A 67,225-nucleotide genomic window follows, 5' to 3' on the forward strand; every position below is an offset into this window, starting at 1 on the left:
TCTTTAATATTTATACCGATGTTTGTAAAAAAATATGTATTGAAATTACCCTACAAATGAACACTCATGTCAAATGAAAGAGTTACATTACTACTACCAATTACCGCCAATACTTACCAAATTGTATGATTAAACTGGTTTCTTAACGATGAATATTTTTGAAAAATAGATACTAAAAGAAACTTTCGGAATGTCAAGAAAACGGAGAATTAGAGACTCAATTAAGATCATGATGTCATCGTAATAGCACAGCCGATCGACTTGTTTGTTATAGGTGTTCAAACTCCTCCACGAAGGGCAATCTAGGGAGGATGAGAGGTGCGAGGAGGGCCGCTCCCAGCACGCTATATTAGGATTGGGAGCTAAATGAAGGGCTGTAACTTTTTAATACTTAATAATATACTCAATAACTTCCTAAATACCTTTGTAGTTAAACTAAAGTTAAAGGAATAATAGCTATTTATATATAAGTATTAAGATCGAAATGGCCTTAACTAAACATACAGTAGTAATTCTAAATCCATACTAATATTATAAATGCGAAAGTCTGTCTGTCCGTTCGCCTTTCACGGCTAAACCTCTATACCGATTGTGATAAAATTTGGTAAGCATGTATTTAAAAACCCCCATCAAACATTAACTACTTTTTTTTTTCAAGAATCAACCCCTAAATTACATTCATTTTGAATGAAATTTTCAAAATGACCAGTAATTTAGGGGTTGACACCTATTATAGGATGGGGGGTATATTTGAAAATCATCATCGAGCACTGTTATATAAATATCCAAAAATTGTACATATTCACTTTAATGCTTAATTTTTTAAATTAGGAAAATATTTCATTTAATTAAAAAAATCAAAATTATAATTTATATAATTTAATTCAGAAACCTTTATTTTATGCATATTGACAAATAATATAAGAAATAAGAAGATAAATATCTCTGAAAGTACAGTTTTTTTATAATTTTATTAATTTCATTGCACACAAAGACGACCACCCTCGGGAATTAAAGAAGATTATATGCAACAAAAACAATAAACTGACACTTTACAACATCAATCTTGAACATGCAATTTCAGAAACCGTGATATGAAGGCCCGGTCTGATCCTAGGTCACGTGAATTATTGAGCAGTGAGGAAACAGTTGAGATGATAATAACTTAATATGATAAGGTAGATACTCACTATGGATAATTTTACAAGCTTTTAATAGTTTCACCTGTTCAAACCCCCGATGTTTGCTTGTCTGTCTTTTATCAAATGTTGCAAGTTAGATTTCTCTTACTTGTCCTACAGAGTTGAAATTTCCCACATCGACGCGTGGACACACTGTCTTTCCCTAAACTGATCACATCACATCACGGATTCGAAATTCACACTTTATTCTATCAATATGGAAAGAAGGAAACTTCCCGTCTTTCCCGTCTTCTGCGATCTCTTCCCGCGCTGCTCTGTACCTGTGCTACCGAAATCCTGTCTTACAAATCACTAATAAACTTTAAATTAATTATCAGTTTTTCATTAACAAAGTTGTGAACAAAGCCTAACACACAAGGTTCGTGTCTCGTAAAATATATTTCAGTTCGTGTAAAATTACACATTGATCGTCACGGGCGCAACTAATTTTATACGCGTTAATACGCCCTTTCGCCTTAGCAAATCACTTCTTCCATAGTGTGAGTAATTTTGTAATCTTAAATTTTATTCCTTCATCGTGAACATTCTTCCGGGTGAATACTTAGGTATTAATAAGAAATTATTTTAAGTTACTACCTAGTTAATTGATGTAATGCTTTGTACAGTCGGGCCCGACCTGACTGCCTACCCACCTTAATCAAATCAAATAAAATTTAATAAATATTGTTAGTGATTACAAATAAGTGCTTATTTTAGAGTTTCTATGGAGTCTGGCCCAGTGTACCAGCAAGGATTGCTTCAAGCCTGCAAAGGAAACTGTTGCTGCTGTCACGCACTACGAGCATCAAGGAGGCCACCCTTTTTCTTGAAATGGCAGAAAAATCATCCACATTTGCTTCAGCGAACATTCCCGAGTTTATATGACGGTATAATACAATAATATGATTAAAACCAACGTGAGTAATAGACATTATTAATGAAAATCTGGTCACTCACATGTGATTATGGACTGAAAAGGTATACTATAACACTGAAACTATAGTCGACGTTTCCATATCTAATTGACCCGTATTTTCATCATCAATACAATGGCAGTCTTAGATCTAGTACCTGAAACAAATATCAAAACATGTAGACTCCAACTGATTCGGATCTCTGTCTCTCATCGTCACTTGCATTTTCGGTTGTGACGCACTGAAGCCCAAAATGTAATTATCAATCGGCCACCTGCTGGAAGTCTACACTTTAAGAATGCTATTGTTACTTGAACTGAGGGGCTGTCAACCAGTAGGGCACCATAGGCACTGATGATAGAGAGGTTTATATAGATATGGAATGTAAGAATTGACTTGGCGAGAGCTGGTTAAAGACCGCTTGAAATGACGTCATCTACGAGAGTTACGTAGACGTAGCATTTTAAACTAAATAAGTTATGTATATCATCCTAAATTGAATCATTTAGATTTTTTGTTATGGATTTTCTTATAGACAAAATCTGTGTATGACACAAAGTTTCCTTTGATAAGTGACTAACATAAAATTTACTCCAAGCGTTCCTGAGAAAAAGGTTATGACAGACGGACGTACAGACAACGAGGTGATGTTATAGCGATTTTGTTTCTAACTTCAGAGATACAGAACCCTAAAAACCCTAGAGAGGAGCTTACTTAGATGTTTAGCTAGACAAAGCATGAAGACCACAGTATTCAATATTATAGTGGATAATATGTTACAACCTACATTTGGAACAAATACTTAATCAAACTTACACAAATAATCACATGTTAATTAAATACATTCAATTATATATTTTAATTAGATTCGATAAATAATTTACAATATTCCGTGGTGTACTCGATTGGTACCTACTAACGTATTATCAATTCAATATTCTATACATATAAAAAAGTGTAAGTAGGCTATGTCTGTATATACATAGGATATATTAAAGAAAAATAATACCAAAAAAATTCATGGGAAGCCAAAACAATTTTTTTTAGATTTTTTGTCTGTGTGTGTTTGTGCTCGCGGGCCACGCTAAAACTACTGGATAGTTGCATAGCAGATAGTCTAACTTAAAATCTAATATAGGTTTCATCGCGATACATCGCTTCGAACCCGAAATAAACGTGGACAAAGCCGCGGATCGAAGCTAGTAAACTATTAAACAATAAAGTACTAGCCTATTAGTTACCTCTCCTCATTCTAAATTATACCTTATGTAGTATAAAATAGAGTCGGGTTATCGTGAATTGACTCTGAAATCGGGTGAAGTTGTCAAATATCGATAACCATCGACTACGCTGTTAGTTTGCACTCACCTTGGGGTACATTAAACCCATTAAGGGTCTCTAAAGACCCGTGCACGTTCTAGGGTTAAGACCTGGGCGATTCTACAACAAGTGCGAATTATAATTTGCACAGTTTACCTTTTTCTTTTTTGTCATCCTTTGTTTTACCTTTACTGGGAAAATGTAACTGGTTCCAATTATTAGCCCTTACATATTTACTATTGTGAATTTATTCTAAGTATTATGTTAAAATAAAATATTAACTGAGATGTTCATCCAAAAAAAAAGTTTTAAGTAGCCATAACTTATTTTAAAAACACATAACTATAACACAATTTTTCGGTGATGTCTATTACGTAAGTATCTAGTGCTTACTTCAAATGGCCTTACCGCTGTAAGTGATCTGGAATTTTAGACCAAAATGCTTGAAATGAATTATGCAATAGTAAATTAGTACTGCGTATATTAATACGCACCAAGGAAGTGCAGAATAGAGCACCATTCTTTCAGCTATCTGTCGGAATTATCTGCGGGCCGGGCGGCGGCGCGGGCGCAAGTATCTAATTTGTAATTACGCCGCGCCGCCGCTAGATGACGCTTATTAAGTTATTACCCACGCGCGACAATGCACGCTGGCAGGACTATGCGTTAATAGCTGTACAATCAACCGTGTATACAAATCTCAAATTCATTGCAAATTGACCCTAATTATACCGCGGCATAGGAATTAAAGGAGAGTAATTTGATATGCGATCGACTTATACAGGGTAATTTATTATAGTCTTACCTACTTTATTAATTTAATAATATTATCAGCATTTTCCCATTCCTAATGAGGAAGTATTATATATAATTAAGTAATGATATGAAAAAAATAACACTCTATCTGTATCTGAACAGAAATACTGGACGTGGTATAAAAAAAAACTTTTATGTCATTATTTCCTAAATGAAACGTTAAACGTTTTTTTCAAATTATTATTTTTATTTAAAACCAATTTTATAATATTATTTTTGCCGATTAAATTTAAACTAAAATCGAAAATCAACATACCTCATCGATCAAATGTTTGCATCTAAAACTAATAAAGCTGTCTATCGTTGTCAAGAAAATATAAATAAAATAGATGCAAAATAATTCTGGCTATCTAAACTGTTCGCAGTTTAATTAGAAAAGTGGCCAGCACTTATGCGCAGGCGCGGGCGAGGCAGTCGTGACTGTGCTGACGAGCCCTAATGAAGTCGTAGGACTTGCATACATTGTTCCTTGCGAGATAAAAACGTGGAAGTGGCGCGTTCTAAATTTAACGTTTTTAAAAATATAATTTTAGAATGAATAAAGAAAATTAAGAATCAACAAAGTACATGCGAAAGCTATGTTGCATGTGGTTCCACCCTTAATTAGCACCAATACATTTTATTATCGAAATGATTTTAAAACACACTTTTAGCTGATAGACAACAATAGCTTTCCCAAGGACCGAAGGACGTCTACCCACGTTAGGCAAGCGGCCGGCTGTAAAATCAAATCACAGCATCGGTGTAAAGTTTGGGAAAATTATTTCCCACTAGTTGTTAAGGCTCAGTATAATATTGGTCAGTCATGGGAAAGAAAAAAATCTCACACCGAATGCTCATTTACCTAATATGCTATAAAGAAACCGTCTCCACACTTGGCCAGCCGCTAACCGCGCTCTCTCTGGGTGGCTCCTATTATAACTCATTAGAGCGACGCCTTGAGACACGGATCATCAACTTATGTGAGTGCTGGCACGGACGAGGCGTATTTATAACACTATGCCAATGTGGCATCGACAACAGCAATGGTGTCTTATCTTTTATATTTTTTTTTGCAAAGAAAATAAATATTTGTTATCATCACAGCGTATACTTATCCCAATGTATGTGGGTATACAGCAGTCTGATATTGATCGATCTGGCACTTCTTCCCCACTTCTTTTCCAATTCAGTTTTAAATACTAAATAACTCTTATCAAAAAAAAACACAATCAAATATTGTTGAAAGTCTTCTTGTCCTTGACATACCGGATGAAATCTAGAAGTGTCTCATGCGCTATACTGCCATGTCTTGTCACATGGTACTGCAGAAAAGACCACCATAAAATTGCTGGCTTGATGTCGTCAAGGAGTGTGTGCTTGCCGATGACCCAAGAAAGAAAACCGCGCTAAGTAGAGTAGGAAAAATAGAATGAGCCAGAAGCCCCAGGCTTCGACACTTAATAAGAAAATAACCAGACCAATCAGGAGAAAGATATCAAACATCATCAGCCGATTGACTGAAACTTTTAACACTATCCTTACATAGTCCTCTGCTGCGATAAACTCAAAAGTAGTTTGTGAGTTTATCGCGAACAGGTGCATGGATTTTCACCAATAGATAGTGTGTTAAGGTGTATAATTTATTTTGTTTTCACCTGAGCTCTAGCTCAGGTGAAAACAAAATAAACAACAACTGTATCCATTCTCCAAACATTTGCATTTTAAGAAATTCTATATACGTCTGAATTTATTCAAAGTACGAGCATATAGTCGACGGTTTGCCGCTCAAAGTTTCTAAATAAGTTTAAATAAGCATGTACCTATCTACATAACATAGGATGTTTGCCAAGTCTGGGATACTAGTAGAGTAATAATTGTTTTCCGAAGTGTTGGTTTTCTCATAGGAACGGATTAGCTGTTCGTTTGCGTGCTTAGAAGCTATTTAAGGGCCTTTGTCGGTGTTCAAGAATCTGTTAGTTACATTCACGTCGGGAAAATATGAAATGTTCACGAAAAATTTAGTAGGTACAAAACGTTTAGTCATCGAAAACTTTTCTTTTCCGTTTTCCAAAATAAATCGCCAACAATGCATAATGTACACAGATGTACATATGATTTACAAAATTAAATAAATTTATTAGAAAGTCGGCACCATCTATAAACAAACAATTCGCTAAATTTTACTGTTTCGAAGTACATTGCTGGTTTTTCCCTGCAGTAAATAAAAGCTGTCGTACAAACTACTCAATATTTATGCCAGTCGCGTCGGAATTCGTCAATGACTGAAAAACTAATGAATGAAAACAAGTATTTTTAGATTCTGATCAATGCATTATAGCGGTACTGATCTGACAATAAATTAAAGTAAAATATATTAAATTATTAGATATAAAGTACATGCAGATTATAATAATACTTAGCGAATTCAGGTTTTAACATGGCACAGCGATGTCAAGTCAAATTTAAACAATCATAGAAGAAACTTTCAATGTAAATATTTTTTTGCAAATAAATATTCATTGTCTTTGTATTACCGTATCGTCTTTGTCAATTACCGTTTTTGGAAAATAGATTTAATATAATTTTTTTATTTAAATTAATTTAGTATTTATTATTTTAGTTTTAATTTTTTATTTTAACTAATAATACTTATGTTGTAAACACGTTTGTTCATTTAATATATATCGTTGTTTCTAATATATGTATACTTAGTTGTTTGTTTAGTGATAGTGTCTGTGGCAATGCAAATAATAATAATTTGTATGTTGATGATAAAGAAAATTATTACTGTCGTAAGCGTTAGACATATTTACTATTTTCTCCTTTTTCTTTTTCCAGAAAATTTTTAGTAATCATTTCGTAAATAGCACTTCACTCCTTTGTTTTTCTTTCGCGGAAGTGGGCATGGGAACACGCCCTATGAGATACCGCGAAGGTACCATTTCCCACCGAGCGTGCTAACTCGTGGTAAAAACCTTTATAGAAGTTGCATTAGAGTCAGTTAACCAAATTATGCATGTTTGCTTGATCGGTGCGATGATTGATTGACGGCTGGCTTTATATGACTACGTATACGAACTGTCTCTCTCTCTCCTAAATTCAAAAGGAGACAGAAAATAGAGCTCCGGAGTTAGCTCCGAAATTATATTTAGTAAATAAAGATTGTAATTTAACTGCTCACTTCAATATTAATAAATCTAAACAATCTTCCCTGAATTGATAATTAACAAATCGAAAAGGATCTTTCATTTGACAAAATATATCTAATCATTGTAGGCGTTACTAATTAGCGATACTTAATCGATTACGTCATTGGTTACTCATTGTCTTCACTCAAAATAATACCAGTATAAACAACCCCAACCCACGTGTAATGTTTGGGTATGTAACTGAATGATCTCGTAACCACATAACTTTTTCGAACTGTCATAATGTAATTTTGAGCATTTTAACTTTTAGTGACAAAATGTATTATAAACGTGAAATAATTCTACTTAGTCAATTTTAACTTCCCAATTCTTACTCTTTTATTCAACAAAATTCAAAATGAGAACTTGGCAAAACCCTGCTTTAGCGCCAAAAGGCCAAGTAACAAACATAGCCCACGTTATCTGTCATCATAATCTTTGAGTTAAGAACGTGCGAAGGAACGTATTTGCATACAGCCTCAATTAGCGGAGCCTTAACAATAATTAATGTAAACTCTGAGACGCTTTGTCTCGCCTCAATCTGCGAACAATGGCCGAGTTTATAGTCTTGTTCTCTCAGCCTTTGACTGATGTAAATTATGTTCGTAAGCTACTGTTTGCGCCCACTGATTTTCACTCGTTTAACCAATTCAATTACCACTTCGCCAACTTTATTTCTTTACGATATAATGCACATTTTGTTTTGTATTGTAACTGGCAATGTACCAACACAACAAAATAGAAGAAAAAATTCAAACGATGCGGTAGTTCCATTTGAAAAAGGAATACATTTCACATTCGATAAACAACCTTCATTAATATAGGAGCAACAAAGGCCGCTAATGCGCGGCACACGTCCTCAGACAGCAGCTAAAAAAGAAATTATTCTTAATTCAAAATATATTCGATAACGAAAAAGGAACTCGACCGTCAGTCACAATGGAGCCGGGTTCACGAGTGGCCGTTCGAGAGTAATTTAAAATATATTGAAGTAGGCGACAAAGACCCGATTGTCCAGGTGGGTATAAACTTGACGTTTTTCTACGCTGAATTAGTGGAGATTACCTTCGAATGGGGTCTAATAAATCTTAGCTATGGGCGAGCGAGTGTGTCCATTGATTTCTGTGAGTAGGCGTGATTGTTCGAAGTAATCTTCATAAATTTCACAAGAGAAATCTATAAGTCAAATGGTAAAAGTTGGACGTTTGGAATAGCTCAAACGGCGAGCTCATTTCGCCAACAATCAGTCATTGAAGTTGACTGTATCAATTACGAGTTATGGACGCTATTTTAATAGATACTATTGTTGGAGACTCCGGAGTATTGTATACGACGGTAATCCTTTATGTCTGATGTTATGATCCGAGTCTGATTATAGCTTAATGGTTTAAGATGCTATTAAATGCAGAATGCAAATTTCTGTTGCTATGATCTTATGATAATGGTCAATTCAAATGTTTTAATGTAATTCATCTCAGATTCTGTATGGTTTGGATGTAAATTATGACCAAAGATTACGATGCTTACTAATATTGGTTATACATACGCAGAAAGCAATAAAAAGAGACGCATACAAAGGCGGACTTAACCAAGAAAGGGATTTCTCCCAGTTTCTACAACTGGTTTGATTAACCCACAAACTAACCTACAAACAGACTCATAGATGTAAGAAGTAGACATTAGAATGATCATTTATAAGTACACATCAACCGTAAGTACAACAGTTTCTAAAAATTGATAAATCAAAATTTTAATGTTCTTTTTCTGATGTGGTTTTAATAATACAACGTCAGAAAAACAACATCATATAAGCAACATTTGAAATAACCTGGACTTTTGTCCGATCACTACAAACTTTTAAATGTCATCATCTACTATCAATTTCCAATTATCCGATAAATTTAAATATCGAAGTATTTGTATACTTTATACACTAGAGATATCGATAGTTTTTATTCATTAACAGACCACCGCTCAGAACTGCTTATGGGTTCCACAAAAAGAAAAAATAAAGACGCCGCCATCTATATATATGCCGCCATAGATATATATATAAATATATATAGGCCTCCCTTCTTTCACGCTTCTTTTTTTGATCCTGTGAAATTTTCATCCATCTAGATATAATATGTGCCGTTACGGTATAACATTTATTATTAATATTGCCAAGAGAGTTGTTGTGTATATTTCATTCCAGTTAATGACCACGTCCCTCAGCCAAATTTATATTTCCTAGTACATCGAATACTATAAAATAGAACTAAAAAGAAAGAAATTGTGATCATTCTAATTGTGAAACGAAACTAGGTACTTGGTTTCCTTACTAAAACAATTTAGTCCAGATATTGCGATAAAAATTTGGACAAAAAATATTATGTCTTTATGTTTTTTTGGACGCCATTTCTATTGTCTCTATTTCTTCACCCAAACCCTCTTTAGGCAACACCTAAAGACTGGTGTTAAAAAAAACAATTTTCATCATTAACCGCGCTCCGTCTTGGATTACTTAAGGCTCAAAATTAACATAAGTTGTCTTCCTCGGACACCAACTAATGCTTATCTCGGAGATTGCGCCCGAACACCGCCTTAATTGGTCGTCAATATACGACCTAATAAGGCCGTGCAGCCGCGAGAAAGTACTGGACAAAATACTGTTAATAAGTTCCATTTTTTAATTATATATTTATAGTGTCTATGTATCGTATTTTTGTTTAAATAATTTAAGGATTTACGTAAATATATTTTTTTGCGCAACACTACATTCTCTGTATGACCCAAAGAATGACTGTTGGATTATGCATTTCGCGTTAAATCCGCCTATTGCATTGTTACAATTATTTACATTGTATTTATACAAATAAATAAAATAGTGCTTTTGCTTTTCTATTTTAGTATTTCGTCTGCAATAGACGTTTTGTGTCTGAGTTGAATTAGGATGTTTCATGATTTTTTAGGTATATGAAACAACACGTTTTTGACGCGCGTTAACTCGCGTTTGATTGAAAAATGTATTTCTTACAAAATAAATACAAGTTACATACATATTTGCAAAACTAAATACGAAATGTATCTCATCTCTGTTATTGCTTCGCTTATATAAAGACATCGAGCTTAAGTTCAACAAGAGTATTCTCAATTAGGGTTGAAACGATCGGGTTTGGCAGGCGGAAGGTCGTTAAAACAGAGCAACAATCTTTAAAATTTGAATGTTTATATTTAAATGATCCTCGGGATTCGGCTTTTCAGAGCCGAAAACGCAACCTATCACGCTTAGATGACAGTATGACAGGGAGAGAGAAGAGATACGCCTAGAGTCCGGTATTTTCCTCCAGCCTAGTCGGCCGTCCCTTAATTAAGTTGTAGCAGAACGGCGCATGTTTGCTAACGAGCCGCTAACACGTCTGCGGGCTAGCCTTTACTGAACTTGCACTAAGCACTGGTTTAGCGTTGAAAGTAAGGGCCTATTCTTTACTAAATCGAAGTTATTTGAGTTAAACCGTAACTCGCGATTAAAATCTCTGAAATAGACTACTTACATATTTTAAATCTCTTGAAAAGCAAAATAAGAATTTTGTAATTTATTCTTGTCTGTGGCGTGTGGTTCCGCGCTAGAATAGGACCACTCGATTTCGTTCCGTGGATGTCGTGCGAAGCGACTCTCTCTTCTGAGCATTTTCTCGGTTTCTTCTTCAGCAGTAGCGTTGGTGCCCTAGGTCCGCTAGCTGCCGTGTAATACACATAGAGTAATGGGCAGCAATAGCATTACCAAAGAGGGTTGACGTCAGGTAGGCGGCCGGTGGTTATTCTCTTTTCATGTAACCATTGTAAACAGACCCTAGGCTTCGAGTAATAGGAAGTGGAAGCCGAATGCTAATGAAGATTGGCTTTAGATTGGTTAATTAACTTATCTTAACCGTTTACTATTCAAGTTTTGTACTGTGAAAGTTTCGTAATCTTTTGTGTTGTTTTCAACCCATACAGAGTTAGAATTCATTATTAATTTGAAAGCAGGTCGGTGCAGTAATTAGTACCCAATTGACCGTTAACTAAAAAATCGACTGCAAAAAGTTTTTGGACCTATTTATAGGGCACGTTACCTTCCTAACTGGTTCATAATTTCATATTTATACTAATACAGTTTATAAATACGAAAATACGTATATCTAACGCCTACACTGCTAAAACGCTGATTTTGCGTGACATTTTGATGTTATTGCTGACACCAATGTTACACACAATGATTTTATTCAAGTCGCCTAAAGGCATCTGGCAGGTTTCCTCAAATCGAACACCGCCAAAAACTTAACCTGCCGATCATCATACTACCTCATTACCGCCCATTTATCATCAACAATCACTTAACAAGACGCGATTAGTCCACGAAAATCGTTAGCGGCGACTTTTGAGACGAGAATTACCATAATATCCTCAAATATCCTTAAATACCCAAGTCGTAAATTGAGCACGCTTCGAATGCATAATATTAAATATTTGGCGTATGGAAGCGACTGCTGTTTGAGGTGCAACCCGTTTCGGGCGTCGTCGTCGACGGCGTTATGTCAGCGGGTAATGTGAATCGACTACTACCACTATAGTGGTTGACTTCATAGCGTACGTTTGTGTATGAAATTGTAACATATGTGGCTATTCAGCCAATCGCAATTCTATTACAAGAAAAGGGGAACGCATACGTGTTACCCGCCCGCCTTAAATTGCGCTTTATACGCGCGTATAACAACTTTAGTAAACATTATACTTTTTTTACCGTTTGACATTTAAACTTTCAATCCAAGAAAAATATGAACTTACGAAACGACGTCAAGCCTAGTTTGTTATTTTAAGCCGAAAGCATGAATGAAAAATTATTGCACCATAACTCATATTATACAATAATGTCCAGTATCACGAACGCATAAAGTTCAGAATTGAATGGCAAATTCGTCATCGCCGTCAAAGCATTGTGCGATGATATAAATTTGCGGCTCGTGTGAATTAGGCCTTAGAATTCAATTTTGGAATTTGTTGCTTTTCATAATTCAACATGTTTTTGTATGAAAATTGGCACGCTATAACACATTAGGTATGTCTACGGTTTCGATTTTTGAATTAAAATTTTCGATGCGATTTAACTGTTTTCCACAATAGATAGTGTGATTGATACCCTAGGAATTTAGGTGTATAATTTATTAAGTTTATAATCGAGCGAAGCCGGAACGGGCCGCTAGCCACCGATAAGTTAGAATATTTAGATTATTTTTGGATTGTTCTTTCCAATCCATTGGTTGAATTTGCTTAACTTTTCGAATCACTACTTCTTGTCACCATGACAATGTGCAACAAGACAGACTTGGGACTCGGAGCAATACCTAGTTAGAGTTACGAGATCTGTTTATTGGATGAGACCTATTTTATATAAAAATTATCGTGTATACTCCACCCATATATAGTTTGGCTAAAAAATACTGGCCAGGCTCATCTTACTATTGCTCTCTTAAGAAAGGAGGGACCGAACTACCCTCGCCAAAACCACTAATGACCGTTGCGGCCAGTAACACCCATTCTACTTTCAAACTCAAGTACATCAGTCGGCGCCCTTTGGCACCCGACACAACCCCGCTACCTGGGCCGGTCACGGTTCGTTACGCCATTTGCGGTGCGGCTTCCAAAGAATTATTACCAGCCCTTTTAAATTTGGAATGTTTTTATTTTTCTGAATGATCGCTTACGGCCTGCACTGGTTGGATTTGATTAAATTTTTATTATTGTTCTTGTTTATGTGCCAGAATTTAAAAAATACTTATTCATTTTACGAAGACACACACACACATTTTAAGAAGTATGTAATAGGTGCTTATAGAAAGAACTATTTGAATCGGTGATAGATAATTATGCGGTGCGGTGATATAATACGAATAAAAATGTAACATTCACTTAATCACTAATAACTTCAGGTAGGTATGTTGTAATTGATTGAGGAAAATAACAACCGAACATAAAATTGAAATAATCAAATCGGGAAGGAAAATGAACATATAGGTAATTAAATATGCATGTACCTACTTAATTGGCGCATTGTAAATAAATTCTGTCACATTTAATTATATTTTACTACATTTTACAATCATTCCTAACGGCTTTGTTTTAAAATGAAGTACCTACTTGACTATATTTTACAGGTTATCCGTAATGATAATATAGAAGGCTAGATAGAGCGCAAAGCATTCTGGGATGATAGGTCACTACGTGCTAAATCAAAACTAAATGACATTCCTAAATCAAATTCAAATATAAAAAGAATCATTATAATCCTGCCTGCCAGTTCTAAACCTCAGCGTTCCAATTTCAAAAACAAATGATCGTAAACAGGATATATAGGCTCTTTGACGCCTCATTAGTGTTGGGGCTATCAAATTGCTTGTGATGTGCACGAAACTGCCGCTCGGGGGCGTCGCTGTGCCACTGACCTGTGACACGTGGCGCCAAAGTTTTTGCATGTCTACGAGTTTGTGTCATTTGCATATGTAGAAAATAAAACTACTGATTGAAAGTATGATACGTATTCCTTTACGCAAAATATACTTTATTGGATTTGAAAGTAGCTTCAAAAGAACCAAAAATTATACTGTTCAAATTCATCAGATTTTTTCTTATGTTTTCTTTCATATTGTTGTTTTAGTTTTAAATATAATAAAGTGTACAGTAGGCCGCATGCCACGATTTTAGGAGCGAGTTTGCAATAAATTGTGCACACTAACGCAATATTATAACAAATATATATATATATATATATATATATATATATATATATATATATATATATATATATATATATATATATATATATATACATATAACTAATTAGATTCTATGTAAAAAATTCTAATCGTAAATAATGGCAAACTTCTATTGTTAATCATAAAATAAATGATACTAAGTACTGCATATTAATAATATTACCTACATCGTAAAATTATGATTACTAAATATCACACATAAATATGTCCTACAAACCAGTCATTAAAATAGTAGTAAATATGAATAAATACCATTAAAAATTACCCAATATAGTACAACTGGAAGTGTACTATATTGGAATTTGAAGGATTTGATTTTAATGACGACTATTGAATACAATAGTCGTCATTAAAATCAAATCCTGTGACGAATGTACACAGTGGCAATAAAAAGTATTGTTAAGAAGCATAATGTTGCCAGTTATTTGTAATAAATTACGAAATAATTCGGGAGAGCAACAAATAAATCCTTAATAAGGTGTCGTTAAACTTTATTATTTAGTGACTGACTCCACTTATGGCTATTGTATTTTTTTTTCGTCTATGAACATCTGGTGCTGTGTATGCGGAGAAGTGGCAGATAAACCAGACTGTCTTCTTCTCCTAATTTCTATAATCAAAGTTCTCGTCATAAATCGTAAGCATTTTTTTTTTAATTCTTTATTTCAATAACTTGCATGGTAAAATGTTACAATAATCTTTAAAAAGTATTAAAATTATTGCTAACATAAAATCTTTTTCATTAGAATAGAATGAGGTTGGTAGCTTTTTATGTACCAAATCACATTATGCTCAGTACATAGAATAGAGCAACTGACAAAAAAGTTGTTTAATAAAAGAAAACCAATTTGATTTTTCGAATCTCCATACCAAGTCCGATCCGAAACTAGCTGTATAAGATGAAAAAGCTTTGATTATATGTGACAGTATTTTCTTTTTCTACCAAGCAATGAATACGTGTTACGCATTTAATACAACAGCATTTCTAACGGTTTTTTTATATTAAGAATAAAAAGATAACATTTAAAAAGTAAAAAAATATTTACGATATTTTATCTCCCGGTCTTTTGAGTAGAATTATATCAATATTATTAGATGCAAGTCAGTTCTCAATTCGAAATCGCTTTATCTGAAAGACAAGCTTATACTGTGACTCAAGGCGATATTTCATAGTTTATAGTGCGTCAGCTACCGTTGTACCTTGATAGCTTTCTGAACAGAAGAAGTGCACCTAAGCTGCCATAGATCATAAACATAACTTTTTAAATACGTAATAGAGAATAACAACAATCACAACAAATTCTATTTATTTATAATCGTGGGATGTCTGTCTTTTATTAACTTATTTTAAAGTTACATCACGTTATGTTTGAACTTTAGACATAGTGGTAGGTATGTTTATACTCGCAATCTATCAAGACTTTTACCAATAAGATCGGCTAACAAACCTTATTCTTCTTCCTTATGACTGTGTTTATTGCTAACACTGGTGTCTGATTTTATTCAAGTTGCATAAAATACGAAAAAAGAATAAATAAGACTCAAATGACATTTTGAGTCCTGTTTGTATTTGTAAGTATATTAAAATATACAAAAGTCTAAAATATCTTGATGTAATTGTATGTGTCTTTTATAAATATTTTGTCAGAAAAAAATACTTAAGTTAAAATTATAATGGTCGACTAGACGAAGAAAGAACTAGAAAAATAAATATTTTGATGTTTCAGTGTTACTCAATAGATTTTACTAGACAATTTCACAAGACGTTCTCATAAGTTTGGTTACGGTCAAGTGTGTTCTTGAATTGTATTGGGATAAACCGTTACTCTTTCAAATAACTTTTACAATCGAAATATAACCGCCTCCTTGACGGCCATATTGAAAATTGCGAATATAATTAATAAATAATGCGAAGTAAAATGCTTGAGAATTACCGATTTCTATAAACCAACAACTCTAAAATGAGATGTAAAGTACGATTTAAGTATGTCGAAATCTGTGAAATCATGAATGACATTTTTCACCTACAAGTCCCAAAAGATTTATTTTCTCTAAACCCGTTGAATGAAATTCACTCGGTCATCGTTCATTGAATCAGTACTCGACTTCATTTAAAAAAATGGGGCAGTTTTCACACTTAACACTTAGACATGCCGACGCCAAAGGTTCACCACGCGAATTTGAATTTTATCGCAATCGAATAAGATTTTAAATAAACCAACAATAATATACCAACCCATTCATTCATAGACTGTGAAATTCGAAATTTGAAATATAATTAATCTTTAATTGTATCATTAGCAGCCAGTATTTACTCGTGTAACATCACTTCATTTTCTCTCTCTTTAAGTCTCATTTTAGTGATTAATGATTGAGAAATAGAAATAATGATAAATGATGCGAACCGATGAAAAGATCGCTAGCATGTGTTGCGTTTCTAACAGTAACCGGCTAAATGTCAGATGTTAGGATTCTTTACAATTTTAAGGAGTCATTCATAACTTATTATTAATGATTTAGAGATTGTACGATAATAGATTTGGAGCGAGCTATTAGTTGTTGTTATAAATATGCTTTTTCTTTGTATGTAATCTATCTTATGTACGATGTCCGTGTTTGTCACATCTCAGTAATTCCGTGTTTACTGTAAGTACTTATACTAATATTATAAAAAATATAAATTATATTTAAGTACAATAACAAATAAGTACAGGTCTTTGGTAGTCTGTATCAAGTTGTCTTCCACCAAGTTTCGTATGAAGTTCGTTGTATGTTTCGTCATATTTACAAAGCTATTATTATCGCCCGTAACCATCATAATACCATGATTTATGCCTATCGAACAATAACAAACGAGCGAGCACAAAAGCGCATTAACCCTAAATTGTACAATCAAAAAATATCATTTAATAGAGCCCAAACAATTCAGTCAATAAATTCTCAGCGGTAATTGTCGAGTCACCATTTGAGCATTTGTCCTTTAGTACATTTATATACGTTTATAGAACTAAATAAATCGGACTGCGGGCCCTTCCTACGAGATGGGGGCCCAAAGTGGCCCATAATGGCCCTTAACGCGTTTAAACGAATCAGATTCGACAATCTTGCGTTTTGATAGCTCGTTATTGAGTTAGTGTTGTTGTAGGGTTGAATATGTTTTCGTTTGGAGATTTATTTTGAAATAAACTTCATAATCTTGTTAATTACTAAACTTGTGTTACAGAAAACGTAGCATTGGAATTCCCTATATGGTAGAGCCACACAACAATGTCTAAAAATGTATGTAGTCGGTCACGAACATTAACGTGTATGTACATATTTCTAAAGTACGCAAAATATTAACACACAAATTGTAATAACTAACGTTCAAATCCAGTTTGGAACTAAAGAAAAATCCATATTGGCGTTCGAACATAAAGTAACTACGATTATTTTTAACACAAAAACAAATACACGCATTATTAGTTTTAATAATTTATGTAAATAATTAAAAACATGCAAGTAACTGTTTATGATATTAGAACATATTTTTGCTCTATATTAGTATTTCAGTGTGTATGTTGTATTGTGTGTACATGCAGTTCTCAGAATACAGTTTATAATTTTTTATAGGCAAAGGTTTATAAATTAACTTGCAATGTATGTCCCTCAGTCCATTCGGGTGGAATCTTGTAACTCCATTTTGAAGCAGATATGTTCAACCGATTGAGCGGAAATTTTGTACATATGTTTAGTTTGTATGACAATGAGTTATTACGATATGGACGACCTGATGGTGCACCCAGGAATGGCTCCTGACGTGGGTACTCCTTAACGGTCTGCACGATAGATTTTATACACATTGAATGCAATAAGATCTCTCTGACAACAATAAAAGTTTGTGTCAAAAATGACATTTTCGTAAAAAAAATATATTTTACCTTATTATTTTATTACCTGCCTAATCAATTTTAAATTTTAACTACGTACTACGTGTTTTTTTTTTAATCTGTGATGTAATCTTGGCGTGTAAGGTAAGTATTAGGAAAACAAATACTTATTATATTTAATCTTATTATCACATCGGGCTTCGTCGATCCGTCATAGACAAGCATATGTAAATGTATGTCGACATTTAATAACGAGGGGAGGTCGGTCTAAATGCGTTTAGTTGGTATTAAATTCGATATTTTTCCATATCATTGTAAGGGGATGCTGCGTAGGGGAGAGTGGATGGTGTTATGCAGAATAGACATATTATCCATGTTCGAGTGGAATCTTGTAACTCACTTCTGATGCAGATACCTTCAACCAATTGAGCTGATATTTTGTACACATGTTTAATTTTGATGATTATGCATTATCATAATATGCACGACCTAATGGTGCACCCAGCAACGGCTGCCGACGAAGGAACTCTCAACACATTGGCATGGAGAGTATCCAACAACAAGCCAGTACTTTTATAGCGTTACTTATCGTCAGTTACACCAGTAAACTTAAACGTTAACTTCAACCTGCGCGCCGCGCCGCCGATTAGACAAAACGAACTGTGCGTTGTTGTGCGCGTTAAAGTTTACGTCAAAGTATGTGCAACTGAGGCTGAGTTTTCAACCAGAATCAGATTTCGATCAGAATCGATTTAGATATTCCAGAAATTAGAATATTAGTAAAACTGATGGTTCTGTCTCGTGTCCTACAGTCCAGCAGTGGGCTAAATCCCAGCGTCGCGTCGGTTTAACGCCGTAAGCCAATGTCGGGGTGCACTGCTTATTAATGCATTTGTCATAAACTCTATGATAGGGGGAGCCTTTTTTTTTAATTTCCGCTCAGGATATTACTCTTGTTTATGATTGTTGGTGTTTGACCACTTTCGGCGTACGGTTCCGCCCTAGAATAGGACCACTCCATAGCCGTGGATCTCGTACGAGGCGACTAGGGAACACATCGCCTAGGCAGATGATAGGCAACATTCTCAAGGAGAGTTGACGTCAGGCGGGCGGCTTACTTTACATATTATAAAATAAAATCCTCTGCTGTGTCGTTCCGTCTGTCCGTTTGTTCACGATAAACTCTACTGCACGAATTTTAATGCGGTTTTCACCAAAGGATAATGTGATTCCTGAAGAAGTTTCTATAGTTTATTATGTTTTTACCCGAGCGAGGCCGGGACGGACCGCTAGTAAAAAATAAAATAAATATTATTGATTTTAATAAGAGTGTGACGAATTAGTAAGTACATTATAAAATGTTGATAATGGCGTGGGGATAAAATTATTGCATTTAATTTCAATGAACGTAGAAAACGATAATAACTGTGAGCGATATTAGAAATCTATATAGTTACCTACATATAATAAAACTGTAAGTGGGCTATGTTTGTACGCGCAAAACTTCTGGATAAAAAACGACTGGATAGAATTAATGCGGTTTTATTAATTGTACAACGGATGGTCTAACTTAAAATCGCATATACCAATTAGTATAAGATTTTAAGTCAGTCAGTTCAGTCATCACGATATATTGGTTAAAACCCCGAAATACGAATTAAATTAAACACCTATAACCAGATTTTAAGTTAAACCATCCAGTTCCATGCAGTAGTTTATGCGTAATGTGAGAACAAACATACAGAAGACCAGACAAAAAATTTTTTTATCTTCTATTAGTCCAATAAAGGTCCGTCATAATTATTTTTCTTTAATATCTCCTATGTACAGACAGACATAGTGTCCTTACAGTTTTATAAATATAATAGATTCAGCTCTCTCTTACAAATATTAAATCATTTTATTTCTAAATTCTATGACGTCAATTACTCCAATCAAGAAACATGTCATCAGTTAGGAATCTCAATGGGAAAACCGTAAACATAAATTATATTTTACAATTTCCAAATAATTTGCACACACAACGAATCAACAAAACCACAAAAACAGTATTTGTAAAGTCTAACTTCCATTTAATATCGCTGAAACCATTGATAGCTTAGCTTTCAAAATGTTTGATTGGGAGTCAATATCCTTCCTTTGTATAACTAAAAGTTTGAATAGCATATGAATTTCAATAAATGCACTTGTCAAAATATAGTCAGGATGCGATGGTCTCAAACATTTCTGTATCATATACACATCTCATAAATACAAACTCTAATTTGACTTTTTGACAACTGCCTAAGTATTTGAGATTACTTTTAATATTTTTTTAATACATTCTTTTTCTTCCTTGTCGGAAGGTGTACCCAGTCATATTCAGCTATGGCGCCCCGAAACCCAGCTTAAAAAATAAAGTTTTAAAGAAAACTCGTAATTTGACGACCAGCCCGTATCTGAAGTCAACCCTCTATATTCCCCACTTTATAGCTGCAAGGTTATAGTACGAAGTATAGCTTACGCGATGGAGTTATGCCCTTAACGCGCGCGCGAAAACATGCAATTTATTAAATTTGTTAATATAACCCTTCATCCTGTTTTCCATGACAATGTTAATTAAAAGTAGGCGTACTAATTTATAATTAGGATTTTTAAGGTCAATAAAAATATTAATAATTTATATGTATATCTCCACTTCTGGGAGAGCCTTCCTTATGGGTGGGTAAGGAGTAACTTTAGGTACAAAATATGAAAATTTTTAACATAATAAGTATCGACCTTGATTAATGTGTTTATTAACCGCACTGCTTCCTGTATTGTAGGGAATTCTAAATTAATTGGCACAAGTACAACAAACACAATAATGAAGCCAATTATGATGTTACAAACTTTTGATTAATTAATAAAACTGTTATTATTGGATTATGGTCATTTTCCCTTAATTAATTCTCCTCTCAATTATTTACCACCGCGGTGATGCGGTATGGATGTAGGTAGTTTGCTTTATTATTACAATACAAACAAATATATATATATATATATATATACATAAAATGAATTTTTGAAATTAATGATATTAAGATACCTCCGTGTACCGCCGTTTTAAAAAATAAACCGAGACAGCAAAATTACTTAAATCTTAAAAAAAGAACCCTAAACTCTTCAATGTGTGACCTATCGTTCGTTCATTGTGTTAAAAATATTACTGGCAGTCACCAGACAAGGCAACCCTTCTCAAAAATAAAAATTACCAAACTGAAAAATAAAAACATGTATCTAATTCAAAATAGGAACACATTTGAGCGCGTTCACAACCATATCGCATCAGCGGCATAGAGCTTGAATGATTGTTTAATGTAGCAGAAGTGAGCAAATTCGTTTTTAAACGGCTATCAGCCGGTCATTAAAACGGCTGTGAATGCTGTTCGGAACGCACTCTATGGACTGTCATTTTAGTAAATAGGGTGACAAACATTCGTGGAATTGAAAGACATTTGGATTATAATTTGAAATGTTTTTTATTTACGTACGTATTACGTTACGTAGGGAAAGGTTTGTCTTTATAATTGTATATTTTAATACAGGAGACCTTGGATTTTTATAAGTTTTAATTTAACTACACAATTTTATCTTATATCACCAAAATTTTATATATTTTGTTACTTAAGTAAAATACCTACAATTTTACTATTAATTAGTCGGCATTTAATCTCAGCAAAGTTTTACAATTAATATCCATTAATCACTAAATCGACTCAAAATATATCGACCCTATCACTATTAGTATATTAAGTACTGTCAATAATGGCCATTTTGACAATGGCCGCGCGTTTGTCACAATGACAATAGACCTACAGGCAGAGTCAAGCATTCATGTTTGGACATCTGGGGTTTCTATCGATCGTAATGGGGATACTCTATGACACTATTCCTTTTTCAAATTTTCGCCATGTCATTTGGCGTCTTAAGAATGCGGTTAGGAAGTAATCATTCAAACATTCGTTCATTGATCGACTCAAACTTGGAATAACATATAACGGATAATATAATAAATTGCAGATAAAATTTCTTGAGTTACACTTAATGAGATATAAAAAATAAGGTAGGCATTATATACTTTTTGGAAATTAGATGAAATGGAAAAATGTACATAAATAAGTAGGTAATTAAAAATGTAGAGCAAAATTATATTAATTTGAAATCTAAAAATGTTAATTTCTGTAACTAAGTATATCTTCTCTTTTGTCATCTTTGTTTTTGTTTACATTTTTTTATAGTTAAGTAGGTACGTAAATTAATTCTCGAAATATAAATCAAGTAGGTACCTATCTATTATTGACCGATTTATTATTACAAAACTAAACACTGCCTATCACAGCTAACATATCATAACACTACACTAATTATTCTCACGAATCAAAACGAACCCATTTAACTTTTAACTAACAGCGATAATTACTGGCAATTACGAGCTCCAAAACTGGCAACACCCAATTCACGGGCTTGTTCCGCACAGCACCAGAGTTTCAACAACAACCAGCATTAAATTTGAACAGGCCAGTAATCATGCAAACACTTTAAAACACCCCACTTCGTTAGCATCACCAAAATAAATTGACCCACAAAAGTTTGATAATTTCCCTTATTAAACAAAAATTAGTAAGGAAATCGAGAGGGCGGGCAGGTCAAAGTATAGTGGCCGTAGGGTAAACACCCCGGCCTCGGCCTCTATTAAGTGATGGGTAATTTAGAAATACATAAAGTACATAATAGGATCCTTAACTTGGGGTAATGAGGTGAAAACGGACCGTTTACCCTAGTACGTTTAGTTAATGTTCGTTCAATCGTTCCGACCAAATATAGATTCGTGTCCATTCTTTCGAAAACTGATTGAAAGTCATTTGAGTATTAATTTATCATTTGGTTTCTACAAATGAGAGCTGACTTTTTGTAAAAACAAATATTTTACATCAACAAAAATAGTAAACATCGTGTTTTAAATGTATTTTTTTAACACTTCAAAGACTTTATTAGAAAAAAAACATAAGCTGACTGTGACCTTTTCAAAAAACGTTCCAAAAGCGAACACCGCGAGCAGATGTCCCCTGATTTTATTGCGATTTAATGCCATAAATAATTTGATTAGTCTCGTATTTATCAACATAAAACCATCGTTTGGAAAAACGTCACCCATTGAGTGAATGAAAGGGTCTCCATTCATTCCTCAGGTATATTCATAGACCATTGAATCATCCAGACATCCATTTATAAGCCACTAAATGCTATCTAAATATCTTCACGGGAAAGAAGACATCATATTCCGCGAAAAAAAAATTAAAGCTGATGAATTTTGAACTTTAAATCCTTGTTAATAAGACCGACCCGCCTTTGTGGATATTTTATAAATAGTTGTTTATTACAGTTTTTTCTTGTCACCTTATTGAATTGATATCAAAAGGTGTAAAAGTGCACAAAAGATCTTTTTTGTACGCGTATTCTAGCACGCGTTGAAAATTGAAGACAAGATTCTTTAAATGTGATGAAATATTTTTTTTGTTTTCAATTTTTAGTTTGTCAAAAAAGAGTTCGAAAACTGCGTAAAAAGATTATAACTTCTGAAAAATAGTGTTTTTCCAAAAGCAAATTCTTCTTCTTTTATATTATAAATAATTATTTTATATTATTAAATAAATGAAATAGTAGAGATAGACTGTGCTTTTACTAATTCGAACTTAAGTTAAAATAAAGTTTTTATTAAATTGCCTGTAATAATTATGTTATTAATCTTAACAAAACATTTTATTAGCTAAAGAAAAAATCTATTATATATTAGATACTCTCTACAATGTTTGTAAAATATGCATTAGTGCAGTAAAATTATTCTTTAGAACATCATTTCACCTCATTCATTCTTTCCGTTCAGACCACACACGAAGCCTTAAACAGTAAAAGGTGTTAATGCGAAAAGATCACACAGTTCCATTTTTGAATTCAAACATCGAGCCTCGTTTAAACGCTATAATCCCCTTTAAGCCGGCGCCCCCATTTGTTTACCTTTAAATTGTTACACTTACCATTTTTTTCAAATGGCTACACGGTCTTCTAACTAAACAATATTGTTGATCGTGTAATGCAGCCAAATTACATAGCCCCCTGTCTGACGGTAAGCTGTTTCTTTTCACTTAAACTTTAAATAGACTTGGATGTCTATTTAAAATGGTCGTGTTAAGTGATGGTTAAGTAGCGCTGTTTGGTTGTTTTAGGACTCGTTTGCTTTTCGACTTAAACAAGACTTGGATTTAACAAGTTTTTTGCGTAGATGGTTAACGGCGTTAGGGGTATTGGTGTTTTCTATTGTCTATTCTCGAACTTTACGAAATGAGAACATGATGATACAACAAATCGTTGGACCTGGCGATTTTTTAAAGGTGACAAACACAAGAAAAAGAAGTAAGTAGTAACACTACTTGCCTAATAGTCTGTCTGGATTCTCTAAACGCTCACTGATATCCTGTAATTCGTTACAAGATCCACATATATACTCGTATTTATAAATGTCACACATTATTGTATTGTTTACGTTAAAATTATATTTAGGATTTTAATACTTTTTTTATATTCCTCGCAACAGGAAATTTATAAAATGTGGTAGCTGAAAATAAAACAATTTTTATTAATATTACTGGAAAAGAGTCGTTTGATACGATAACGAAGTAATAATTCATTACAGCACATTAAATTTGCTAATTCAAGAAAATTAAAAAAGCTACGAGTGATAAATTGAAAAAATAAAACGATTCTTTCGAAATTAAACTCAGCATTGCCACCCTGGATGCTGAAATAGCATAATTTTCACCTCCCCGCCTCCCTGCACTAGGGTCTCCATCTTTATAAACGCACAACACAGCTGAATTTGTATTAGGTATTCATCCTTGTTATTGTATTCGTGTTTTGCTTTAGTAAAAGTATTTGAGGTGACATCATTTTTATGCCTGTTTTTTTCTTAAAATTACAATGGATACTTTTATGAATTTCTCTTGTTAATTATTCCTTATTATGTATATAAAAACCCCTTCGTCCGCCATCGAAACTATTTTATATATACTTATAACCTAAAATTATATAACTTGCGATGCAAGATTTCTTCATCTTAACATCGAAAGTGTATTAAACTTAAATTTATCAACAAATAGTTTTATTTATTATAATATACAACATTTTATGCGTTTTAGGACAGGATTTCTTATAACTATTTAAATTTCTACCTGAAAATAAGTATCTTTCGTGATAAGAAAAAGAAACAAGACTGGATTAATAAACCAGCCTATAATAAAAAGCAATTAACTAAATTAGTTTTATAAAATAAAAAATCAGTTTTCTAAAAACTTATCCGTATAAAAATTATTAGTTAAGATTATTAAACATTATAATAAAAGTCAAAATTTCCGGAAAACTTAAAACCCATGGTCGCCACCGCGCCTAACGTTGAATGTTATTATGAAAATGTCACCAATTTTCCCGCGCGAACGGCCGCCATTATTATAATTTAGCTTTATTATTGCCTCTCTCCACTTCCCGCCATATTGCCTAATTGTACTTTTTTATTTTTTTTTGCTAGTTACGTTTTTGTATTAAAGTTTTAAACGAATTGGCTATTCTCAGTCAAATCAGATCTGTGAAAATCATGGACATGGGACATTGTCAATTATAAAGAGTCATTATTTATATGTTGATATTATAAATGTGGAAGTAAGTTTGTTTGTCTTCGTCCTCTTCAGATTTATCTACTCAACCGTTCTTGTCACAATTTTGCACAAGTACTTATATTACACATAGTTGGGAGTACGGAGGACATAAGGTACCATCACGTGTCCAAATTTTTACTTAATAATAAAATACGTGTGATCATTAAACGTAGAGTGATGGTAAGAAATTGTGACATAGTTAACCTTACAACTTCGTTTTTATTTAATTAATACTAACAATTGTTCACCCTGGGCTCTGAATCTTTGCTGAGGAAGAAACCGAGAAAACGCTCAATTAAAAGAGAGAGAGAGAGATTGTTGGTATTGTCATCCTATATGAAATAAATAAACTATCAAATTCTGGAACACATTCACAAAATGACGAAACGAAACGTTCTTGTGTAGCAAAAAAAACCGTCACTAAATTAAAACTCATTTCGCGGGTAATTCTTCCCCCCTCGCCCACTATCAACCTCGAGTTTAATAAAAAAAATCCTCATCTCCGCTAAATTGTCCGCCCTCGAGAATATGAAGTCGTTGTTTAAAAATACCGCCGTTTTGCGTATTATTTCGGTATAAATTTGGTGTAAGCCGCGAGAGTTCTAAGCGCCATTTTATTATTGCGTCTCCAAAGACAATTTATATTTTTACTATGCAGATGGCACAGATAATTAAAATTATATTTTTTTATTTTCTTACAGCATTGAAACCCCTTTCAGTGAGAAGCCTTATTATTAAAACAATTTTTAAGGACATACATATGTATTCAACGAAGTTCTTCATTGTTATCATTGTCTACAGACGTAAGTGACCCACGACTGGGTATAGCCTCCTTCTGCCTACGCCAATTTAATTTAATTCAATTTTCAATTCCAACTTAGGTTCCTAACATTGCCAATTCTTGACAAAGCGGTCGTGATTATCTATTTGTAATATGTCTCAATATCGTAGGTACTTAGAATATATAAAAAAAAGTATTTAATTTTAGTGATTTTGAAAGATTGAATACAAAATACAACAATGCTTACTTTTATGCATTTTTATTTTATCATACAATATAAGCCCTTGGTGCACGGGTCGGTGTCCTTAGATTAGAGTAATTTTCAGTATTCTAAGTACACTTCTAGAACCTAATAGTTTATTTGTATAATGGCTTTCTCTGATAGAACAATATAATATATAAAACCATTATTATTTCTGAACCAGAGATGTCCCTCTACCCATTACACTCTTTCAATTAAACGTCGGGTAATCTCTCTGTGCGATTAAATTACATTAATTGGCAAGGGGTCGCGTCTACGTCCCCTTCAAATATTTAATACCGACCTTATTTTAACTAAAATAAAGTCCAAATTGTATTTTTAGTCGTAAGAAGAGAGATCGTCCTTTGTTAATATTTGCGAATTGGCGTCAGTTTTGCGCCTGACGCTTCTATTTTCAATCTACTTTCGACTGTATTTATGTTTCAATAGAGTGTTTTATAGTTGCTTGCAGTTTTGCAATGGGAAAAATGTTTTATGCCACATGTGCCTTCTCAGTTTCGCCCCACACTGAAAACATCATTTTTTTAAATATTTTTTCGGTTTGCTCAATTTTCACATCCACCACATAAATTATATTAAACTAGCGACCAGGCCCGGTTTCGTACTAGGTCTGACCTTCAAGTTTACATTGTATCATTAACAGTGAAAACTGCATCAAAATCCATTGCGTGGTTTAGAAGACAGACAGACAAGGAGGGCTAATTTGTTTTAGATATTACTACGTGGTGGTTGACGTGTATCAACATATTTTAATTTTACCTTTTACTTTTACTAAACAGCACATAGACAAAAATTTGTGATTGTTCCTAAAATTGTTCCTATATAGCTTTTGGTTTTTTTAAGAGCGTTTTTGGACCGTGGGGCAAGCCGTGGTTATACCTAAGTGGAATAAATCCTCGAATCGTTTTTGATGCACAAAGAGATGTAGATACTGGTGTAATGCGATTAACCGAGTGTTAAGTGTGATACGACTTGAAATTATTCCTTTTGTTATCGCCTGCTTTTCCGAGCTTTCAAAATCGTTATTTTTAACGAGGAGTGGAGATTAGGAATTATTTCATATCATTTAGCACTGATTATTTGGGGTTTGAAGATGTACTATACATATTTACAAATTAGACGTTTATCTCTCACGAGGTATTAGAGCCTATTGATCGAAAAGCCGGAAAACACAACATCAATTGGATTAAGTTTAAGTTTATTTTCTATTTGACATCTGTCATTATAATCAAGCTATATTTTACAAAGTATAGTAAATCTTCTTCGGTATCGAGTGTTTTTTGTGTGTGCTAACTACTAAAGGCATCTGACACGACTGTCACTCATGTCAAACAGGGGGGTTTCCTCACGATATATTAAATAGGTACTTAGTAGATGAGTATCTGAAATAGTGATTGGTTGGTAGTCCTTAGCTTAAAAGAGAAATTTCCTATTTATAACTTTTAGGTATATTGGCTTATCAACAAATTAATACCCCTAACAACAATTTGCATCTTTGATTCTAATTTGTATTTGTATTGAAACTAAGTAAGACCGGAGTATAGAACGAAAGGCGCTTCACACTGTCAGTCTGTCCTTATGTAATGCTTAGATCTTTAAAACTACTCCTAAGGAAGGTGTATTTTATTAAGGTTTCACCCGAGCGAAGCCGGGCTGGGCCGCTAGTTATATTTAAGTATTTTTAGGTATTCGTACTTACATATATCGAATAAATATCTGCGTATACTACAATTACTCTATACAAATGTTCCAAATTAAAAGTGAGGAAAAACTCAAGTACTCGATCGCAAGTACTAAGGTGTCCAAACGTACTGTGTTTGTCGGACAGGACATTTGGTTTAGCTGCACCCGGAATTACTAGTGTTTTCAAATGTACTTATTTTGTAAGTAATGATGGATATGGATGGATGAAATAGGTAGGTAAATATTTTCACGAAACAATAGAACTCTCGATTACAGCACATAATCTTAATTTTCATGCATGACGTACCGACATACTCATACATGTAACTTTATCAAAACCAATTCGAAGTTGAAATAGGAGTCGAAAACATATATATGAGCTATAAAACGGCGTTCACAACAAACCGTTCCATTTCTAACAAGATGTCAGATCTCGCAGCTACAATGTATTGACACGAAATTAATTCCGCAAGCGTGCCAACATTGAATCTTCACTTCCGACCGTACTGCCAACTGTCGGAGCGTTTAGAACCGTTCTCACCTACGGAACCCGTCATAAACAAATCAAACATGGCCGGCCGCCAGATATATTAATGAGACAATGAGACATTAGCTCGCTACAAAATGCCTCCGCATTCGCGAATAATTAAATCGTAAAGTCCCTTCTACGCCCGCCTCCTGCACCCGTCTATTTACTCCTTTTTCATTCAACACAATAGCTGCTGCAATCCGACATTCTTAGTTCCGTTACGTCACTTTCATAACACAACTCACACTCAATAACCTACTTCAATACAACTCAATAGGATTCAAATTGGAAAGTCTATATTCGATAATATAAGGCCAATTCCACAGAGACCATTAATTTGAGCGCGACCGACCCCGCCTCCTCAATATCGCGTTTCCACACATGTCGGATTGTATCGTCGTCTCGCTCTCTCCGCGCCGCTTATTAAAATTCCTCGGTCGGTAGCTGCGTCTCTGTCGTCCGCCGCGAGAGGAGAGGCGGGCCGCGGTTTGCGCCCCAATGCTAGCGCGATTTTCACCGCGCTTCCACGCGAATCGTTACGCGGACGCGGCGCGTATTCGTACATATTCGCAACCCTGAGTTCAATTTGGAAACAGACGTTCTGATATTTAATTCATTTTCGCTGTGCTCTGTGACTGTTGTGGTCAAATAAATGACTAGGACGTGAGCAGTGTAATTTGATTAGAATGCACCGCGCGGACAGATGTAAATTGCTCGATCAAATATAACGGATGACTGCGAGTTTCGTAGTTCATTGATAACTAGGTCGGAATGGTTCATCAAAGAGCGTTATAGGGTTGGGGGTAACATCGCTTATGACTGAAATGTCATCGAGCAGATGAAATGAAGACGTCGCTCGAATGCGAGCGCGCCGAGACCGCCGACAGCGGCGGCAAAGGCCGGATATCGTTTAGCGTGGACTCTTTGCTGAGAGGGAAAGCTGATACTCCTGTGAAAGAAGCGAGTATACCTGATGCCAATAGCAATGACGCGGAGAGTACGGACGCGGCGCCCGAGACCGATGATAGTGATGTCGATATTGAAGATGTCGAGTCGAACGTGGGAGATGAGAGAGACGAGCGAGATGAGAGGGAGATGGGGAACGATGGAGACGAGCTGGAGAGCCGCAGCGGAGTGGTGGTGCCACAGCCGCTGCTGCCGCGGCTGTACCAGGGCCCGGCGCCCCCCTCCTGGCCATTTGGAGCCTTCCCCTGGATGGCACCGAACCCCATGTTTAGGGGAGGTTCGCCAAACGGTAAGTTAATGATTTTTATAATGAGGATGATGACTTAATTTTTATTCAGTTCAGACAACATATGCTCTGCATTCTTTACCTTTAATAAATCGTATATTGTGCTACCTAATTTGTTTTCATAAGAAGGAAAGAAGAGAGGAGAATTTATTGGCATTGCAGAAGAAAACATTTTCTGCAAAGCCAATGAATTCTCCAAAAACTTATGATAAAAACTTTGAATAAAAAATGGTTACTATAGTCCAATTAAATGTTTATACTTAGTTCGAAACTTTTATTATTACATACCTATGTTAAGAACTTGGAAGTTTTTTAAAACTATATTTTTTAAGTCATCTAAAAATTTAATTTCCATTTTTTTATCTATCGGTCCGTAAGATACATAAACTGAGTGAACTGCGCGAATGTGTTAAAATAGAATTCGGTTTGATTTGCGTTATTTGTTATGTACCTAGACATGGATGGATTGGTGATATGGATTTTCCTTCCTAGAAAATTTTGACGGAAGTTTCCCAGTTTCCATAAGAGTTTTCTTCAGTTGCAACAATATGTTGTTGTATTATACTTAAAATGGGTTTGTTAAACATTTTTAACTTAATTTTGAAAATAAAAATGAGATGAAAAAAATCTCAAAAAGAGCACTGTCTCAGATAGTCAGGGGCGTGGGTTCAATTCCCGGCAGTTCAATGGCAGAATTTTTTCATCTCATTAATTATTTTCAAAACATAAACTTTTTTACTTTCAATTAATCGTGATTCATATTAATTTTTTTAATTTCATAAGAAGATTTTTTTCCGCAATGCCAGTGAAACAAGCGGCCAATTATTATTAAAAGTGTAAAAGGCCAATTATTATTATTACCTTCTCTATAATAAAACTATAAAAAATCTTAGTCACTGTGCAACAAATGAAAATACATTTTTTATCAACACATGATTTTTTCATGAGCAAAATCACACCATACTGGTCGGTTCTAATTGGTCAATCTATTCATTCAAAAATTGCTTCAATTTGTCCAATCAACTTGAAAACGGCATTGGTTTAATTTATTGCAATCGCAAAAGTACACGGACTAAACCGGATATATCGCGAAATATTGAAATTAAACTTTTTTCAATACCGCACACAATGTAATTTATATTTTTTAAATCATAGCAATAGATCACAATATGTGTTGATCACAACATGTTTTTTTGTATATTTTTTGACCATTTTCTTTGTTAATTTATGACGCATGCTTTTATTGTTATCAGAGAAATCTTATTGCTTTCAATAAGTGACAAAAAATTATGTCCATACAGTAAACCGCTGAAGAGTTCCAAAGTATGGAGCCGTCCTGTCCTGGGTGCACCATCATGGTCATGCTTCAAGCAGAACAAAACATATTACTGTTTGTTAACTTCAAAATTAGGTAACCGCGAGATGGATTTTTCGATTACGCTTTAACCACTGTCCAGATTTTAATGTAATTTGGTACATGAGTAGAAAAATATGAATTGATAGATGCGCCCCCGATATGTATTATTGCAGGTATAGTCTACCCGTATTCCAACGAAAATCCTAACAATAAATCCAATAGATTTTGCGTGAAAGAGTAACAAACATACCTACACACACATCCTCACAAACTTTCGCATTTATATTAGTAGGGTTGGTTAGGATACAAGGTACAATAGTGAATAGTGAACCGAATGAACAACAATCAACTATCAATTGACTAAATCTATTAGTTACAATAAAAATAACGGAAGTAATCTACATACAATGAAGTTTACGTAAATTAATCAAATAGTAAAAACAAATTGTTTGTCGTGGTGGACTCATGTCTTTGAGACAATTTTAATATTCTATACAGTCGACAACCTATCCAAAGTATTGCATATTCGGAGTTATTTTCAAGGGATTGAGGTCTATGCGAGGCATCTCGACATACGGTTGACTGTGTAATGATGTTGTGTCCTTTTTTGTGATAAAACACCACACTGAGCTGACCACGTGTGTGGTACGTGCAAAAAATCATTCACCTTTTGACCACACAATTTTTTTGTCACAGACCTCACAATGGCCAAACAGAGAGAAAAAAGTATGTTCCATAAAACACCACGACCATTGATTTTGACCAATAATTGTTTAAAAATAAACCTTAAAATTTGGAAGCTAATATTTTACTAAATATCTATCAGCTATCTAGTATATTTTACTAAATATCCATCGGTTGTCTATCAGCTGCCAAAGTTATTTGTCCCTTACTGGCCTCGTACGATACCGATACGGAGTGGTCCTATTCTAGGGTCGTGAGGTCCCGTCACATGCCACCAGTTAATAAAATTAAAATATAGTGTCGAAACTGAAAGAAAAATTAAATAGTACACATTTTTGGATTTTGATGATAACAAAAAAAAAACAGTGGTTTTGTGTGGCCAAAGGTTAATCGCTCTTTGTATTGTAATGAAACATCCGTCCAAATTAGATCGCAATCAATTTGATCGTTAATCAATGAATATTTATTACATTTTGTGTTGGCTTTTTTATAATTTAATTACTTACCCTGCGTTCGCACAGGTTTACAAACGCTCCCGAAATTAGGGCACATAAGTAACTTCTAAATTCAACCTCGCTCAAAATGATATAAAAAATATACTTACACAGTAATGAAGCGTTGCGTGGCGTTGACACATAATGTTTCAACGCATATTAAACAAAAAACCGCCCGTTTGAACGAGTCTTTTCATTCATCGGAATCAACATCCAAATGTCATGCCCTCTTAGCACCAGGCACAATGAATCCAGTATTCAATGCTCTTTAACTCAATTATTCAAGTACGTACATTGCGTAGTATGTATGTGAGCTTTTTTAACCCCGACGAAAAAAGAGGGGTGTTATGGGTTAATTTCACGACAGTTTGAACGCGCCGTGTAGAGTTTCATTAGTGTCGCACTTTTTTTTTTAAATAAAGAATATATTTTTTTTATTAAATATTTATAAAATTAACTTTGTACCAGTATTTTACTTATTTATAAAATAGGATAATTACATTGATTATTGTGTATGGTACAATTTAATAAACACTAATGACAGCCCGCGGCGGAGTTTTAAACGCTCGTGAAATTCACCCTTATAAATTTGACCGCTTAGTGTGTCTGTCTGTCTGTGTACGTGGCACCGTAGCTCATCAACGGGTGAACCGATTTGGATGCGGTTTTTTAATTGATAGATAATTTTTATGCTTAATTTTTATACATAGAACTACCTAAGAAATATTTGATCAAAGTTGGTTCAGCCGTTCAAAAGTTGTAGCGAAATGAATATTGAAAGTTTTGAGAATTGTTTGCCGATAGAGTGTTGATATCTGTAGCTATTCCTAATAATAACCTACCATGACATGTGTTTTCAGACCAATCATTAGGGTAAATTAGATGCAACTTCGGTCCCAAGCGACTGTCATTAATAAACCAACACGCTAGAGGGCGCTGACACGTCGTTCATCACAATATTAATTAACAAATACCTACATTGTATCAGACCAATTGCAAATGATTTAAACTAGAAAAAAATGGTTGACTGTTAGTGACTTAAAAAAATATTCGGCAATTTTCAAAATCCATAATCTATCATTTCACAATTTTGACAGAACACCATTGGCGCCTTTTTATCTGATCTAAAACCCGTGACGTGACAAATTAACAGCTTCCTTGATTTTTTTTAGTTAACAAAACTAAATATGAATCAAACTCGGAATGAATTTAATTTAACAAACTGGAATACAAACAAACATTCAATTAAATAAATACGAACAAAAAATACGAACAAAATTTTGTAAAATTCTTATTCTATATTGTTTTGACGAATTTAGTTATAGGATCGTTTTGAAGTTATTTTCTAGAATTTAATATGAGTCGTTATGTAGTTTAGTTGCCAGAGAAACGCATTTTTTTCTATATGAATCGTTTGGTAAAATTCAAAGAATATAATTTTTTTCTACTGTTTTATCATAAAACAATTATGTTTTATGATAGAACAGCATACTAGATAAACATTATCTACATAGATAAACATTACTTGCGTTGTGTTACTGGAGGTATTATCCGTGGTTGTGTAGACGGTTCCACGCGTACACGCGTTCCTCATTTACCCATAATGAAAATTGCTAAAGTACAGAAATATACCTCGTGTACATTTTAAACTAGAATGTACTGTTAAAATTAAGTACTGTTAAAATCTGACTATAGGTTTGATTCTAAATAAACTTTCAACGCTGTCTGATAAGACGCATCAACTGCAGAAGCTTCCTGTCTATTATTCAATATAAACAAACATATTATATTGCTATAACAACAAATACTAAAAACAGCATAGTGGTAACAAAAATACATCATCTGTGAAAATGTCAACTATCTGACTGATATCACTGTTTTATGAGATACAGCCTGGAGACAAATGGATGTGAGATTCCCCCTATCATGGTAGAGCTGGTAGAGTTGCAATGGCTGACCAATGCGTCTACTCGTGAACTGATACTGCCAACTGTTACTGTCCAGTTCTCGGACAGCTTGATTCTCATATACCTATTTTGTTTCATTTAATCGTGTTTTATATCTATATTCTTTATTAGCACTCGATCTCAATGATAAGATTTTTTTTGTATACTATAGTATACAAAAAACCATTACCATGTTACCATGTACTTTATATACTTTGTTATACAATAAATATGTAAGAAACAATAATGGTTATGTAAACCTTTCTGTCATGACTGTGACCAATACTGTTTAAATGAGGTTTCTTTCGTGCGCGAGTGACTCGCACTTGGCCAGTTTTTTTTTTTTTGTTATTTAAAAAGTTAAAAAGAAAAAAATAGTTTTTATTTACAAAAAACATGTGTAAGACTTACAAATTATGCGGTGTTAAAAAGAAAAAAAAAACAAATAAAATCATACATGTCATAGTTATACACATACACACGTAGGTCCACATCTGTATGACTCTTTAATTTGTGTTCTTCGGATCATAGCCTCAATAGTGTTGTGGAACCTTAATTCAATAATTCTATAATATTGATTGATACGGGCGCTTATTATAAATAAATCAATTTGACTCGTTCGCTTTATTGGTTTGATAAAATAATATAATATTAAATATATCAAAAATTATAGCCGTAACACCGTTGCGCGTTGATTAAATATTGTTTATTTGAAATCTATATGAGTAGGTAGTTGAGTCATTTATTTTTATAAATTTATTTATATATGGAAACTCGCTTCGCGTATTTTTATTTTCCAGTTTATACATGTGATATTTCACGACAGTACCTTAGGAGAAATGTCGCTTACTAATAATTTTATAAATGCGTGAATTTGTGAGGATGTATGTGTGTAAGTTTGTTAATCTTTTACGCACAGGTAGGATATAATCTGGAATAACACATAGGGTATTTTTTATCCCGAAATTCCCACGGGAGCGAAGCCCCAGTGCGAAAGTAGTATATGTTAAATGTAATTCAATATAACTAACTTACGTGTAAACTACGAGTATATTTCTATACTTACTTATACACTAAAGTTAACAAGAAAAGTTTTTGTGATTTTTAAATGTAAAAGGCATGCAAAACATGCTTTTTATCAAATTTGTTTAAAATAATATTGTGGTTTCGATTCACGTTCGATTCCAGATTTTTTCATCTCATTATTATTTTGAAAATTAATAATTAATTTTGAAATTTATTTTGAAAAATAAAATTATTTTTGACAATTTTTTTCGTCCCTTTAAATACACAAATGTGAGCGATTAGTCGACTAAAAACATCTTCATAAGTTCCAATTTATAAATAAATTATTATAAAAATATATAATTGAAATATGTATTCATCGTTCGTTAGTGTTCATACAACGGCGGAAATTCATAATTGTAAGTTATTTCACAATGATAAAACAGCATTGTTTTTAAACTAGCTTTTGCCCGCGGCTTCGCCCACGTGAATTTCTCAGACATTAATTTCATATAAACATTCACCCCCATTATACGTAATTTACGCGGACGAAGCCGCAAGCAAAAGCTAGTATAGATAAAAAAAATTAAAAAATATTTTTCTTTCCAATTATCACATACTTAACTAATTCGTAGCTTAGCGCTATTTGATGGCGATTCCGCGTATTTCCTTTAATTAAATTTCAGCGTTTTTGTCGATAACATGGAATCTAAAGTTTGTGATAATTACTCCAACATTCAGTCGATCCATGGGAACTCGGTCGCGTAATCGATCAGTTGTGGAAATCGAGAATTGATACTGGATCGATTGAATACTAAACGCATGCCTCCTATAAAGGCTACACTTCAGACCTTGCGGCTGTCGCCGGCATAATGTTGCTTGATTGTTGTCTTATATCACGTTTAATATATAACTGAATACAGCCAAATAGTTTGCTAATAAAATTTGAATCTGAACATCATTCTTCAATTTTTCGATAATGTCATTCTTTTAGACTAATATCGATTTTATGTCATTTATAGCAGCAATGACAACCGATTTTTTTATAAAAATCGTAATTTTTACAAAATGTCCCTGTTATCGCCTCATAGAGTCCATGCAGTAGACTACTATGTATAGGATATTATGACGGATAAGTAAAAAACTATGCAATACATTCACCCAAGTACAGTGGTGAAATTTAGCACAACCCCGTTCGAAATTATGACCGCAATTGACATTTATTTTAATTAACAACTACACCTTTAACACCACAACTGAATAATTTTACATTATCACTCGTGAATTATCGACTAGCTCCACAAATGCCACACCCATACACGCCGGCAGATTATATTAAATTTAATTATCTGATATATCACAATTAAAATTTAAGGAAAAATGTCCAAAAATAAGTTTTATTGTCGAATATCGTTCATATGGGACATTAACGCGCCAAGCAGTGACACTACAGTAATGCCAACCGAAAAACATTAAGCGCGGTATGCGAATTGTGCCCAAAAGGAGTGCGCGGAGGATATTAAATAAATAATTACACATTTGTCAGATAGTCCTAAAAAGCGAAATGTCTGCGACGTCAGGTTGCCATATTTGGCGCGCTGGCCAGCCAGGCACAGGTGAGCGCCAATTATTGGCCAGCGCAAAAACATACGACAGACAAATTGTGAAATTGTAAGCTAGCCTTTCGACTCCGGCCGTTGATGGCTGGGCAGTGGGGCCAATTTAGCGCTTAATGCTACCGCCATCTTGGTTTTCGTGTTCGCGCCTTCTTTTTTTAAATTGGTTGTCAATTGAAAATTTTACGAGTTTGCCCTTTAATGGTGGGAAGAAAATGTCGACCTTTTTAAATCTCCAATTCATTGTCAGTGGCCGACGTGACCTCGTCGAGAAATCTTCCCAATTAAAGCAAAATAGTTTCTTTCGAATTCAAATTTACAAAACACTTTTTTGTTAATTCACAAAAGTTACTTTCTCCTCTGTTAGAATTTCGTAAACACACGAAGATGTATCGAATGATCAAGCAAGTTGCTTCTTAGCTTACATTCTTGCTCGCTGTTGCTAAGTATATAGCTAAGCGTCAATGGTAAACTAACTTTGAAAGCTTAACATGCTTGCTACTACATCGCTTCTAATTTATTCGAAAGTCTGTATGTCACGCTTTCATCTTCGTGGCTGGGTCGATTTTTATGAAATGTTTCGATGTAAATAACCCAATGTCCAAAATACCTATATAGGATTCCGCGGGCGACAGCAAAAGATAACCAACAAAAGATAAAAATTTTATTTAGGTACAATTTTCCCAATAAAAGATTTTTTACGCCAAACTCAACATGACTGAACAAAACCCATATTTTGTTGAACATCAGTGATGTCAGCCAGAGAGGAGGGCTAGTCAGTATCATACACCTGGGCCACTACGCTCAGGGGGCCCCCTGACCCTAACCAGCAACCTTTTCTCTCTGTCGCATGCTCATCAATTCTTACAATCAAATTTAAACGGCTTATTTGACAAAGAAACATTGTTTAATCGGCAATACATTTATTAGTTACATTAATTTTTACCATAAAACTTATGACTATGAAAACAAATCTAAAAATAATTCAATGAAACCTCATATCTTCAGAGAACTTCGATTTTGTCCAATTCGTGCCTCATTTTACAAAAACCTTATGTTTTAATGAAGCCAGCAGACAATTAGTGAAGTAAAGATGCCCATTAAATAATTATCTACTCACATTAAAATCTCAATATGCGTAATATTAGTAATTTCGCTGGAGGACTTGAAATTGGTCTTAAAATATCATTCCGAGAACATCTTTATGTCTTAATTATTCGGCGCTATAAAATGAGGGCTGCCGGGTTTAAAGCGATGATTAAAAAACAATAACACTGTAATAAATTACAATTAATATTTTCTGGACGATTTTGTTTGACCACGGTGCGCGTTTGTGGTTTTAATCAATATTAATTTTGTGCCAGATAATATTTTCCCCCTTTATTTACTAGCGGCTACTAGCTACTACTATTCGCTCAGGTAAAACCATAATAAAGTAGCCAGACACAGAGACAAACGAAACGTCTAACATATTACTCCTGGACGTTTCGTATGTCTCTGTGCCAAATTTTATCAAAATTGCTCCAGTTATTTTTGAATTGAAGTATTATTTAGAAACAAAAATACAAATATTTTCAAAGAGAAAACGTAACCTATGTTTTTATACTGCACAAATTAAATGAACAGTTTTAGATGATACACCAAAGTTACCAAAGAAACCTTCTGTGTCAAAATATTTTTTTTTCTTCCATTAGTTTGTTGATTAGTTTATCGGACTTTGTATGGGAAGTCGACATTATTATGTTCTTCTTTCATTTCTTTTGGAGGTTATTGTATTACATTACATTACAGCACGTCAAAATCATTGCAAATTTTCATCAACATATCCACAATGAAGATTGATTCTTACAAATATTACACACATTTGCTACCTACTCGAAAACCATGCAGGGCAGTTTGAAAGCATATCCTTTCAAAGCGCAAAACTCGACACCTCAACAAACGCAGAAAGTTAACTCTCCAGTCCGTAAAGTAGTCAGACTTGACTAAAACGACTTCCATATCAGAATTATCCGTGCATGTTTTATTTATTCGCACGAAGGCATTAGCGAAACATTATTGCAATTATGTTGAAGAACAAAAATGCGGCATTCCAGCATTTACCAAGTTGGTCGTGAAACCGAACTATTATTCCTAACCACTAAGCGTTTATGACAATTTGAACTGTATAGCTAGAAAAAAAACCGTCTTGCCATATCTATGCTATCATTAAGTCTACTAGAGTTATTTACAAGTTTTCACAAAAAGAACATTTACTCTCCTTACGTATAAACAACTGCTTCGCAACTTTTTTTCAACGATTAACTTCGTGTAGCAGCGATTACCAGCATTCTTCTATTTCCTTTCTCGATAAAGTTTAATCGTATGCACGCCTACTTTTTCTCGATTCAGAGAACATGGGTACAAAAAGAAGTACTTACATACAACAGTAAGTTGCCGGCGATACTTATTTGCCGGAAAATGTCTTAAGATCGCATTTAATTGTTAATTACCGATTCGTAAGTAATCTTCAGCGTAGAAACATAATTGGCTAAAATCACGGATAGACTACGTGCATGAAATTTGATAATAAATCTAATGATTATTACTCTTGCGATTACGTTTTTACGCCTTGTCACGCATTGCTGCACATTTTGTTAACAATATGGCTGCGATTCAAAGCATCGATTTTGAAATAAATCGGCAGCTTCATTGCGTGCATCTGGTCTGCTAATCATACCAACACTTTTTCTTACGACGACGACGACGCCACTATACACACACGGTATTTGAGGGAGCATGCCAGGACACGCAGGGCAGGATAGGCTATGACAAATGTATCCAATACTTACTCGTATCCTGTTACGGTTTCACAGATAAACCATTGATTTTTTGATGAAATTTGGAATTGACCCGAGGTCAAAAATAGGCCACGGACGTAGCAGTGGGGTAGATTATAATAAGAGCGAAAATTTTATTTAGCTTGCTTAAGTAGGTATATGAATTAATCAATAAGTCACGAGTACGATGTAAACCAGGGGGCTACCATGAAATATATGACACGTAATACCTTGTTGCGTCCACACGTTCTCTCTTTTTTTTACACGATGTGGGGAAAAGAGACAGCATGTGGACGTTAGTGACGTGCTTCGTGTTTGTATGTTTCGTGGTAAGCCTTCGGGACCTTTCAACTAAACTAATTACCAAAGTACTAAAATTGCACCGCAAAGATAGTTAGTGCCATAGGTCACAAACGGTCCTGTCTTGTCTGACAACATTTTCTGGTTAACATCATCGACAGTTGACACCGTCGATTGAACCCAAAGACCTTGTTTAGAATTTAACTAACTAGACAGGCCAACATAGAAGGTGTATGCCCAATTTACGCATATACTTATCTGCAATTCTGCAGGCTGGCAATTTTCTTTTTTTTTATAATAATACAATACAAACTACTAAGAATACCATTAGGTCATATACTTATCATAATAATGCATAGTTATGGAAAATGAAGTGACGTGGAAAATTTCAACTCTACTCTAGAGTTGAGTAGGTAGATGAATTTCAACTAGCAACATTTGATTACAGAGTAACATGGGGTCAGATGAAAGTAAATAAAAGTTTGGAAAATACGAGTACATAAACAACACAAATATATTTATATTAGTATATTTTTACTTTGAATAAAGCGCTCAAGGTACAATGAACATCCTACTCTCGACCTTAAACAAATCAATGCACACAAACCAGAGACAATCAAAAAGGAGCAGTCTACACAAATGCCTAGCCTTCCTCGGGCGGTGATAAAATACGACAATCGTATAGGCACCCACCTGCGGACACATCAATGCGATTCTGAACGCTAATGAAGATATAATATCCATCTCCAAACGTATTTATTCCCGCGCGCCAAGCGGCCATTTTGTTATGATGACAGTCCATAGAGTATAGAGCAGTTTGTGTAATGGCGGCCAATTAAGCGGCTACTGGGATTACTTAATAGGATTTAGTTGTCAATGTCGCGGTTTAATTGGATTGTTGTAATCTGTGTTGTGAATAAACTGCAGATTCATACGTTTACAAGGTTTTTTTTTATTTGGATAATTATTAGCATCGTTTTTACGTGTAGCGATTTCGTCTCTACGTACTACCAATCAGTGATATATGTCATGTCTATACTATGCTAGCTTCCGCCCGCGACTTCACGCGCACTTTCCGTAATAATAGGTAGCACATGTTACCGCTGAAAGCCTATATATCTGTGTATGCCACATCAAAATCTGTATAATAGTTTTTTGAGTTGCTTACTTAAACATAGAAATTAAAGTTATTCTTCCAGTGTCTTTTATATTAGTTTTAGTATAGACAAGTACGAGGGCTGCTATTTATGTATCCGGAATAACAAAATTAAACAAACATATATTATTACATATGGTTTTATTGTTTCTCGAAGTATTCTCCGCGATGATCTATGCACTTCTGCATACGATGAAACCAATTTTCAAAGCACTTTTTCCATTCTGATTGAGGTATGTCCAAAACGTGTGTTTTGAACGCATCAACGGCCTCTTCGCGGCTCGAAAAACGTTGATCACGTAATTTATTTTTAATGTTTGGAAATAAATAAAAATCATTGGGTGCCAGGTCGGGGCTGTACGGCGGATGACCCGTCAATTCAATCTTTTGACCCTCCAAAAAATTATTTGTTTCAGCCGACTTGTGGCAGCTACCATTGTCGTGATGAAGTATGATTCTGCGTTGTGGGTTGTTCTTTCGTATTTTTTCAAAGACTTCTGGCAAACAAATGGTGGTGTACCATTCAGAATTAACCGTCCTACTATTCTCTAGTGGCACTGTAGCTACATGTCCGTTGATACCAAAAAAACAAGCGACCATTTGTTTTAAAGTGCTTCTCGCACGAACAACTTTTGTTGGATTCGGTTCATCTTGAAAGACCCACACCGTTGACTGCTGTTTAGTTTCAGGGTCATAAGCATAGATCCAGGTTTCGTCACCTGTGTAGATATTATAAACAGCTTTTGACGTGCCACGGTTGTATTTTTTTATCATTTTCTTACACCAGTCGACACGAGCCTGTTTTTGATCTACGCTCAAGTTGTGCGGAATCCAACGCGAACAAATTTTTTTAACAATTAAATGTTCGTGTAATATCGCGTGTATACTCGTCATACTAATGCCCAGAGACGCCTCTATCTCGCGGTATGTAACATGACGATCTTGCATTACTAATTGTCGCACAGCATCAATATTTTGTTGTACCACTACCGATTTAGGACGACCCTCCTTAATTTCATCCGTGAGCATAGACCGTCCACGTTGAAATTCCTTAAACCAATAATACACAGTGGTTTTCGATGGTGCTTCATCTCCAAAAGTTAAAATCAGTTGTTCGATGCACTGTTTTTGAGTTAATCCACGCCGAAAATCATAATAAATCATCGCGCGAAAATGTTCACGAGTTAAATCCATGGCAATGAAGACAAGCTATTTTCAAAATTGGCGCCAATTGAAAAAAACAAATGACAGGGACATGAAAAATATTTATTCTCTAGCCGAAGAGTTCTATTTTCAAATGTTGTAATTACTTTTTAAATATTCTAGAATTATTGGCCAGTTCCGGATACATAAATAGCAGCCTATGTATAGGTATGTATGACTTACTTTAGTGCCTAGGTAGGTACAACACACAAGTACAACACAATTATACAATTAATGTCGTCATTATGTATTTATTTTTATTTTCTCACATAATGATGATAACAGACCATATCTAGATAAAGCTCCAATTATTTGAGGGAAATTATCTTAATTGAATAAATTATTAATAATAGATAAAAAAAGGTTCATTCTTTTGAAGTTATAATTTTATTCGCAATTAAATATATTTATTTGTCGTTAATTTTAATTTTTTCCTTTTTTATAAGTAAATTAATTTGCAAACACATTTTTCCCATAAATTAACAGAATATACGCAAAAAATTAAATGGCTGATCGAATGGCTGATTCTTTATTGAATTTTAATATTATTTAGTGAACTTAATAATATTATCAAAAGAACTCATTTAGAGTGGGTTGCATCAGTCAACTTTATCGTTACCTAGCTTTAACCTAAGTCTTTTATGATAAAATGTCGTAAGTATTTTGTGTTTCTCTACGATTCGTGCAATGCTCCCTTAGAGACCCTATTTAATTTCCCCCAAAACATACACTAATAATTGAATTTATTTATTATTATTAACTAAGAAAAACGCGATTGAAGATTTTACTTTAGAAAATTATTCATTATAAGTATTCAAAGCTTCCGATGGAAATCCATACATCCAATATACATATATTATTACCAATACATAGTTTTGGCTATTCAATAGAACTGATGTCCCAATCATTTAATTGTACTGTGATATACATATTATTAGAAAAAAATGTAAGAAACAATAATAAGATAGGGACCAACACTGTTCAAATGAGTTTCTTTCGGCATTTCTTCTCAGCAGTGATCGTTCCGAAATGTAGTTTGTAACTTTTGAGAAATGACTATAAAAATTGACTTGAAAAAATGCCTGTAAAAGGTCTAATTTCTGAATAAATTGTTTGAATTTTTAATTTGAATTTAATTACATACTTTTTGGCTTTAACAAAAATAAAAAAAATACTGCAATGTATGAAGCACCAGCAATATATGGCGAACCCGTCAAAGTTTGGCAAACTGTATCGCGATAATGTATAGTCGGCAGCAGTAACATCTTACCATATATTTGGGCTAATGACCAATTAACGTTAAGTTTAGCACCATAATTGAATTATTTAATAGCAACGTTTTTTGACAGTACACTCAGTCCACCAATAAGGCATGATGTCTTTGTGAAGCCAAATGTGATCGATAACAACCACGGAACACGGAGCAAAAGACCCAGACCTTTTGAAGCAAAATCGTATGATGTCTTGAATTAGTGATTTTTATATTCTGGAGTTCTAACAAAGGTTTTTTGAAGTTTTTTATTATTTTTTCCGTTATCAGTTAACACTTATATCATCTCACTCGCTATGTCTATAATCTTTAAGGCTTTTCTTTAACATTGGAAACCCGAATGGTAGTTTGTCTATGTTTTCAAAAATAAGGCAGAATGAAAAAAAAAAATACTGAAAATGCAGAAAATCGAAATAAAATTGAGACGTATAAGAAATCAGCATAAACCAATAGGGTAGTTACCATCAAATCAAATCGGACACTTTTTTCTATGTCAAACAAAACAGATGACAGAAACAAATGTTAGAGTCAAAGTTTTAATTATGATTTAATGAGAATAAAACAATACTATAAATAAATTGATATTTGATTATCGTGTTAATGTATTTATGAATAGGTACATTTTATTTTATACACAGTTAATTTTATTTTATATAATTTTATTTTATACCCATTTGTTGATAAATATTCGAAATAATGTGTAAATATTGAATGCGCGTATGTATGTTTGTTGTCACTATTTTCGTTTAGAAATATTTCTAAAAGAGCGAAAGAAAAATACTGAAATAAGAAAAATAACGCGGTCGACTTGAGTTCAAATTAGAGTTTTACTGTCAAATATTATTATTATAGTGTAGGTAGTGTAATGTGACCAACTATTGGCTAACAATTGGCCAAGTCTTACATTCGTTGTTGTGTGTTAATAGAGGTCAAGATGATAATATCAAAATGTCAGTTGCAATATTCAACGCATTACCAAAAGGAAATCGAAGTATTACCATACGGATAATTTGATTACCGAACAATACTTAATTTAGAATACGAGCATAAATTAAGATTGATTTTATGAGGGCAAAGTTACTTATAAGTTAAGAGGTCTAATTCATTAGGGAGTTGGTACAAGTGAGAATTTTTTTAAAGTATATAAGTGCCCGACCGTAGTCCAATTGTAGCTTCGGTAATAGCACAGTAATTGCATCGGTAATAGCATAGTATGTATGGCACCGAAAATTTACAACAAAATTCCAAATCAATATAAAAATATAAATTTAAATCTATTTAAAAAGCACCTCAAGTCTTAATTAACTGATAAATGTTATTATACTTTAAATGATTTCTAATGAGTGATAGACTCGGATAGAATTTAGTGCTAGTATACATTATAATTCTTTTTTTGTTTTGGATTTGTAGTGGATAGCGTGCTCCTCTTTATTTATTTATATTATACCTATAGAATTAAACCTACATGTTTTACCGAATATAGATATGTAACCTATATTCGGTAAAACATGTAGGTTTAATTCATTTTGACATCAATTTGTATATTTATACTCATGTTTTTGGCAAATAAATGTTTTCTTTCTTTCTTAGGCCAAAATTGAACCGAATTATTCTCGGAAACCGTCATTATAACAAAAATACTCATACTCAAATAGTCATTATTATAACAAAAATACTCACCAAATCAAATGAAAATATACTTATATCGATTTTTCCCTACAAAATATAATTTTGACTAACTTTAACTTTTTTTAAATCGACCAAGTATTCTGTCATCTTATTTTATCTTATGTCTATTTATTATTAATTTTCATTTGTATCTTTGCAAAGGTATTATTTACTTACTAATTACCTGTTTAACTTAAACCAATATTCCCGGCTGATTAGGCCAGCTATTCAAAACGGAAGCGTGACAATAGGCCAGCCACTCGATTATACACGCGAATGCATCGATGAAACAATTTAATATTTACACACTAATATCGATTCATCATTATTATCCGGCTAATGACACCAAGTGCGTTTTACTTGAGAAAATTACTTTTATGACAGTTAGTAGGTACTTCTGGGAACTTTAGCGCAGGACGATAGCGATTAAGGATATTTTTTTTAGATAAACTAATTGTATATTTACACTTTAGTTATAATTTTAAGTTAATTTAGATGTTGTTAATTTATATATTTTTATAATTAGTTTAGGTTCGACATGTAGTACTTAAATATGAATTTATCGAAAAGTTAAAAATAGTGGACGAAACATTTTTATTTAAAATAGATTTTATTATTGCACGATCTTAGTTTTACATATTTATTTTTTAATCCTAAGTATATAGTGGTCATTTCTCTGTTTATTCCTACGATATGACCTGTGGGCCGTTGAGTGGCCACATCGGAACGACCCACTTTGCCAGCACTAAGCAGTGTCCCCTTCCTCTTGGCCTCGCCTATAAAATTAGCGGTTGAATTTCACACCCTACGCGACGCCAGAAATAGGGTTTTCGTTTTAGAATAGTACAGTTTCCTCCACATCAAACTGTTCAAATTTATTACAAACCTACCGTTAAAATGACAGTATACTACTTCCTATCAGATGAGCAGCAAAGATTTACCGCCACTTTTACATTTATACGAAAGACAAAAGAATTTTTAGGTACGAGTCTTTTTACATCACTAATCTCTGTATTTTTCTCCCTGGAGTTCCTTGTACTCTTAGATTATATAGAAATTACTATAAATTCAGTGTCTGTACTATGACACGTATACTATTTTTTTTTATCTTCCTATTCTGGACAAATGAGCAAACAGACTAAGGTCGTTCGAAGTTCACATTTTTTGTGAAATTAATCTGTTTGACATCCAACACTTGTAGAAGGCAATACTACTATCTATCACGTAAGTTTTTACTAGTTTTTACTTAGAAAAGCTATCAACACAGAAACTGGTATAACTGCCGCAAGACAAGCTGTCCAAGAAAAATAATGTCCGATTAGGTCTAGCAGAAAATAACACAACGCGCAACAATTATCTTTACTACTTCAAGCTCTAATTTCGTGTCGCAGTCGTAACCAGAAAATATCCCTTGACGCAGTTATGTAATATGGCCACCAAATAATATCCTAGGAGGTAAAATAGGGCTGCCATCTTTGAGATTATTTCAACTAATAGCGTCAGCCTTCGGCCAAAATTAAAACGGCCGAAATAAGCCTAATTTATGGCCGAAAACAAAATCATTGCTTTGAAATCGGTTGAAATGATAAAATGTAAAACGATATATAACGATGTATGACACATATACATATAGTTAAATGATTTCTGTATTAGATAAAATTAAAATTTTTTGTAAGTTAACATATTTTGTTATTATTTGGTAAATATGAAGCTTCTCATTTATTGATTTTTGCATACCCATAGTCGGTAAAACATGTAGGCTTCGCTTTTTCTTTTAACGCCAATTTGTAACTCATGTTTTTTTGCAAATAAATTCTTCTTTCGTTCCTTTTTTCTTTAATAAAATCCTTTATCTAGTGTGTCCTGTGACAATTTATTGGTTTTCCATTCATTATATAAAAAATGTGATGGTGGCGCTTGTTAGCAGGCGAAACGCGTGCGCTTTTTTGTATGGAATTGTGGTTGACTGCGTAGACGAGTGCGTTTCACTTACAATTCCTTGCAAGATAAAGAAACGCGCACGGGTTATTTTTCCGCCAATTAATATTCAAAACCTTAGGAGATTTTGCGTCTGCCTGGCGGCAACCCTCTTTGGGAATGCTGTATCAACTGTCAAGGATATTGTATCTCTCACCTCGCCTCTTAATCCACAGTGGTCCTATTCGAATGTAGAGTCTTCAGCCCTATCACAACGCTGCTTTGGCCACCCACAGAACAAGCGTCTCACGAATCAGTCAAGCATGCTGAACCGTTAAAATTAACAGCGGTTTTAGTAGATATTTTCATACGTTTAAGATTCTAAATTCATACCACGTCCATAGAGAGATACGAGGTGTTGTTTTAAAAGTGGAGAGAGATAACGGAGAGTTATTAACAAGAGGGAAGTTATGCGATTGTTAGGCAATGTTTGACAGGAATCAATTCCCGTACGAGATGTGGTTGGAAATTGATGATTTTCAACCCTGTCAAACACTCTACTTTTCATTTGAAATGGAAAAGAAAATATTTTATTTATTTTTTCCCCAAAAAGTATTTTTACATTTTAAATATGGAACACAAAACGACACAGGGCCGCTTCGAGTGGATATCACCCATTTTAATTACCAATTTTAATATGCGTTTTCTGTGGACAAATTTAAATATAATGTTTGTGTAAACTGCGCAGAAAAACACAAAGGACCTACGCCATTTTGTCTAAACGTCAGCGGCGCGCAATTTAAGTTCAACGTCAAAATAGTTGACTTGTTAAACCAAGGAATTAGTAGGTACTTCGTAAGTACTTACTAAATCCATGAGTGCAGCTCACCCTACTAGTGCAAGTTCTATTTAATTTTTTCTATAGAAAACGCATAGTCTCAGGCCAATATTATTTTGGATCCTCCATAATTTAAAGCACCTCAGACTTTTCCACTTGCCAAGAGACATAGGAAATGTTTATGTGTATTGCCAAAAAAAATAATAAATCGTAGCTTCCAAAAGGTTGGAGATATTTTTATCGAAGTACATTTATGAAAGATGACTTAACAATTGTTCCCCCAGCAGGTCCCCCGACTGGTCCGCCAGTGGTGCGCTGCCAACTGCGCAAACACAAGCCCAACCGCAAGCCCCGGACCCCCTTCACCACGCAGCAGCTTCTGGCCTTGGAGAAGAAGTTCAGAGACAAACAATACCTGAGCATCGCTGAAAGAGCTGAGTTCTCGTCTTCGTTGAGGCTGACAGAGACTCAGGTACTTGGATTGCTTTAGCTCTCTGTATTAGTGTATCATCTGAGCTCCCGTAAACTTTTCCAATGAGGAAACTAAAAAAGTTCCCTTCCTTACATATATATAAGTCTATAAAAAACCTATGAAGTAGCTTCGTTTTACCAGAGCTTAGGGACAAAGGTCGTCTGCATGGGTACCTCATTCTGGTCTATTTCTGCCGCCAAACAGTAGTGCTTGCATTGTTGTGTTCCGATTTGAAGTAATTTTGTAGTAATTACACTGCTTCGAACCCAGAAATCTTCAAATCGGAACACAGTAGCTAGTGCTATCTAGCCAAAGGCACTGTACCTTGTATTTACTAGGTATTGTGGTAAGAAGCCACAAAGTAGTATAAAATAAAACTCAAAATTGTATGAATCACGAGCATTAATTAAATTATTTATTAATCGATTGTAATTGTAATAGATTATCCTTAAAACTGTCTACGTTAGTTTTAACTCACATTATTTGACGTACATATTCCAGTTTTCTAATTACTGATACATCAATAGACAACGTTGCTATAAATTGCTAAAAATATATTTCATGGTTATGTAACTATGTATTTACTATTCGACACATGTTGCAATCATAAATTTAACACATTAAAACTTTTTATTGTAACGATCAAGTATAACAATATAGCCTTCAATTACCCAAGTAATTTATACGTAAGTAAGTCTTACGTTTAATTAGAGTCACCTGCCTTTAGCTCGAATAGAAAATTAAAGCAGAAGCACCTTATAAAACTATTTTTATGGCGATAGCTCCTTTTTTAGGGTTCTGCGACTGCTGCAAACTGGTGTGCTCTGTTTTTATTCTGTTCTGCTGTCTCTACCTCCCTCATCTCATTTCCCTCATTATACAACTTACACTTATGTTTTTCCTTCGAAACCTTCTTGTCAAATATTTTTGTAGTGTTTTGTTAATCTTGAATAGTTAAAACATTTCTTTTCAATTATATCGAGGAAAAAACAAGAATAAAGTACTGACTAATTATTTGAATTTTATTTATTAATATCTCAATAATATTTACAGGTCAAGATTTGGTTCCAAAACCGGCGAGCGAAGGCGAAACGTCTCCAGGAAGCTGAGATTGAAAAACTTCGTCTGTCCGCGCGACCGCTGCTCCCGCCGTCGTTCGCTCTGTTCGGCGGGGGAGGGGCACCCCCCCTCTTCGCAGCTATGGCCGCAGCCACCAGGCCGCAGCTCAGCTTCCTCGGTGGCCCCCCCAGCCACCAACATGCCATCAACATGAATATACTGAACTCCCTACAACCACATTGACGGTTGGAGCACGCGGGAACGCGTGACAACGAACAGCCGCCATCTTCGTGAAGTGTTCTCAATTCAAAGTTTGTGATTCGAAAAGCGGAAAAGACTTGTAAATTGTGCTAAGTGCTGGCAATTTTATAAAAAAGTGAACATTTGAATTACGAAAGAAGAATGAATGGATATTATTGGAAAATGGAACAATCAAGCAGTTTTAGTTACGGTCAAGTTCAAATGAATGTGTTATGGAAACTGTAAAAAATAATTTTAGTTAATGTAATATAATAATTAAATTAGTCAAATAAGTGAAATGTAGGAAAATGTTATTAATTACATACACGTTTCTTTTAAAAAAATCAAAACTATAAGTGCAATTTTCTTGATGTAACTATGTAATTAGAAAGTAGATATATTTCACCCAAAAATTATACAATATAATACTTTCATATCACCCACATGGAAATACTTATATGTTTCAAGAATATTTACTTATTGTTACAAAATTAGTTACAGTTCAACCTCATTTCAAGTGAAATGATGAAAAAATTAATCAATTGTTGTCCACTGTATTATATATATATTATACATCACAAAATTCGAATAAAACTATTGTGTAATGTAACGATTGAGTTTATACGAAACCGAACTCCATACAATTGGTTGTAGCATTAGAGCACGTAACATTATTACGTTAAAATAGTTTTCATTTTATTTGAAAAAAAAAATGTTGCTTACGATACTATTCTTGATTAAGGCTCTCTTTTTATCGTGTGAAAAAAACCCCGTACTTAGACTGTAATTAAATAAAAAGCCATCAAAGCCTTAATGTTACGCAAATTGCCTGAATACAAAATGCATAAATATTATAATAATATAACTCATAATGTACACCATGAAAATATACTTACTTACAGGAGTAAATACATCTGGGATCTATACAGAAAAATGCCTAAAAATAGCCCAGGGGCCCTAAAATTCCTGCAGGATCGAAACTACGGGTCACAGAGAGTAAACAGGCCATAGCCAATTTAATTTCCACTACAAAGGTGTAAATATTTGTTAGTATTTAGCTAAATTATTGTATACGTAAGATTAAGATAGGAAGTCTAAACTATTAGATTTTTTAATTCAAATTTAATTGAGCAACTGAGAATCGATTTTCCCGTTTGGACCTCCAAAATTCGACCTCTATTATTTGGTGCCCATTTGAGCTCCAATCAAAAACCTGGTGCTCACTGGATCCTCATTATTTGACCTCATCAACTCTGTACCAGTAGTGCACAGAGTTGATGAGGTCAAATAATTTTGTTTCCATTGGACCTCACAGAATCTTTTTCAATACCTTCAAGGCAACAATTTTCTACACGATTATATTTTTTAGAAATGTGAGAGTAAGGTACCACTAAACAAAGCAATATATACTAACTATTAATCTTGAGTATCCAGTGCGAACTAGATAAATTCCAAAAATAGGTCCAATAGGCCCTTAAAAATGTAGGGTGGTCGAATGGGCTGGGCAATTTTTTAGGGTGGAGTCTTGAGGATCCAGTGGGCAATAGACCGAATTTGCCGATTCATGTCATTTAGACTAAATATTACATTTTTTATTTCTATTTGTTTCACCGAGTTTATTGTAAATATGCTTTATTTGCTATCATAGCTCTGATAAATCAATATTTGGTATGTTTTGGACATTATACTTAGAAAGATGTTCACACAATATTAAAATAAGGTAACTCAACGCATTTGTAAATTATTAATTAAATTATAAATTCGTTATTAGTACAATTCCTTGGTCTTTTTCCTTGCAAAAAAAAAATATGTCAAGTCTATGATACTTTCATAACCAGTTGTCGATAAGGCAGGAAGCAGTCACAACATAACTCAATCAGTAAGGGATACCGCAACGTTATCCATAGTTAGCACAAATTCACTTAGAAATAAGTATACCATGACAGCCACATACCCTGTAATTGACGATAGATAAATAATACATTAAAATTGTAATTCCTATTTCAAACACCTAAGGTTCATTTTTGCAAGTTGGCAATCCGATCGCCACCACCTACCTCATGATATACTTCCTGTGCCAGCTAATTGGAAGCGTCAGAATAAAAAACCCGTCGAGCATCCTCGCCATAAAAGACGTCGATACTTTAATGTAATGATTCGTATGCCGCGACGACCCCTTTCCCCCTACGCCATTAATTACTAATTTATTTATTTACTTACCAAAATGGCCGCTTATTTCTATATGTGGCCAGTAATTTATTGTAATTGGTCAATTTATTCGTAATGATGGCTGGTTGAATAATCTATGTGGCCAGTGTCTTTTGGACCCTGCCTTTTTGTGCGGATGTTCCAAATGCAAAATGTGAACAGAAGGTCGACATTGCAGCATCATAGTGCGACAACTTAAATTGGAAGAAAACTGATTAAAGAAAACTGTTTTAGAAGGATCATGAAAAATAGGTATTAAATTAGTAAATTCCAACATACGACCTGGTTCAACAGTCTAAATTCCGATTTTGACCTGTCGAAACTCCTGCGTAAAATGTCATTTTTTCTTTCTTCTATGAAATAAATGAACAACAAAATTTTGCTACAACATTTCTTAACTTTTAACTGAAGACTTGGTCACAGAACTTATAAAAGGCGGTGAGACAGGTACTACTTTACTTACCTAGATCGCCAGTAGGTGAAGGTCGCAAAAATAGACTTTCTACTTTATCTTGTACTGTGACCACCATCTTCTTTCTCATAGTGATGTACGTTCCCTCTGAGGCGTTCCCTGTTGCAATTTGCAGTATTTTCTGTGACAGATCTGTTTATGAATTGGTATGCGTTTTGTGTCACGTCGTAGTCCCGAGGATGGGGCACATAACCTTGCCGTATATACGTATAGTCCCAATTAAGTACCTTAAGCTCTTGTCCACGTGTCGTGAGACAGTGCGGTCTACTCGCCGTGTTTAGACACGGTTGTCAGTATTGTAGGTATTTAAGTACACGGTAAGTACACGGAGTCTGCGGCTACACGGGATCAACAACACCATCAAAATCAAAATCAAAATCAAATCATTTATTCAGAAATTAGGCCTTCACAGGCACTTTTTCACGTCATAATCTAAATTAAATGATGTTTACCAAAGCTACAAACTACTAGCATTTCGGAACGACCACTGCTGAGAAGAAATGCCGAAAGAAACTCATTCAAACAGTGTTGGTCCCTATTATGCCAGAAGGGCTTACCATTTTTTAAATATAATTTTTTATCAGTAATATAACATGTAAGTACATAATAAAGTACATGGTCAAAAGGTATACTGAAACATATTATGATTGTGATCAAGTGCTGATGAAAGGAAAATATATATACTTATATATATATGTATAATTAACCAAACAAAAAAAAACTTTTAATAAAAGATCGAGCTGACCAGTTCCCCCGGCAGCACCCGTTCACGAGTTGACGCGTGAGTCAGCCATCGCGAAGCTCAACCACAATAGAGGGAACCTCCCGACCCGATCCACGACGCCGCTACCGGTTTGACCATTTGAATGTGCATGACATACTCGATCTCCATAATCTAACATAATAGATACCTATGTTACTTTCAGACACTTGAAGATCACAAATCACGTATATGTTTTACAAGTAAATGTCAAAATATATGTAATAAACATGTCAAGAAAATATATAAATAATAATAAAAAAATTAAAATCAAGTGTGAGAGGTGGAAGTTTTAGGAAGGGTCCAAGGTTTTTTATCATTTAAATAGTCGCTAATCGTGTAATAAGCATTAGCCATTAAAGCATTTTTAGTATATGATTTAAATTTTGGCATTGGCAAGTTAATAGCCTCTACAGGGAGTTTATTGAACAATTTAACACTTTGACCCACGAAAGACCGCCTAACCTTTTTAAGTCGGAATCTGTTCATACAAAGTTTATGCCTATTACGAGTGACTACACTGTTAACATCGCTCAATGTTTTATACAGGTGTAAGTTAGATTTAACAAAAATAAGTACGTCGAAGATGTACTGAGATGCAACAGTCATAATATTTATCGATTTGAATAATTCTCGCAAGGAATCCCGTGGCTTAAGCCCATAAATAAAACCAATTGCTCGTTTCTGTAAAACAAAAATGTTTCCTATGTCAGCTGCATTACCCCATAATAATAATCCGTAGGACATTATGCTATGAAAGTAGCTGTAATACACGAGCCTAGCTGTTTCGATGTTTGTACACTGTCTGATCCTTCTCACTGCAAAAGCTGCCGAACTAAGTTTTTTGGCCGTGATTTCAATATGTTTATCCCACTTAAACTTACTATCCACAGTAATGCCCAAGAACTTGGCACTGTGTACCCATTCTAATACTTTACCATTAACTACTAAAGGAATATCAAGTTGGGGTGCGTTTGAAAGAGAGAACTTAATACACTTGGTCTTGTCTGTGTTTAAAGCCAGGTTATTAGTTGTAAACCATTCAAGCACAAGTGACATAATGTTGCTAACATTGTTATAATTTCTACTTTTTCTATCAACTTTAAACAGTGACGTGTCGTCAGCAAATAAAATTACATCACACAATTGTTGGGCAAGACAAGGAAGATCATTTATATAAACTAGAAATAGAAAAGGACCAATAATGGAGCCTTGAGGCACGCCCATGTGCACAGGAGCGCTGTTAGAGGCTGCTCTATTAATTTCTACTTTCTGAGTTCTATTGTCTAAGTAAGAAGGTACATCAAGGGCCGCTCCAGTGACACCATAGAATTTAAGCTTATTTTTCAGTATGTTGTGGTCGACACAGTCAAAAGCTTTTGAAAGGTCACAAAATACACCTATAACATCCTGTCCGGCTTCCCAAGCATCATTGATAATTCCAACTAGAGTGGCTGCTGCATCAGTAGTGGAACGAACTTTAGTGAAACCGAATTGACTATTGTGTAATATTTTGTTTATGTTAAAATAAGAAACTAATTGAGTTAAAATTAGCTTTTCAAAAATAATACTTAATGCAGGTAGAATAGAAATGGGTCTGTAATTAGTGGGATCGTTTTTAGCGCCCTGTTTGAAAAGAGGTATAATTTTGCTGATTTTCATGAGGTCAGGGAAAACTCCATCTGAGATGCAATTATTGAATATAATAGTTAAGTGGGGAGCAATCAGATCAATAATAGTGCTAAGCACTGAGACAGATATACCCCACAGATCCTCTGTATTTTTCATGTTGAGTGCTTTGTAAGCAGATAATAATTCTTCAGGAGAAATGTGTCTAAATCGGAAGGTAGATTTAGGATCTGAGGCATTTCTTTTTAATAAATCATCTGCAGCACTGGGACAAGACGAAAGGGAGCCCGTAATATTTTTAGAAATATTGGCAAAGAAATTATTGAATTCGTTGGCCACTTCGTCATTTGAATTAATGGTTTTATCACCAATTTTTAAAGAAATATTGTTGTCGCGTGGGTTAAACTTGCCGGTTTCTTTATTAATGATTGACCAAGCTGTTTTGATTTTGTCATTAGAATTTTTTATTTTATAAGTTAAATATAAAGATTTTGCTGTTGAACATACCTTTTTAAAAGTTTTAGAGTAACGTTTAACATATGATATAAATTCCGCATTAAAATTATACTGTTTTTGACCATAAAGTTCATACAACTTATTTCTGCTAATATAAATACCATTTGTAGCCCAATCGCAAAATTAAATAATATACAGAGTTCATATAATATACAGAGTTCGTTCCTATCTGGGAGCCCTTTTCACTGTACGGTCCATGCGACTGTTGCCATATTTCTTCTGGTTAAGCAGTAAATGTCGACGAAGCGACCAACTGCAAGTAGACTTCGATATTAACCATTAAAATAGGTATTTATAGAAATTGTCAACTGTCGTGAACTGGAGAATATCATTGACGATTTTACGGATTATTCTTCGTTACTTCACAATCTATCGACATGAAACCGGTTAATTATCAAACATCATTATACGAAACGGTCCACACTGGCGAAAGAGTGTTCAAATTTAAATATCTGGGGTGATGTTTTGACTCCCGTACAATGAAGATATTGAGAGGGAACGGAGAGCGTTGTCAGTGAGAGCGAACATACGCGCGGAAGGTTAAAATTACATTGTTTAGAGCCTTCTGCACATCTTTCTGTACGTGCAGCCTGTGGGCTAACTCTACTCAGAAAGCTTACGGCGCTCTCCGAGTCCAGTATAATAACGCATTTAGGGTGCTGCTGCCACGCTTCTGTAGTACTTACATCAGGGATGTTTGCCGTAAACGGTGTAAACGCTGCGCGTCCCTGGTGCGCAGGGTGCGGCCGAGCGCTAGGCGTCCTAAATATGATGGCTGACAGTTAGACTGTGACTATGTCAATCATTCATATGCCATTTCGAGGGGAGTGGTGCAGGAATGGCCCCTTTAAAAACAACTATTTTGTGTTCCTACTAACATAGTTTCTAAGTACTACTAACACAATGAGTTCTGGTTACTTGAAATAAAAAATATTCATTCATTCACTCACTGGCGGAATGTTCTTATGATAGACTGCGTTTATAGAATTAGAAAAAAACAGAAGTGACAGTCGCAATTTCACTGCACGTGTACTTATTACGTATTGTGTCGACAGTTAGACAATTGTAAATGAATGTCATTGTATATTATTAACTTTACTACGCTAAAGTACACTGGCCAACCAATTACGCATAATGTAATTGTTAAATCTATAGTTTAAAAAATACGCCATTCAACCACAACTCTGTTACCCTTAATTGACTGAAAAGGAAATTAATTAGAAAATGTAGAAATAAAATATTAATTAGGCGTAGGAGAGGCAATAAAAATAATAACCTGTGTGATGCCTTGAGAGAGAAAAAATAGAATTTTAATAGTTTCACAAAGCCTTATCACTTCATTATGCCGGCTACACACTATCGTCGAACTCAGACAGATGCCGACGCGAATGAATGAACATTGCGTAGTTTGTACGAGAGCTATTATTTACCTCTATGAATAACCAGCAATGTATAACGAATCCGCCAAGTTTGGCGAACTGTTCAGCGATAGTGTTTGAATTGCGAATTTCAAAAGTCAAATTGTTTATTTGTTCATTGCAAATGTATAGTGAGCATACATTACCCATAGAATTTACTCCACGGAGTACCTACTAATTCCATGACTTTACCACAATAAAAATAAATAGTAACCGTTTTTTTTAAGCCACACATTCATTCACTTATACAGTCAACCACATGTCAAGTGACCTGCATGGATCTCTATGCAACTGTCATAGGGGCGAATTCGCAATGATTTGTCTCAGGTTAAAGCTGTTGACTTTATATAAGAACATAAATCTAAATACCTAACCTGTAACATGAAAAATAATCAAACAATAAAATAAAAGCCAATTAATTTACAAGAACACAATGTTTAGTTCACCTAATCATTTCGACTACCTAAATTCATTAATGCAATCTACTTTAACCCTTGCGATGGTATCTCCAAAATGGCCGGTGGACAAAAATCCAAACAATCCAAATTTGAAAGGGTTAGCATTTGATCTGATAAACATAATTATGTTTAGGCATAATTACGAGCACTAATGACTACGCTTTGAAAGGTTTTTAGTCATTAATTATGACTAATTGGTGACGACGTTTCATTTTTTGTAATTAACATTAAATTTATACGTTTTTTCACTGAGATATATAGCTGCTGGTCGCTAAATAATGTTGGAGAATTAAATTCCTATTAGACATATTTGCAGGCACGCGATTAAATAGAAATGAATTAAATTACACATTTTAATAATTACGTAAATCCATAGTAGATGACCACGATAGTGCACCTTTATTTTTAAAAATTGTTTTCAATTAAGATTAGTTTATAATTTCTTTTGTAATTGCTGAAATTAAAATATGTGTGCAAAATGGGTTTCGTGCGGCTTCCAGTTTTTAATTTTTAATGTTTTGTAAATTTATCTGTAAATTATTTTATATCAATACGTTGGTGCTTTTACGTAATCACTGAGTTTACAATCTGTGGTTAGATTGTACTAGGTCCTATAACCTAATATTCGACGTAGAAGTTTACAGTGAGGTTGTAAACTATATAAATTTCATTTAAATAAGTACCAGACAACAGAAAACCTATCATTTTCGTACGGTACCTACCTCTTTTTATTTCCCGCAAAAGGTAAAAACACCAACAACATTTTACGGAACTCTCGGTGCGCGAGTCCGACTCGCACTTGACCTGTACATAATCAGAAATTTTCATGTCGAAGCAGATTGCTTGGCAATAATTATTGAACTAACAAATAACATAAAGTCCTTATCGGCGGATCTAAAATGAAATTAAATCCTAAATCACTGCAGGCCTTTGGTCCGATTAATTTAAAACAATATTGGGGATCTACTTTGGGCCCGCACGAATCTCCAAATTCACGTTCTATATATACGTTCCTTATCGATAAGAACATCATTAAGAAGCGTACCTTTGATTGCTATGTACAATAAATATAATGCAGTAGTAGTAGACACATAAATTAATTTCATTCGTACCTTTTTACAATACATAATAAAACATTCATTATGTATATAAGTGTAGTAAGTATAAATTAAATAAAAGCGGCCAGGTTGCTTGTGCTTCTATATTACTAGATTTTATAAGTATAAAATATACAAGAATGCGATTTTTACCACTCCAAACTCCTGCTGGTACAGGAGTATCATATTTAACCACGAAATACGAAAACGTGACGAACCCAGTACCATAGTAGACCTCCAAAGAGTCAATTTGAATTCAGTTGTAGTGGGCGCGGTCTCATAATAGCGGAGTGGCTATAACTAATCCGCGCACGCCCCGCAATCGATTCATTTGTCAATCGATATGAGCTCTCGATTATATGTGCTGATTGCTACGAACGGCGCTTTAAATTGAGACGTTTTTTAATTATCCCAAAATTTGAGTGGAATTCCTGACGGTAATCGATTAATTTGTCAAAGGAATCCTTGACTGATTTTAAAAAAATATACCTAATCAACCTATTATATAACAATCATATTCATACCTCAATGTTATCACGATTTATTGAATGTAAATAGTTGTATTTATTTGCAGCACAGTTATTTATTACATTACTAGCTACGTCCCGGGGCTTTGTCCCGTGAGAAATTCGAGATAAAAAGTACGCTAAGTGATATTCTACCCGTGTCCCAAATTTCGTAACAATCCGGCCAGTAGATTTTGCGTATAAGAGTAACAAGCACCCTCACAAACTTTTGTATTTATATTAGTAGGAAGTAGGATATTGGATACCTATAATTATACTTCATAATATTGTGTAGGCGAAATGTAACATAACTACAAAAAAAAACAAAGTAGTAAAAAGTAACAAACAAAAGAGGTGTGGGACGAAACCGGGCGAAACTAAGTTACAAGGATAAGTTGGAGACTAAGTTACACTTAAATGTTATACGAAAGGAAAAAGACAAGATGTAGGTAAATATTTTTTTTATTAAAAGTATAATATTAGAAACCTCTGTCTTGGCAAGTGACAGGAAATATTAACTGTATCAGACGCCCCGCAACAAGCCATGGGCAAAATTTGACAGCCAAGACAAAATATGAAAGATAATCTGTCGCAACATAGCCGCTGGTTGCTGATGTTTTAATTAGCCCACAGGCAATGGCGTTTAGTCTTACAGCCAGTTTAGAATTAAGCCACAGGGCTGACATATAGCGTTTTTTTTTTTTGAAGGTCACTGGCTGGTAAGAAAAATTTATTCGAATTTTCAAATTCAAATTTGTAGATAATTAAATTTAATTAATTGTGAAACAAAATAGTTCACAGGCCTAAATATTCAGGTTTGCAATTCACTTTTCATATCGTCTTTTCGCAGTTAAACACAGGCAACCGATCACATTGCAGTATGGTTAACAAAACTAGAGGCGTGTAGTTCCCGCCATAGAATATTTTCATAACTTCCCGTTGCGGTCGTACAAGACTGCTATAGGATAAAAAGCCTTAACAAAAAATTTACGTCAGAGACGCAGGCGGTCATCATAAAATCAAAGCCGAATATTTAACTAAAACACTTAACGTCTACGGTTAAGTTCAATTTTCGAGCGTAACAGCTGCAAACGAAAATATTGAAAGATGCAGCCCTACATAAGCTGGTAACAGTTAAAGGTAATGAAAATAGTTTTACGCCTTTCCAGTGTAAGCGAACCTCTTCATCGCAGCGATGTAAATTGAAAACCAAAGCTTAATGGCCGACCCTGCCTGCTCTTGCACATGCATTTCTAATTTCGCACCAGATAATAAAAATATTATCCACGATATGATTGAATTCTCTCTCTCTTTCCTTTCCCCGAACTTTTAAAAACAAATCTTATTTTTGTAAGATGCAACTGTGATTTTACGACTGCCTGCCTGGCGACAATCCAAATGAAAATATTAAGTGTAATATATTACATTATATATCATATTATAATTTTAAAAAACATGCTCAATGACTTTATTAAAAAAATCTAATCCTGCCAGCCTCCCACAAATAAGTTATCACGATGCACCCGCCAAGCAATTATCCGATACTCACTTTATTCCACTCGATTAATCCACTCGCGATTTTAATATCGATACCGATCGCTGTCCAATGAGTTATGCTTATTTGTTTTTGGAATCATTGATTTATAATAACGTAGATGGTTTGTTACTCCCTCGATAGCCAGCTTCGACAATTTCGGGGCATGAAAATTGACATATACCTAAATGGACTCACCTAGCTACTTTTAGTTTAAATTTATACTCCTAGACTTTTATAAGTGTGATACGATAAATATTTTTGGATAGGCCAGTATCAAAATTTGACAAGGACGTTATATATTATGAACCAGCTTTTACCTACGACATAGAACGCATAAATATCCCACTGACTTTATGTCCTTCTCGGAATTTCTAACGATATGTATGTCAAGAAATTTAGATGTGAATAATGATATATGAAAGAAACCGAGACTCTAGGGTGAATGCTTCCTATTCACTTTCGCATTTATAATATTACAGTTCTGAATATACCTAAGAAAAAAAATTGGTTGATTATTTCTAGGTGTTTTATATCTACGTTCAAATCCTTGCTTTGCCACTTCCTTCATGTTTGTATTCGGTAAGTAATGATTCGATTTTGGGTGGGTGGTGTCTTTGTGTGTTTTTATAATTAGTTTTTACGTATGCCAAAAATGTATATAACTTAATTGTTTTAATATTTTAAAGTTGTCGTGTGTGTGTTTCATTCCCCACGATCCTCAGCCAAATTTATATTTTTAGTACATCGAATACTATAAAATACGACTATGAAGAAGAAGAGGAAAGTAATTATATACGTATAGATATCAATTCTTCGCAAATCTGCCATTATGGTGCTTTCGAAATGATGCCGACATTGTAGTTACAAAAAGGCCGCCTCTCACTATATTTATATGTTGTCAGTGTTACCAGCTTTCCTCAGCGCCCCACAGCGAGTGTCGCGCCCATTATGTCCAGTACGGTTAGTAAAATAATAAACATTCATTCGCACAATTTAAGACAAAGTACATTTAAGTTAAGTATTATGAAAACGGAAATTATTTTAGAGAAATCGTAAAACTAGAATCGATGTTTAGTTTTAGTCAGTCTTATCTCGTCCTCGCCCTACGCCGCATCTCTGTAGATAAAAAGTCAAATCATGTACTTAAGTATCAAACTCATCAAACTACAAACTGGAATAATAGTAGAATTGGAAATTAGAACACCTAAGCAACTACTTCTGTTTTGTGTAAAATAAGTGCCTTACTCGTATATTCAAAAAAATCCCTGAAGTCACATAACACCTAGTAACATTTATAGACATACTTACAATGTTAATTATTAAAATAACTACTATCTCTCTTTTTTTCTTTCGTCTTTAAAAATAAAATTATTTATTTACCGACCGTACCAACATTTACAAATGTTGTGAACTAACTGTGCAGTCTCCGCTAATTAGCCGATTCGATTCCCAGTACTCGCGACCGGCCGTTTTTGCCCGATATAATTTTTAGCCAATAAAGATACTTATCATGCACTAATTAAAGTGTTTTCTTACGATTACGCATACCTCATATATAGATCTTGGCTGACCAGCTCGTTTCCATTGCCTTGTGTGGTATGCAATCGAGATTCGCAATTTCCTCATAAACGCGGGAAAGCGAAATCGATAACATATCGATACCTTTTTCTTGTGTGTGCGGTGTTATTAAAACCGGCTATAAAATTTAAAATAAATTGTTTCAAATTTAGAACTGATTCAGCAATCAAAGTTGGAAGGGTCGGATTTGAGACCGGAAAATGAAGAGATTGTGTGTATAATATTGCGTAGATACCGACAAAAAATAAAACAAGTAGGTACCTATGTAAAATAAATTTAAATTTCGATGTTTGAATAAAAACAATGTACTTACCAGCCTACTTCCTCTGGCTGAAATAAAGTACTATAGGTACAGTGCACAGCACTTACCTACCCAAATTCATTACATTTTCGGCCTTATTACCGCTGCATAGATGTTAAAGCAAGGCAGCTGGATGTATGCAGTTGATTGTACTAGGAACAATGCGTTGAGCCCTACGCATACTTCACCTGTTGTAACAGATTGTAATCCATGGTAAACCAGCAATTACCTAAGCACAGATTTTATAATACCTAAGTAACACAAAATTATGGCATAGAGCAGACGTGCTTTTTTAATCAAATAATAAAAAATAGACCAATAAATAAGCCACTTGACGATTTTGTGTTTTGATGATTATTCGAAGGCCCTTTATATTAATAGTGAAACACCAGTGGAAAAAAAAATTAAAAATCACACATTCTTGACTCCACGACACGTAGAAGTGTTGTCACAACTTGGTAAAATGTTCGCGTAGAAAGCTATTTTTGTTCGACAGCTATATGCGTGATTACTTCTTAAATAATAATTATATGAATAAATAGATAATCTATTTGTCTCTCGCAGTGCTGGTATGTGTGCTAGCTTAGGCCCTAAATAAGCGACGCGAACGTATAATACTCGTTCTTTTCTATAGATTGAAATCTTACGTTAATTAAGAAATCAAGTATATGTAGTCGATGAAATGGCATGTACTTTTTTATGTTTCCCTGTAACTTAACTATCTAATAAGTAGGTAAATTGTCAAGCAATGAATTGTTAATTCTTAGCACAAATAATAATCATTGCCATTCAACGTGGCAATGCTACAAGCCTTCTGGGTACGCTTATGTGAAACAAGTATCTGCATTTATTTATAATTTATTTTACTTCTGCTTTCGTTTATTAGTTTTGTTAAAGTCAACACGACAACTCTCTCTCTCTCACCGTTTTCCCGGTTCCTATCCACATGTTGAACGTCGGAGCCCAGAGTCCGAATTCCTTCGACTCCATTTAGCACGGTCGTCGTCATCCCTAGTAGTCCAAATATCCACCAAAATCAACACGACAACTTTGGACGCACTTGCATAATGCATAGAGATTCGTCCAAAGTAGTCGTGTTGATTTTTGTTGCGTATGCAACCAAATAACTTGCCCACAGCTAAGCATGTTACTATCATGTTCATCGCTATTCAAATCATAAAATAGTTTAGATAAATCACCAACTCCCGTTAATACAAATTACATTAATTATAAATAAATTCATTTGAGTTTAGATCCACAGGCGGCGGGCATGACAGAAGTACGAATTTTAATTGGAGTTCACAATTTTAAGTGTTACTTTTTCTTGAGACGCGCGGGCGTTGCGGTAAAATGTTGAAATAATAGAATGTCTGAAATGGCTAATAATTAAGGTGTTCGTGTTTTTGTACATTTTTTAATTTTAGTATGTACCTATTTAGATGTTTTGATAATTTTCATTATTTTAAGTAAACAAATTGTCAACAAATTATCTTTAAAAATTCGTTTAGACAAATACAACTTTTATAAATGACCTCTTCTTGTTTACTACATAATATATTACCTATAGTTGACGAAAACACAAAATGCCCAACGGAACCCAGGTCGCTTAGGTTGGCGATCTAAATGGAGTAGCAAAAAATATGTGTAATATATGTACCTGTACATATATTACACATATTTTTTGCTAGAACCATCACTTCAAACACCACCAAGTACATTTAAACGTGTGAAAATAACTAATACGGATAGAAAAGTAGAATAAAATGCATAATAGATGCGGATATTTAATTAACACACTACTATTACAATGTAAATAATCGGAAATGTTCGAAATCCCACCCGCCCACGACACCACAGCCACAGGTCCGCCGACTACGTAATATTTTTTTACAACCGGTTATTTAAGAACCCTGTCGCACTTGCCCAATCATTATATCCCATAGCGATTGGACAGAATCAATTCGCGGTTGTAATTCGACAAGGTTGTAAAAGCAATTCGGTGTTTATCTTAAAATCCGGTAGCTTAAAGCAATTTGTGAAATTACGTTCTTAGAATTGGAGTCAATTAAGGAACGTGTACCGCGGACAGGCCCAAACTGTACCGCTGATAACGACAAGTTCGGCTTTTAATGAAATTATTTTATTTTGATGTTTGAAAAAGTATAGCACCTTTATTTCCACAAAAAGGTACGCACTGAATAATTTGATAGCCTTCAGATTAAACCATTGGATTGTACTACTGAATTGAGCACTCTCTCTAATTGAGCGCTAAAGTGATTGAATTCGCCGCTGGCGTTGAAAAAGGTCCATGTCAAAGTTTTTGAACGTTGTATTGCAGAAATGTGCCGGGTATTTTTATGACAACCCATTGGTTATATAACGAAAGTATCAGCCAACGAGCGAATAAACAAGGACAAACTTTTTACATACGGCAAAGTCCGGCATAATGATTTTACTTATTTACTGAAAATTCAGATTTTTTTTTTCCTGACGTTATTAATTGTAATAAAAATAAATATTTAAATAAAGACAATAATTGAATGTCACTTTAATTAGTCATTTTAATTAATTGCTAGAATAACGTTTTTTTTTTCAATTGTTCGTTTTAAATTGTGACGTCATAGGATGACTGTCATACGAGCTCCATCTCCGTATATTTTTTATTTTAAAAATTAGAAAAAAGTATCTGATTTGATTAATAGAAAAATATGATACAAGAAAGAAGAACTTAAATCAAATCTAGACGTTCTATCTAGTCTCTGTACTGAGTTTAAAGTTAGGACATTTAAAAAAACAAAACACTTGGCAACAAAATCTAAGCCCAAGTATAAAGCAGGGGCCCGCCCTTCGGTAGCCATTTTTGCTAATCGTCCGATCAGCATTTGTTTTGTCTGTGTAGGACGGTTTTCGGAAATCCGATGTCTGGCGCTCCCAGTTCAAGTTGAATTTAGAATATATTCGTGCTGGCTATAAAATTAGCAACGTTTCTTTATTTCTTTTTACATCTGTCAATATCAATGTGCATGGCATTCTATTTTCATATTTTAAAACAAAACATAATCAGACAATTTTCTTTCTCTAACTTTAGTGAAAAAAAATTCTCATTCATAATTTTAAGAACTAGAAAACTCTTAGATTGATTCTATGCAGAAAAACTGTCGTCTGAGAAATTAAAACGTTGTGAATATTATTTCTGACTTAGAAGTTTTAATAATATTCATATCTTTTGAATTCGACATTTGTAAACAAATAGCTTCATTTATAAATAACTTTGAATAGCTGTGTCCACATATAAGGTAGTATTCCAACAGTAAAAACTCCATACTGGTCGAAAGGATATCGAGTACCTACTCAATTGCTATTCAATCACTAATTGGTGTAGCAGTCTTTGCATAGTCGTGCATTTGATTACGCATTATATTACGAAGACAGACGTTTAAGGCGACATGCGCACTTCACCGTTTTAAGTATTTAACGGTTACCTCTTTTTACTCGAAAAAGTTGGAACCAAGTAAATGCCAGTCAAACGATAAATTAACAATAAATCACGACATATCACGAACCTCTTCTATTTAAAAAAAAAACACTTATTTTACAGATCTACGTCTGTTACCATCTTATGTTTGCTTAGATAAAACAATGTTTTGTGATTTGTTTGTGTATGTATATTTATTACAAGGAAATTCGGAATCACAACAAAAATTAATTCATGTTTCCAAATTTAACTTTTCACAAGTCGGCTTGCTCATTGTTATTACTAATCATGCATTTAGAGGTTAAAATGTAGATAACACAGCAAATAACATCTCGTTAATATGTACACAAATAGTTGAGATAATAACTTGTCGGTGTGATATCAAATAAATTGCTCAAGCTATCCCACATCGCCGGTGATAAATCTGTTGTAATTACACTTATCTGATATTCCTGTTATAAAATCAACAGACAACCTTCTAATTAATCTGTGCTGTAACAGAGGTTTCTAACGTTTTTCACGTACCTACTCTTGGTACAAGCGCGCGATATATAAATTTTATTATGTCCAAAAATCTTTTAAATATAATCTTAAATGAGAAATTCACTGCTAAAGTATTTTTTTTAGTTTCCTCCCCCAGAGACAACAAATGGAGGGTGTGAGTTTTTATGACAAACGCACCGCACCGACAATCTACCGCGGGCGAAGTAAGTAGTAAACAACTAGGATATAATCAATGAAGACACAAATCGCCTTGCACTAGTTTATCACTGCCGCCTCACGTCAACCCTCTTTCGGGATGCCTTGTCTTTTTTAATTTCTGGATTTTACTGGAAAGCAAATAAATTATTTCCGGCTTCCCTAAAAGTTTGAGAACCGCTATTTAGTCATAGGTGCTCATGTGTCGGCTCAAAATATTTTTACCCAA

General features: G+C 34.2%; 1 protein-coding gene across 2 annotated transcripts; it reads left to right on the forward strand.

Annotated features, from left to right (window-relative positions):
* The first annotated feature begins 29,518 nt into the window (after window positions 1–29,518).
* Window positions 29,519–52,118, forward strand: LOC128680562 (homeobox protein MSX-2-like). 2 transcript variants are annotated; one of them, XM_053763793.1, is made up of 3 exons: window positions 29,519–30,301; window positions 48,856–49,043; window positions 50,097–52,118. In XM_053763793.1, exons 1-3 carry the CDS (start codon window positions 29,890–29,892, stop codon window positions 50,343–50,345), a joined length of 849 nt encoding a protein of 282 aa, XP_053619768.1. In that variant the 5' UTR covers window positions 29,519–29,889; the 3' UTR covers window positions 50,346–52,118. The 2 variants fall into 2 exon arrangements, with proteins under 2 accessions (XP_053619768.1, XP_053619769.1); XM_053763794.1 differs by having other exon boundaries at window positions 48,859–49,043.
* Window positions 52,119–67,225: the final 15,107 nt, after the last annotated feature.

The sequence above is a fragment of the Plodia interpunctella genome, chromosome 24 (assembly GCF_027563975.2).
Source record: "Plodia interpunctella isolate USDA-ARS_2022_Savannah chromosome 24, ilPloInte3.2, whole genome shotgun sequence".
NCBI lineage: Eukaryota > Metazoa > Arthropoda > Insecta > Lepidoptera > Pyralidae > Plodia > Plodia interpunctella.

What these genes read in the sequence shown, in the direction of transcription:
- LOC128680562 (XM_053763793.1), top strand. Translation starts at nt 29,890, where the DNA reads ATGAAGACGTCGCTCGAATGCGAGCGCGCCGAGACCGCCGACAGCGGC. An exon ending in TAGGGGAGGTTCGCCAAACG is followed by an intron (nt 30,302 to 48,855) that starts GTAAGTTAATGA and finishes TTGTTCCCCCAG; the next exon opens with CAGGTCCCCCGACTGGTCCG. An exon ending in TGAGGCTGACAGAGACTCAG is followed by an intron (nt 49,044 to 50,096) that starts GTACTTGGATTG and finishes TAATATTTACAG; the next exon opens with GTCAAGATTTGGTTCCAAAA.